Source organism: Poecilia reticulata, chromosome 3 (assembly GCF_904066995.2).
Source record: "Poecilia reticulata chromosome 3, P_reticulata-male-v2, whole genome shotgun sequence".
Lineage (NCBI taxonomy): Eukaryota > Metazoa > Chordata > Actinopteri > Cyprinodontiformes > Poeciliidae > Poecilia > Poecilia reticulata.
The window spans coordinates 3,593,888-3,659,514 of NC_088832.1; the positions used below are offsets into that span (position 1 = coordinate 3,593,888).

The following is a 65,627-nucleotide window of genomic DNA, read 5'->3' on the forward strand; positions in this document are numbered from 1 at the left end:
GCCTTGGGATTCCCCCGGAGGAGCTGGAAGAAGTGGCTGGGGAGAGGGAAGTCTGGGCCTCCCTTCTGAAGCTGCTGCCCCCGCGACCCGACCCCGGATAAGCGGCAGAAAATGGATGGATGAAACAACTTCTTGTAATTTTAAGACATTGTTATAAAATTGCATCTTTATTCTGCTGTAACAATGACTACATTCTTGCAATTAAAATTTCTTGTATCCTGACCGTAATGCACCCTTATACAACTAACAGAACAGATGATTGAAATAAAGGCACTTTGATAGCCTTTATGAAAAAAAAATCTTGTAAGTCATATCATCCAGCCTTATTCAGTATATTAAATTATATGACTAACTACATATTACTTAATATTCACATTTCTTTGCTGGTATTACTTAAAAGTGTTGCATTTTAACATCTCACTTGAATTCTTGATCTACATGCAAATACTTGATATAACAAACACTGAGAAATGGGGAAAAAAGGTTTGTGAAATGTAGAATATTACAAATGAGATTCAATTTTATTGTGAATATATAATATATTTCCTATCAGCTAATCAGACATCAGACTTGTTTTGCCTTTACTGGTGATGAAAACTCGTCACTCTGGAGGAGAGGAAGTCCGGCTCAGCCCCGTCCAGGATGACTGCAGTGTCAGGGTAGCCAACAAAGTCTGCAGGTAGATTTTTGCATATCTGGTGCTCCGGTTTCAAGATCATAGTTTAACCAAGTAAATAAAAAGTTAGTCCACGTTGTGATGATCCGGCAGACCGTGGACTGATGGACGCCGTCACCTGGTCCAGGTGTTTAGATCCAATGGAAAGGTAATCAGCACAACGATCATGGCTGAGAAACGCATCAGGAGGTGTTACGATGCAAACCTGAAAAATTAAAAACAAACAAAAAACTAATAAGCATCTATATTTAGCTGCACAACGTAATCAAAACTAATAAATCCTCAGCTCTTTTTGAGAGTTTTGCTTGAGAATAAATTGACAATATCTCAGGAAATCAAATGCTTAAGTGAAATAGTTCTGATATCACAAAGAAACTGCAAAAAATGTTTCAGAGGTGTAACAACATTGAAGTTACTGAGTAAAGAGTGAACTAAAATACTGCTTAGAAAATGCATGTTAACATCTGAATACTCTTGAAAGTATGAAGCTGAAATTAATTTAAACTACTAGCAGGCAAAGCACCCTGTTCGCCTAATATCTGCACCAACAGTAATACAAAAATTATGCATATGAGGCATTAGTTTATAAAAGTGGAGGCAAACCTAAATTTACCATTTTAAAAACAAAAAGCAGCAGGAGAATGTAACTTCATAACCTCATTTTCTAAGCAGAATCTCAGAGGAAAAAAAGAGAAATTACGTTGTGTAAAGCAAGAACAGATTATAGCAGCCAAGTGGAAAAATTCACTCCAACGTGGATTATAATTATGTAACAGCAACGGTAGATGTCATATTTTCGGGATTCGGGAAATACGTGATTTGTACCATTTGTTCTGTAGGTTTTTTAAGTGGATCAGTGCCACTTAAACGGCTGTAAAGCGAAGGTTTTGGACCTAAATCTGACTGACGAGTTGTGTGGTTTGGATCGGGCTGAAGTGTTGCTGCTCTCGGCTGTTCTTAAATTACCTGTTCGGTGTCAGAGGGGCTCGTCGCTCCGACTGCATGTTAAATGTATTTTATATAATTGTCACATTTAAAAAAAGCTAAGGAGTTGCCTAAAAATAATTTCATACTCCGTATAACACAAACGCATCAACACACGTATCGACTCACCTTGTGCCGAATCGCTGCTTCTGTTCTCAGCCTGTTCCCGTAGCAGTGGATTTCCTCCGGCATTATTTTCTTCCAACAAATTATTCCACTGAAGCTCGTACAGCTTCCTTTTAACCTCCGTCTTTCCATTTCTGACGCTGGATCTTTAATATCCTCAAGCTTTGAAATAGCAGGCAGCTACAAACCGGGTGTTAGCTGTAGTGGCTAAGTTTTGGCTTCAGTCCGCTGTCGCCTTGATATCAGCAGGAAAATGAAAAAACTAAGCACTGGATGTGTCATGAAACCTGGTATAAGCATGTGAGATCTGTCCAGGTACACGCAGAAAACGGAATAGAGGCTTGAGAAATAACAGTAAACCTTGTATAATGATTTAATGATGATTATGGTTTGTAATAAGTTTAAAATAATAATAATACATGCCAATGAAGGAATGTCTGTAATGTATAATCAAAAATATATGTTCTGTACTTTTAAGCAGCTGAATGTTATAATATAGTATGGAAAGTGAGGTTTGAAAAACTTGATTGTTGTATAATAAGCATTAATCATTAAAGATTAAAGATGAGTGAGGAAGAAACATACTGAAGTAAAATGTCGACAAAGTAAAACATTGATTATGTTTTGTAAGACAAAAATGACTTAGAAGGAGAAACAGTGGAAAATGAGTCATTTCTGAGCGAGGCGCGGCAGAATCAGAAACAGATGGTCAACGGAAAGTACCGGGGATGTGGTGGTGAGGTATGAATGAGTCATAGGAGAGTTGGGGAAGGTTGGGACTTTCCACAGACAGTGAGACGCAGTGGGAAGGTTCTACAGTAACGCAGCTCTGCCCCGTAGACCGCCCCGAGTTGAAAGGGCTTAAAAGCTGGAGCACAGGGGAGGAAAGGGGTTCTTTGTCCGCGGCGCAGAAGAGGAGCCAACAAGAGGAAGCAGGCTAAAGACCAGCAGAGGACCACACCCCGGGACCGAGGGAAGCTCCAAGACTTCACGCCGCCTAGAAGGGACGAGTTCCACCAGCCACCGACCCTGGTTCCAGATCCGACCAACTCCTCTGCCTCTACCCAACGCTCTCAATTCTGTCGCAGCTGACTTGGAGAAGAGACGGAGGTCGTTTAATGACAAAGATCCTGCACGTTAGAAGGACAACGTACGGTTCTACTCCGCCTCTCTTCAGAAAAGAGGACTTTGCTCCAGCTGGACAAAGACTCTGACCAAGGACATCTAAAGATTACAGCTGCCGAGACCAAGAACCATCGGGTATGTCCTTAAAACAAGTCAAAATGAGGCTCAGTATTGTGTGTGGCCTCCACGTGCCTGTATGACCTCCCTACAACTCCTGGACATGCTCCTGATGAGGTGGTGGATGGTCTCCTCAGGGATCTCCTCCCAGACCTGGACTAAAGCATCTGCCAACTCCTGGACAGTCTGTGGTGCAACGTGACGTTGGTGGATGGAGCGAGACATGATGTCCCAGATGTGCTCAATCGGATTCAGGTCTGGGGAACGGGTGGGCCAGTCCATAGCTTCAATGCCTTCATCTTGCAGGAACTGCTGACACACTCCAGCCACATGAGGTCTAGCATTGTCCTGCATTAGGAGGAACCCAGGGCCAACCGCACCAGCATATGGTCTCACAAGGGGTCTGAGGATCTCATCTCGCTACCTAATGGCAGTCAGGCTACCTCTGGTGAGCACATGGAGGGCTGTGCGGCCCTCCAAAGAAATGCCACCCCACACCATTACTGACCCACTGCCAAACCGGTCATGCTGAAGGATGTTGCAGGCAGCAGACCGCTCTCCACGGCGTCTCCAGACTCTGTCACGTCTGTCACATGTGCTAAATCTCAACCTGCTTTCATCTGTGAAGAGCACAAGGCGCCAGTGGCGAATTTGCTAATCCTGGTGTTCTCTGGCAAATGCCAAGCGTCCTGCACGGTGTTGGGCTGTGAGCACAACCCCCATCTGTGGGGGTTGTGCTCACAACCCCCACAGATGGAGTCGGTTTCTAACCGTTTGTGCAGACACATGCACATTTGTGGCCTGCTGGAGGTCATTTTGCAGGGCTCTGGCAGTGCTCCTCCTGTTCCTTCTTGCACAAAGGCGGAGGTAGCGGTCCTGCTGCTGGGTTGTTGCCCTCCTACGGCCTCCTCCTCGTCTCCTGGTGTATTGGCCTGTCTCCTGGTAGCGCCTCCAGCCTCTGGACACTACGCTGACAGACACAGCAAACCTTCTTGCCACAGCTCGCATTGATGTGCCATCCTGGATGAGCTGCACTACCTGAGCCACTTGTGTGGGTTGTAGAGTCCGTCTCATGCTACCACGAGTGTGAAAGCACCACCAACATTCAAAACTGACCAAAACATCAGCCAGACAGCATAGGTACTGAGAAGTGGTCTGTGGTCCCCACCTGCAGAACCACTCCTTTATTGAGTGTGTCTTGCTAATTGCCAATAATTTCCATCTGTTGTCTATTCCATTTGCACAACAGCAGGGGAAATTGATTGTCAATCAGTGTTGCTTCCTAAGTGGACAGTTTGATTTCACAGAAGTTTGATTTACTTGGAGTTATATTGTGTTGTTTAAGTGTTCCCTTTATTTTTTTGAGCAGTGTATATTGCACTTTGGTCACAGCGATGTCCCACATATGTGACACCTCAGTCAACACCTCCACACAATAATTCAGTGCATGAGTGACAACTTTTTTTGTCACTCATGCAAAAAAAGTTTGCATGAGTGACATGCAAACTTTGCAAACTGCAAAGTACAGTTAGCTTTGCTAGCATCACCTCCACAGATCTTACCTTTCTTCAGGTTTTCCTTCCAAGTGACGCTAAAAGGTAGACGAAGTCCCCACCGTCTGTGAAAGTGAAGCGCTGCTGATTTTACATGTCGGTATATCTATGATTTATGCATTACTTATTTTGTTTGTTTTTACCTTTTTTCTATGGACATTTTTTGTGTTTGGAATAAAGATATGATTGATTGGTCTTCTTAAAAGGTAGAGTCTTTGAGAACGGTTCTTAAAAATATAGTCAGTGTTTTCAGAAAAGTTGAGCTGACTGTCCAGGAACGACTCAAGGTATTTAAAATTTGCCACAGCTTCAACAGGTTGGCCATCAAGTGAAACTGGAATCCCTTTCAGTTCTTGTTTATCTCATTTAATTAGTTCTACTTCCTTAAGAAAATGAAAAGGTATATTCTTTTGTGAGGGAATTTATCTTTTACTGTTCCAGTAATGCCAGAATTAATAATAAATAATAAATACATTGTGGTATTCTGATTTAGTAATGAAATTAGATTAGTTGTGTCACCACCCCCAAGCCACTAGAGGCAGTAGCAAGCTGAAAAGATGTGACTCAGGAGCAGATTTAGTAGAACACAGAAAGCTACAGAATTTGTTAAAAACTGAGCTGCGCTGAAGTAAATAAAATAAATAAGTTCAAATACATTGTGAGAGTGAAACTCCTTCTTAAAGGGGAAAATATATCACAGATTTCAAAAGAAAATAAAAACGGAAGTATAGGAAATAGCGCCACCTTCATTTCCCGATTGCAATGGTCCCATTTCCAAATGAGGTAAGAGACTGAACATAGACATAAATTATGTCTATGAGAGTGACAATGATCCGTCCCCGCCCCTTTCTGATTGCTGCAGTGAGGTCCTTCTCATCCTATGTCCGTATAGTTCTGGCCTTCAACTATTACCAGGGCCGTGCAGAGGCCACTACAGGGGCAGGTGCTCAACAAAAAAAGGGCCCATCTAACCACCTTCTAGGACAGAATATTAACAGCCTCTCAGCTTTCAGAGTTTAATAAACAATGATAAATTGTGAGATATACAATCAAAGCTAAGGAAAATCTCCATATAGAGCATAACACTATGCCTATGTAAGATATGTTATTAGTAATTTCTTTCTGCAGGTCTACTTTGTTATAGGAAAGTGTTGCAATATTCAAACCCGCAATTTAACAAGATATGTAAATCAGAGCTGGACCACCAGACATATTTTGTCTTTACAGAATTACACTATTAAAATATAAACAAGGACACAATGCAACCTTTTAGTGTACAGTAATCTATAAAACAAAGATCTGCCTGTTTGCTACACTTGCAGTGGAGATGAAGACGGTCCATTCAGGAAAGCAGAGCTGCATCAAACTTTAACGTGGAACTGCAGAAAAAAAAAAACAAAAGCAAATACTGAATTGTTAATGAATGTCACCATGAGAAAAACCTACTGAGTTTTGCTTAAAAAAAGTTTATAAAAAATTTAAATCACACATTTTTGACTCATGAAGTTAACGTTCAAAACAAAGTTATTTGCGCTTGTCAGAAATCTTTTCTTAATATTCTAAGTTTGTTTGTGACTCAAAGTTTTGCTCGTGATTCTCACATGACGTCTTGAGCAGGGACTAAAATCACAACAAAAGATTTATGATGTGTGCAAATAAATGTTTATGTTTGGTAAAAATGAGTTAACCTAACGCTGGAATAAATGAAATGTACATTATGCAGCAAAGGAAATTAGAAGATCGGACATATATCCATTATGGAGATGATCGGTTTTGGATGGGTGATGTGCCCTTATTGCATAAACAATACTAAAGAATGACTGATATCATTAAAGATACAGGGGAGACGCTTTCTAGCTTTGCTAGCAAAGTTGTTAGCTAGCAGCTAGCTAATAGCACAACAACAACAGCCTAATGTATGATAGAAATACTGAATGGATAGATAAGAACAGTTTCTCCTCACCTGGCTGTCTCCTCCCCTCAGTAGTTCTTCAGAGAAAGGCAGACGCAGAGGCCTGTCAGTGTCTGTTGTATTTCATTACCTCTCTGCTTAAACCGCGACTCCGAGCTGAAGCAGAAACGATACTTCAACGTTTTCCGTCATCTGACAAGCAGCAAGTTACTCCACTTTATTCACCAAAAACGTTTTTTTTTTTAATTCACCAAAAACTGATCTGTAATCTGGAACGTTCGCTACGTTGAGCTCCAGTTAGCCGACTTATCTCACTGCGCGAGAGGCAACTGCGTCATGCGTCACGGGTAAAAGGTCAAAGGTAACAAGCTGACCGGCTTATTATGTTGTACAAAAAAGAAACAAAAAAGCAAAGAATTTTAGCACATGTTTTTATGTGTCAGAAGAGGGCTTAGAAAATAATAATACCAAAAAAATAAATAAAAAATTTGATCAAAAGGGCAGTTGGGGGCAAGGAGCAAAAAGGAGCCCCCCCAACCCCCCCTCTGCACGTACCTGTCTTTAATAGACCCTTTTTACAGTGACGTCAGACAATGGCCGCCATAACTCGAAACGGTGTATCTTTACTTCCGGTGTGATTTTGCCTCGGGAAACCTGACTGAAAAATTCACGGATACTCATTATCTTAAGGATATAATAAAAGGTAAGGTTAATAATAACAGCTTTTAAGTGTTAGATAGCTGTTATTACTCATTGTCAATCCATCATTCTCTGACTGTGTATATAATAAACAGCCTCCGATCGGAGAGTAAACCAGCTAGCAGCAGCTTTAGCCACATTTGGGAACATATATACACCGCTGATTGTCAGTGCTCTAACGTTTAGACCAGTGTTTTTCAACCTTTTTTGAGCCAAGGTACATTATTTTAATTGAAAAAAATCACGAGGCACACCACCAACCAAAAATGTAAACAAAGATACTCTGTAGCCGCCTATATTACATATAGAGTCATTATTATCAAATATCTTGAATAGGAATCAAATAAACACAAAAATTAATTTATCATATTTTACATTTCTTATTTCTTATTTTGCACAAATTGCACTTAACATGTCCACTTCAAAAATACACCTGAACAGCCACAACACTGTGGTGTTAAATTTAAAGAAGTTGTAGAAAACTTCAAAGTGTTTTACAAACTAATCCACAAGCATCTTATAGCCAGAATACAGAAAATAATTCTTATTATGAAAGAAGCAATAATATTTGGGAAAGATTTCACTTCATATTCACTATTGTACATATTCAATATGTTACAATATGAAGAGTTGCATGTACAAAATGTCCATATCTGTATATTTTACCCACCTAGTGTGAAACCTGAGCATGTTTGGATGAAAACAGCTGATTTCCTGGCAGAAACTGAAGAAAGACGAAGCTCTTCCTCAACATCTCTGTCTCTGGTTTTAGTTTTTATAGTAACCAGGCTTGAGAAGCTCATTTCACACAGATACGTTGTGGGAAATGGACTCATGTTCTTTCCAACTACTGCTGAGCTTCACTGTCTTTTCCTTCACTGTCGTCACAGTCTTTCTAGATACGATGCTCTCACCGCTACCTGTAACATTCATGCATCACTAATTCTCGATTTAAGGTAAAATGCTCTGTACCTGCTGCCATCTAGCGGTAAGAAAATGACATGATTACGCCGCTAGTCACTGCTACAGCAGACACTCAAAGATGGCATTATTTCCAGATAATTCATTTTCAAAAAATCTTTTAAAACCAATTACCGTATTTTTCGGACAATAGAGCTCACCATACTAGCACCTTCAATTTTTTTTGAAAGAAAAAAAACAAACAAAAAAAAAACTGGAAGCCGCTCTCGGTTTTCCATTAGGACCCAGCAGAGGGCAGCAGAGTGCTGCGTCCTAATAAATCTGCTGGACGCAGCACTCTATCTCCAAAGCCGAACCATGGTTTCGTTCACCCATCCATCCATCCATCCATCCATCCATCCATCCATCCATCCATCCATCCATCCATCCATCCATCCATCCATCCATCCATCCATCCATCCATCCATCCATCCATCCATCCATCCATTTTCTTCCGCTTATCCGGGGTCGGGTCGCGGGGGCAGCAGCTTCAGAAGGGAGGCCCAGACTTCCCTCTCCCCAGCCACTTCTTCCAGCTCCTCCAGGGGAATCCCAAGGCGTTCCCAGGCTAGCCGAGAGACATAGTCCCTCCAGCGTGTCCTGGGTCTTCCCCGAGGCATCCTGACCAGATGCCCGAGCCTCAACTGGCTCCTCTCGACGTGGAGGAGCAGCGGCTCTACTCTCAGTCCCTCTCGGATGACCGAGCTTCTCACCCTATCTCTAAGGGAGAGCCCAGCCACCCTACGGAGGAAGCCCATTTCGGCCGCTTGTACCCGTGATCTCGTTCTTTCGGTCATGACCCAAAGCTCATGACCATAGATGAGGGTGGGAATGTGCAGCGGCTCTATTTCCCTCCTGCAGTCCCAGATCGACAACCCTCAACTATGAGTTTGAAAACATTTCTCCGTCGTGCCTGATGCTAGCATGTGGTTGTTCTAAATGAAAATTAGCACGTTCTTCTTTTGATTTACAATTTTGACTTCTAATGATTCACTCCTGCTAGAGAGCCCCCTGATGGTTGAAGAAAAATACACAGAAAAGCCCCACTGGGCTACAATCCGCATGGTTCAAAGCTTAGGAAAAAAGTAGCAGCTTATAGTTCGGAAAATACGGTACCATAGGTGAAATTGAATAATTTCCACGGCACACCTGACTATCACTCATGGCACACTAGTGTGCCGTGGAACAGTGGTTGAAAAACATTGCTTTAGAGGTTCACTTTTTGTATCAACTTTAATAAAACAGCATTTAAGTGTTAGCCATTATTAGTCATTGTCAGTTTACCATTCTCCAATTGTATTTAAAGAAACCAGCCTCCGATCGGAGAGTAAACCAGCTAGCAGCAGCTTTAGCCACAGTTAAGAAAAATGTACACCACTCTGTCAGTGCTGTAACGTTTAGAGATTCACTTTATTTATCAACTTTAATAAAACAGCATTTAAGTGTTAGATAACCGTCATTACTCATTGTCAATCCATCATTCTCTGACTGTGTATATAACAGCCTCCAATCGGAGAGCAAACCAGCTAGCAGCAGCTTTAGCCACATTTGGGAACATATATAAACCGCTGATTGTCAGTGCTCTAACGTTTAGAGGTTCACTTTCTTTATCAACTTTAATAAAACAGCATTTAAGTGTTAGCCGTTATTAGTCATTGTCAGTTTACCATTCTCCAACTGTATTTAAAGGAACCAGCCTCCGATCGGAGAGTAAACCAGCTAGCAGCAGCTTTAGCCACAGTTAGGAAACATAAACACCGCTGCCTTTCAGTGCTGTTGTTAAAAGTTTCACTAAAATCACTTACATCTTCCAACACTGTTGTTAAAAAAAGCATTTTAAATATTGATTTAAGCGCTATCTGCCAAATAATTTACATATTCTGATGTGATTCATAATTTCTCCTTTTGTTTTGTTGTCCATCTTTCTCAACAGTAGCCGACCTAACAACCCACCATATCTGGGATGGTCTTGTTCCTCTGTCCATGGCAGGTTCAGTCAATCAGCTGTGGGACATCTGCTGCCTAGTGAACTGGTGCCAGTCTGCAGTGAACTGGGGCCAGTCTGCAGTGAACTGGGGCCAGTCTGCAGTGAACTGGGGCCAGTCTGCAGTGAACTGGGGCCAGTCTGCAGTGAACTGGGGCCAGTCTGCAGTGAACTGGGGCCAGTCTGCAGTGAACTGGGGCCAGTCTGCAGTGAACTGGGGCCAGTCTGCAGTGAACTGGGGCCAGTCTGCAGTGAACTGGTGGATGTCAAAGACAATGCTATACTGTAGTGAGCAGTTTGAAGCAGAAGTCCCACCATGTGATCCACTGGGTTTTCCCAGCTGAGCACAAACTTCATGCACTTTGTTTCCACAGCAGAATCAAGTGTAACCTGTTAAAAGGGATATAAAGTTGTTATTCCTATGTTATCAATTTTCTACTGCCAAGTCTACAACCGCAGGAAGACAAAGTATAAGAAACTTAACCTTCTAATCATAACATTTGATAAATATTCATTGGAGAAATGTGAAGTTAATGAGCTAATATAGATATATAGATAGCTCATCACATTTCTCCAATGAAACAATCTATCTAGATAGATAGATATCTATATTAAACATCGTTTTCCTCCTCATGTCTCGATCGTAGCAGGAGTTTAACTTCTCAGGACGTGATGGAGTAGCGGATGTTTGGCATAACTTAAGTTTTGGACTTGTGGCTTCAGGTAATGTCGCTACTGAGCGGATATAATACCATCGGGTTTAATACAATCATGCATTTTACATGACGGGTGGCCCCCCAGTCTATACTATAAACATCTGATTAAGATTAGAGCCTAAATACGTTTTATTTCCAAAACAGAAAGGCTACGCAATGTTAACCAGCTAACAAATTACTATTGCTATCCTAGCATAACAACTAACAGCTAGAAAAAACCAAAACACGTACCTTTGTAGTCAAACTGGTGTCAATCAGCGAGGAATTTGTCCAGTTTAGATGATGTTGATGAAGAAATATTGTTTGCAAATAGTGATATATCTTCAAATCATATTTGTGGCAGCAGCTTTAGAGTCCAGAAACAGCGTTAACTACACACACCGGAACTAAAGATACACCGTTTCGAGCCATAACGGAAGTTGTGTGACGTCATGTGAAAAGGGTCTATTTGGTAAAAACTGTGAGCTTTGCTGAAGTAACTAAAGACACAAGTTCAAATCCATGCTGAGAGTGGAACTCCTTCAATCAGGGCTCCTCCGCAGCTCTGATTGGTATTAAGAAAATATATTTAAAATAAGCTAGTTTTAAAATTTAACATGACTTGATTGAAAATAGCCTAATTATAGTTTTAAAATTTATAACTTATTCTGGCCTATTGACCTTTATTTTATCTGTAGTTAAGGCAGATTGTTTGCCAAGATCTTTGATCTGCCCTCAATAAGAAGTTCCAGCTTTTCACCCTGATCTGTTAAAGCCATGAAGCAGCAGGACTTCAGGAGTCCCTGTTTTCACTTATTTAGACAACTGGTGTTTGATCTTGTGAACAAATTGCAGGGAGTTTCTAACTTTAAAAAGGGTCAGAGACAGGTCCTGGTCTAAGCAAAGATACGCCTTATTTGAATAAATTAAATACAAGAAGATTAAACTTTCCACACAGAGTAACAGATCAGATCTTGCCCTTGCAATTTCTCCAAAGATAACTTTGCTGTCCATATCTCTTGTCTCAGGTAATGAATGTGTGTCTAATATTTTGTAGTTTTCTTTTGTATCTTCTCACTTTGTTCTGATTTGGATTAAATTCTGAAATTCTGTGACGTCATTATGCATCGTTGTGTTTTGTCCCAAACGCGCCACCGTCAAGAGAACCCGGGATCCAAACAGGAAGAAGGAGAGCCAGATTCTTTTCTAAATTTAATCACACAAATAATTTTTCCTTAACATTGGCTAAGCAATGTAACGTGATCCTCTGATTGGCTAAGCAATGTAAACGTGATCCTCTGATTGGCTAAGCAATGTAAACGTGATCCTCTGATTGGCTAAGCAATGTAACGTGATCCTCTGCAGCAAGTGATGGCAAAGCGGGGCGTCATCACGACTTTACACAAGTGTGTCTTTACCTCCGCGGCAGAGGCTCCAACGAACCCCTGGGGTTCGATCGAACCCAGGTTAAGAACCACTGAGCTAAAAAATGTGTCAAATCTCTGATTAAAAGTCCAGATTTAATTACATTAAAGCCCACAATGAAAGGATGTCGGCTTCTCACTGGAACTACTGAGTATTCAAACCTTAACCCTAAATAAAAGCTTCATTATAATCAGATTATAAAGAATTCTTCAACAGCTCTAATCATTTTGAATGAAACTTTGTTTTTATTTCCATTATTTTATTTCTTCTCATTTTGCTTCACATTCACATCAGCATTTAATGCTTTTGTAGTTGGCAGCTAAACGCACCAATCCACGCCTCCTTCCTTGGCATGTTCCCATGTCAACAGCTTTGTAGGTCAAAGGTCACAACTGAAGTTTCTGCAAAACAAATTCACTTTAGTGATGGAGCTTTGTTGAACCATTGATAATGAACGTAGGCCGGCTGGTCTCTGACCATCAGTAGATGCTCAGTTAGACACTAATGTTAACAGTACAGGAAGGAAACAGCAGCACGGTGGTAAAGCACTTCTACCACCTCTTTGTTGTGGTTCCTACTTTTCTAAGGGTCAGAATGACCTTCACACAAATCGAACAGGTGACTGTTACTGTTGTTGACAGTAGATGGCAGTCTTGGGATGTGTGTAGACTATTTGTTAGGCTTGGTCAAACCATGCAAGAGACCCTCATATTTGATTATATTTAGGTCATCCATCCTCACCCTTTCTCCCAAATTCCTCATCAAATAAACACAAATCTAATGTTTAGTTATTATCTGGTATGATGTCAGTTTAAAACCCCTAAAGAACAGCTTTATACAAGTTCTAAGCTGAGCTGAGAGCAGACAGGCTTCTTCAGCTCATGTGTCAAACTGAGGAAGAGCCACTTTTTTCTTCCCCTATGTTTAATCACACCACCTAGAGTACAGTGAGAATAATATACTGATAATAGTGTACAATTTATTACACTTACAGCATTTGTAGAGTCTGTTCAGCCTGTCAATATCATTCTGGCTCATCTGTGTGGCCTTGCCAAAGGACACGTTGCTGTTAGGAATGGGCTCCATGGTGGGAAGGTTGTTCTTGGAGAAGGCGTACCTGACGAGAGGCAGGTTCCACACATACAGGTGATCACGCCCAACACTCCCACTCAACTCTTTAGTGGGCAGAAATATCATTAAGGCTAAAATGCTACAACTTAGCCATGAGTCTTCTTTCCAATGTCTAAGTCAGAGTTAGATGTCAGCCCTCCACAGACTCTTTGATTAGGCCTTGAAACGGCTGCTACACTGACGTATTCTAGCCTACTTTGCTTTGGAGAATTAGCTTTCTCCAATATGCATTTTCATGTTTTCTAGTTTAAAGTAGCAGAAATTTAGTGTAGTGTTCTGTGTGTGCATGTGACAGAAATTTCTAATTTTTTTATATTTACTTTTATTAAAGGTCCAACCAAGGACATCAGCCTGTGGCTAGAAAACCTATGTACAAACAATGGTTGCTCTGTTTCTCACATGTAGCATGGTTTAATGTGCCGTCCTTGATTAAATACATTTAAATTGGAAAAAATAATCTGCTGATTTAAAATCTACAATTAAAGAATCAAAATTCACCAAAAATATTTTAAGTGTAGTTAATAAAAAAGCAAATCATTTCTTTACCTCTCATATTGCATGACAGAGTTGTAATCATAAGGAGTTCCCTGGTTCAGGGTGTTAATCTTATAGAAGTTGTACTCCATGCCTACAGAGAATAAAGGAGAGATGCATAGTTGGGTTTGATTGAGCCAGGTTTGTGTGCCTCGGTACACAACTGGTACCGTCCAAACTATGGATCGGATTGAAGTTCAGAGAGAAAAAAAAAGTATGAATACTGAACATGCTGCACATCTGCAGCAGCTCAGCCACTTCTTTACATCATCCTGCTTTAAGACTTCTGCTAAATGAAAACATCTGCATGCTGCAGCACTCTGCATTCATAGCAACAGTGTCTAAAAACAGTCATTACTTTTGTTTGCTCCATGTTTTTCCCATAAGAGTCATTAAAGTTGTGGAGGTCTACAAATTTAAACATTTAGATTTAATGAAAATATACATTACACACAGGCTATGATTAAGTGTAGCATAATGCAAGCAAACATAGTTAAAATATAGTTAAAGAACATCAGGTTGAATTACACCCCATGTTCTAATCTGCCACCTGCTGGTGAAAACTGGAGAACAACTTAGTTTTCTAGTTTGCCTTCATACATCCTGAAAACCTTTCCTTGGTAGCAAATCCATTTAGTTCCTCTGGAACTAAATGGATTTGCTCCCAGTTGGTGCACAGGGGGGAATTTGAGCTAAAAAACCTTTACAGAGGCCTCACTTGGTCACAGTCATGGTGAAGTGAAATAAAAAGATTTTAGAGCTCATCTCAACAATCTTTAAAGTAGAAGGTAGGACTGCCAAGCAACAACCAAGCTCCCATGAACCAATAATGGGCGGTGGATGATGGGAGTGTGTCACCTTCAATGATGTTGTCCCAGTGAACTCTGATGTGGTTGTCCCTGTCGGAGCGGGTCTGCTCGTGGTTGAAGCCCAGGGCGTGCAGCAGCTCATGCTGGACGGTGCTGTGGTACAGGCAGCCCTGGTGGCTTAGAGACACCGTCTGACCTCCACCCACACGGCCCACATAGGAGTAGCAGCTGCAACCACACACTCACCTGAGAAGTCCATTGTAACAGCAGCATCCAACATCCAACACTGCAGCAAACCTGATTTTGACTAACCAATCAGTTTTATACCAGCCCTGCAGACCCCAACCACTAGGCTGATTGGCCAGTCTTTAGGTCATCTGAAAGTGTGGATTTTAGCTCGGCATTTAGAATTACCGCTCTGAACTAGCATTTAATGTAGAAAAAACAAAAAATGAGACGCACCCATTCCTAGATTCAATGCTCAACCATTCATGGTCACCGTTCTGGTAGGGCCTGAAGCGGATGCAGGAGACCGTGGAAAACGACTGCAGCCCACGAACAATGATCTCTCTCTCTCTGTCAGCTGTCACCATCAGGAAACATTGAAATTCCAGACCCATCAGGTACAGGTTCAGTGGGAAAACCAATGAGCTGCTGCTTACAGTAATGGTTGGCAATGTAGTAGGGGATGTAGACGTTCCCATCAGTGTATTTCAACCAGAGGCAACCACTGGAGGTGCAAGGGTCAGCGTTTCTGTCCGCCTCAGACCTTACAGCAATGTCTCCTCCGATGAGGACCGGTTCATCAAAGTCAGGAGCTGCCAGACACAAACAGCTGCAGCTTACATCATCTGGTTGCATGACCAGGATTTTCCTTGGAGTGGATTTTTTATGCAACTGATAAATGGTGAGCATTGCTGACTGGAGTGTTGACCTACTGCGGTCTCTGTTGGCTCTCTCTAGCAGCTCACCCACAGACAGCTCCTGGGAGGTGTCCACCTCCAAGATAGCAACCTCTGTACGAAATAAAACATTTAGATTCTGCTCAAGACCCTTTCAGCTGTAAAAACGAGAAGAGTGCTGCTAATTTCTAACTTACCTTCCTGTCCTCAGTCACCACAGCACAAAAAAGAGAAAAAGGATTGTTATACATGCATATCAGAGACTTTCTGCAGTTGAAACTAGCTTTTGTACAATCAAGTTGTGTTTTAATAATTTTATTAACACATCTACTTCCAAAATATTTTAACAGGTGTTTTATGTATTTATTAAAATATATTTTGTCGTTTCAAAATGTTAAATATCAAGAATTCTTCCTGGCATTAGGAAGATTGCCACCTATATTAACCTTTCTAATCTACTACAGAGCAACAATTTCCAGTTCTGAGCAGCTGCGGCTGCATGCCAGCACTGGACACGTTTACCTGAGCCCAGGAGAAACACAGAAGCACCAGAAACACAAAACACCAAGAGAAAACCTGCATGGTTGCAACAGACCTGTGAGAAACAAAAACATAGCCATAGAATATACAACTGCTGCTTCTGTATGCAAGCTGTCAGCAGTACACAAAGGCATGTTGCTGTTGGATTTGTGGATCTTACCCAAGAGCCAATAACTCTCTGCCAGCAAGGGAGTCGTTTTATACTCACCATCCAGCCAAAGGCAAATAAACATACGAGTAAAAGTGCAAACACTGCAGCACACCTTTATCAGAGTAAGCTGAAGTTTCCTCCCTACTTTAGGTTATTTGCACAGGTGTTTCCAGAACAGGCCGTCAGTGTGGAACATCTTACCCTCCACTGATCACTGACTAATGGCTGATTTTGCTGTTCACACACAGCCTCTGCAGCTCCTTTTTTAAACTTCTCATCAGAAGTTACTGAAAGAGTTTTATTTGATGGACTCTTTCAGTTAGTCCCTTTTTCTGTTTTGCTTCTGTCAGACGTGGTGATTCTGTGATGATACCAACAGTTGCACAGAGGATGCTGCTTCCTCCACACGGCACATGAGCCTGAAACACCTGGAGGAGAAGAATACTCATGTTGCAGTTTCTGGACTTCAGCTCACTGTTCAACACAATCATCCCCCAGCTCCTGGTGAGCAAACCGGCTCCCTTTGGGCTCAACACCCCCTGTGTAACTGGCTGCTGGCTTTCCTCACAGACAGACCCCAGTCTGTGAGGGTTGGGAAAAATACTTCAAGGTCATCTCCCTCAGCACTGGCTCCTCCAGGGTGGTGTACTGATCCCACTGCTCTTCAGCCTGATGACCCATTTGTAAGGATTTGGTTTTCTGTGTTGATTTGAGTTTCTCTGTGTGTTTACCTTAGGTTCTGTCTTGTGAATCTCTGTGATGTCATGTCTCTTTCCCCCTTGATTGTTCCCAACTGTGTCTAGTTCCCTGGATTACCTCCTGTGTATTTAAGTCCACCTGTTGTCTTGGTCTCTTGTGTCCTTGTCTAATGTCTGTCCCTGGTCGTTGTCGCATGTCAGTCGTCTCAGTTGAACTGTGTAGTCCTGAGATGGCGTAGCTCTCGTTTATTCAGTTCTGTACTGTTTGCTACCGGTGCTGAGCCCTAGCCTTCCGCTTTGCTGTGCTGCCAGCTTCCTGAACTGTGTAAGAGCCTATCCTTCATTAAATCATCATTTATCTTCTACTACCTGGGTCTGTCTGCGTTCTACCTCACCACTGCCACGCCCACATCTCTGTGACAAAGTTCTAAGACTTAGTATTGTTCTATGACTTTATATTTTTGTGTTTTTATTATGTAAAGCACTTTGAACTGCCTTGTTGCAGTAGGACATTTACGTCCTACCTGTAAATGTGTGATACAAATAAACTTGACTTCCGTTTCTGTTTTTTCTGTTTTTAGTTTAATTTTTCAGAAAAAGGCTTTATCGTCATACCACTTGTGTCCACTTTCCAATGACTCAAACAGGCACATTCTAACAGCATGTGGTTTAGTCTGGCTGTTTCACAGAGGGTGGGTCCTTCCTTCAGAGCTGTGGTGAACTGAATGTTCCTGACTGATAAGCCCAGTTTTTTGCAACAGAAACAGATGCTTTGTTTGGTTGTGTATTTATTTCTTGTTTTTTCTGTGTCCTGTCCTCCCTGTTGATTGATCCCAGCTGTGTCTAGTTCCCTGATTACCCTCCCTGTGTAGTTAAGTCTACCTGTTTGTCGGGTCCTCGTCATACGTTCGTTGCTCCATGTCGTCCTACCTGTCTGTAGTCTGTTCCTCGTGCTACCCTGTTTGGACTGTTAACGTATTTATCATTAAATCATCATTTTCATTATGACGACCTGAGCCTTGTGCGTCTCCCTCACTGTTCACAAACACAAATCATGACATGTTCAAAATTATATATGTTATAGATGTTTCTAATTTAACAGATGAGCTAATAATAAAAAAAAGATTAATGTTAAATGTTAATTTTAAAAATTTTCTTTTAGGACATTTTGAAAAAGTATGCAAAAAATATGTAATGTGTTCCATGTAAGATCTGCTTCGGTGGTTCAGTAAACAGTATGGCAGCAAAATATTTCCATTGCATTGTCTTTGTTTTCTTTTTAAAGTGTTTTTTCTACATGGTCCAACCATGTTTGTTTGGTTCATGGTAATGTCTTGATTTAGATTTGTGGTTTTGAAGTCAGTTGATTAATTTGGTAAAATTATGAGTTTTACACAACAATGTGACTCCAGAAAACATTGCATGCACCAGACTTCTGCAACACACTCTTCCTCCTTTTTGTTACAACATACAAACATTATACTTGTTTCTGCTTGCTGTGTTATGAGAAGTTGTTGCAGTGGACATTTTCAGAACATCAGAACCTATTGCCCGTGAACTGGTTATTGCACTAAGCTCTACAAATGAACCACATTGCCAAACGTAATCATTAAGTCATTTGTTTTGGTGCTCATCAATATTGTTTTGAATAAATTAAAAAATGACTTGTATGTATTTTATTCTCTTGTTTTACAATAAGTATACCCAGGTGAAAAAAAAGTATACTTTAGTATATTTCAAATATACTTACATTTGTGAAAGTACACTATAAGTATACTTAGTATTAAGTGTACTACCTATAAATATATCTGAAGTATACTAAAAGTATACTTGTACCAATTTAGAAATTAGAACTTTAATCACACTTAAACATAATTGTACCAAAATACACTTTTAATATATTAAATAAAAGTATACTTTAAGTGAACAAAACATATATTTGCCCAAGTGTAAATATACACTTTCTCAAGTATATTTAAAATATATTTTAAATATATTTTGTGTATATTTAAAAATATATGCTCAAAATAGATTTTTTTTTAAATTCACTTACTACTTTAAATTATTAATTTCGCTATGTTTTACATTACATCTCTGTAAATTTTAGGCTAATAAAGTATGCTTTTTTAATTTTCTTTATTTAACCAGGTGAACCTTGTTGAGATCCAGATCTCATTTTCAAGAGGGACCTGGGCAGAAGTCTGCAACACGCAGCAACCTGATTACAAAATAAAACTAATTGATACATATGCAGAAGTATGTCTTTTAGGCACCTACACAGTAAAAAAAATGTGGTGTTAATATTTCAGTGTAAACCTAATTTAATCTAAATAGAGTATTCATATATGGAGTGTAAATCGGCTCTGGTGTTGGAGTTACAAGTCAGAGTAAAATACTACATTCGCACAGTGAAACTTTTGACTCTGTCAATTGTCAATAATGCGCCAGTAAAGATTTTTGTCAACCGCGAAGAGGAGGAGGAGGAAGAAGACGAAGCAACAGTTTTCTGAAATTCGTGAGACGGCTAGTTCCATTTTGGATTCTAAACGGAGTTGTGCTACAGAAAAGGTAAGTACAATAACGGTGTTGGTAACTTATTTTAATATTAATTTTGATAAAGAATGATATTATAGCTTCTGTTGTTATCTATTAAATATGTTCGCAACTATGGACCTTACCACAGGGCCCGCCTTTCATTGGCTAATGCCCATTTTATGTCACAGCGCAGCTATCACGTGCCTTATCATCTCACAAACTCATGCTAATATACGTTGTGGACTACCAGACAGAAAGTTTGGGCACCATGGCTTCATAGTTCTCATTCAGGGTAGCGGGAGAAAGTTGTGTTAGGACGAGAGCCAAGGGATAGCCCTATGCTAGACAAATTGTCCACCTCAAAATATTAACTCAGTTTGTTTCTGAAGGCTGTCAATGTAAGAATACGTAACTGTTATAAATTGTAATAGTATTAATCACCTTATACCATAGCCCCAGGTTCCGTGGGTACTTCGGGGTCTTGGCACCCACCTAGTCATGTTAGCATGGTTAGCACCATGGATGTAGCAGCTAACAGGCGCCATACTGCTTGTACAAATTATGTTTAAGTGTATCGGGAATATGAGCTCAGTTTTCAAATGGCCTTACCTTTGAAGTACATTTATTAACTATTAAAATGTGTCTGTCATGGTTGTTTATTTTTGCTAATCTTTTTTTCGAACAGACCATGCTACTGCGTGTTTTGTTTGGTGGGGAGCAGAAGTACGTGAAACTTTCTGACTAACATTTAATGCATTTGTGAGAGAAGGTTAGTACATTAGTGAAATAATCTCACTACTTTTTTCTTGCATAAGAAACCCATCTTGCATTAAGTATTTTTTTCTTTTCATTAACGTATTAAAATGTTGTACTGGATTGAACTCTCTGGCAATTAGCTACTTATTTCACCCTTTTTTTATCAGCAGTAAATGTTTTCATTTTCACTTCTTTAATATTTCTTTCTGCTTTAGTGTGCCTGAAATGTAACATTCCAGAAGGCCGACAGCAGGATCTGAAGGTGTATGACCAGTCTGATACAGAAGTTGATGTAGATGTTTTTGAAGAAATAATGAATCAGTCACCTGGAACCTTTCGAGTTATGTTGAGCAACAAAGAAGATCCTGGTAATCACTAACAATTCACCAATGTATATAATTCAGAAGCTGGTTTGGGAGCATTAGAGTTCTCCTAAACAGGCTGTTGCTTTATTTTTTGCAGGTGCTGTTCTATCATCATCATCATCATCATCATCATCATCATCATCATCATCATCATCTTCAGCCACATTTGATGATACTATCATTCTGAATTTCACAATGTGTGACCCATCAGAAGAAGAAGCCACTGCTGAAGGAAGTCAGCCTAAAAGGCCATGTCACATAAATTATGAGGCGCAAGCGGTAAGTTATTACATTTAATGTATCATTATTTATGTGCTTTCTAGGCTTTGTGGTTCAACAGTTGTTGTTTTTTTCTTTGAAATTGAAGTTGATTGGAAAAATCTTGACAACAAAGTCTGGTGGTGAGCGCATCATGCAAGAGAATGCAAGAACTAAATGCTTGACAGATGCAACCAGAAGACAGATGATAAACATCCTTACAGCTGTAATGAAAGAAGCACATGGGTAAGATTCATACACTTAGGCTATAAAGAAACATTTTGTTTTGAATTGTTTTTCATTATTTTTTCAAACGTCAGTTTAGTGTCTCATTGTTGGATCAGATCTTCAGATCATCCCCTCCTAAAAGCGTCAGTCATGTACGCTCAGGGGATCGTTGCCCTATTTCCCTATCTGGAGGACCCGTTTTCAAAACATGGCAAGTAAAAGGGTCTTAGCAACATTAAGCATATATATTTACCTTCAAAGATGTTTATGAAATGGTAAGTCTGCTTGTACTTATTGACATAGGAGCATTACTATGATCCACATAGCGGTTCAGGATACCTTGCATGGCGTTTAAAGACCATTCAAAGAAAAACTGCAGAGGACAGAGGAAAGGGGTGCCTCAGGTAGCAAATCTCCAAAAAGTTAGTTTTCTCAATAGTGAATATATGTAAAGTAATGTAAAATCTGTGGCTGAGAGAAACTTTTTTTTTTTTAGGTGGTGGACCAGGCCATGGTCAATCCGGGGTTTTCACTGCTGACAAAGTGCTGTGAGATGAGGAAGTGGAAGCAGCTATTGCTGTTTGGAAACACTCTGCTGATGATGACACGGTCCGTGAGAAGATGAAGGCAACCTTCCACTACCGTCATTCAATGGTCAGAGATGGAAAGAAAGCATCAAATGTCTTCTCTGTCTTTCCACGGTTTCTGGCCACACCAGGACTGGTAAGACAGCTTTATCTCTTGCCACTGAATATTTTAGTAGTGTAACAGTCACAGGAGTTTGTCCTGTAACCTGTGTATTACCAGTTTGAACCACAACTCTTTCTAAACTGTTACCTCCTTGGGTAAGCCTTGCCTGCTGGTGGTGTTCAGAAAGCCCGGTGGCACAAGCATGTGGCAGCATTGCTTATGTCAGTCTTCCCTTGTGCAACTGTGGCTACAATGTAGCTCACCAGCATCAGCATGTGAATGACTAAATGTGGTGTAAATCACTTTGGGGCCCTCTGGACTTCATAAAGCACTATACAAGTACAGGTCATTTACAGTCTTCTCACTGTGTGAAATGCTTTTATTTATGCATTTCAGGTAGAACAAGATTTCAGACTCCTGTTTGGCGAAGGCACTGCCAACAAATTTTTGGAGAAGTGGCCCACCTGTCTCAAATCCAAGGTTATAAAGGAAAGCCATGGCCTGGTATCCACCACTGAACTCTTGGATTTATTGCGGAATGCAGAGTTGGCTGCTGAAGCTGAGAATGGTATGTTGGTCCTCTAGGTAATTGTGACAAATTCATATGTTAGTGGGATGATGGTAACCTGAAGCTGTTGGTCTGTAGGTTGGGATAGTGACATGTCTGCTATTTTGCTTCTGCTGCATCTGCTACCACCATCTGGACAAGGACGAAGGATGCCGGGTAAGATGTCTGCATCTCAAGCAGTGGATCACCTCATCAGGTTTCTAAAGGTACTGCTAAACAGTTTAAACATAAAAATGCATAATTCAGTCTCTTCATTTTTACAATTCAAGATTTGATTCTGTCTGATCTTCATTCAGAAATTTGTCACTAAATACTTTTGTCATGTTTTTATTTATTTTTTTAATGTAGGTTGGAACCAGTGTACAGCAGCATCTTGACAAAATCATGCAACGTACCCAGCCCTACCTCCTGGCCCATGGATCCATCCAAAGCAGTATTCACGCATTCTTCATTGTGATTGACAACTACGCCATTCCATGTAAGGCAACATGTTCAGCTGGAGGTCTTGATGAGCTCTTTAAGGCCCATTATGTGTTTGGTACGTCATACCATTGACCAACTTCTTCACCTTTCTCAAAACAACTGATGTTGGAAGAACAAAGGAAACACCCAGAGTTGCTGAGTTGAGAGCAAGAATGCTCCATTAGTGTGACATATGTACAGTACCTTTTCATGAACATTGCTATGCTTATAAAGTTACTAAAACAATGCAAGGTTTTGTTGTTTGATGTTAACCATCTATGTTGCATGCAAATGACACTGCTCTCTTTGTTGTCCCATATTGCTATCTTTGGTGAACATTGTATTAAACTGACACTGTTACAGTGATTATGTGACTGGATCATAAAGTTGAATAAATATTGTCACTGTGAACGTATAACTTTGTGATTATTGTGATTGGTAGGTTTTATAAAAGCCATATAAGTTGTAGCATTATATGATATAAGTGTAAAAAAAAGGGAGAAAAGATAAAAAAAAACCACAATAAAGTGTAAATGTTTAAGTAAATTTAGTGTAAAATTAACTCCATAAAATAACAGTATTACACTGTAGAGTGTAAACAATAGTGTTAAATAATTTAACTCACTGACTTGGTTGTCTTTGACACTGGCTATAGAGTACATTTTACACTATTTTCGAGTGGGACCAAATGTTATCTGAAACGGAGTTAAATTCAACTCTATAGGTGTTAAATTGACTCAGTTTTTTACTGTGTATAAAGTACTTTTAATGTAATTTTTAGGCATACTTTTTAAGCACCTAAAAAGTATGTCTTTTTGGGTGCCTTAATAATCTTTTACTATTTTTGTTAACATTGCAAAGAATAAAAAAAATTATAATAGTGATGTAATGTTGCTTAAGAAAGTACCCAATCCACTTTCAGATATAATATCCATCCATCCATTCATTTTCTTACACCCTTGTCCCTTAGTGGGGTCAGGAGGGGTCAGATAGGATATAAGATCTATAAATCAACGGCATTAGCTCCAGTTCACATTCTAGACCAGATGGTGGAGGTATTGCACACTTTCATTTTTTTATTTATTTTTTTAAACGCCATAAAGAAGAAAAAACTTGAATGCAGGGAAGATAAGCGCTGTTCAAATTTGCCATTTTTACTGCATAATATTGTCTTAAAAGTAGAGAGGGCCTTGACAATAGTTACTAATTTTGGTCAATTCAAGCTGGTGACGTCCTAGTCCGAGTTAGACGACAACACAACGGGACAACAACCAATGGAAATGAAATGTGTGTCACAAAAGGAGCCCAGAGGGACGAAGGCTGCTAAGTGTTGCTAGCTGGTGGCAAGTTTGCTTATTAATTATCTTCATTTAATTATAAACAGTGCAGTAAAGATATATAACTTACTTTGGTTTCTTAAATAATTATTTTATCAATTTTATTGTGACTTGTATGATTATTACTATAGTAATCATTCAGCTTCATGTTATAACTGCATTGAGGCTGTTTGTTGCGACTTATACTTTAATTCATAAACTAACCTGGTTTAAATTAAGCTTCATAAGACAGAGAGACTTTGATATTGTGAGGTGGTTGTTGTTCTAACTCGTTCATCAATGGTTTTATCTTCAACATATGTTTGCAGTCTAAGCAAATGAAGATGAAATATGAAGCCAGAGAAAACAGGTGTTAGGAAACTAAAGACTTTTCTGTCTCAGAAGAGGCTCTAACTCCACCAGATCACCAACCAGCTCTGAGGATGAACCTTCACATCGTCTTCATGATGTAAGTTTGTTTTTGTTTTTTTAATGAGGAGCTAGCTACATTTTCAACAACAAAAACTGCTGTGTTACCAACACCAAGTGCTTAATAAACATGATTTGATTTAAAGATAACTGGACAGAATTTTCCCCCTTGTTAATTTAACATTTCTCTTTCATACATTTTATTTGTTGTTGGCTTTCAGGGCCCTGTGATGGACTGGTGACCTGTCCAGGGTGAACCCTGCCTCTCATCTGATGGCTGCTGGAGATGGGCACCACCAGCCCCCCTCACCACCCTGCAAGGATCAGTGTGTTCAGATCATGGATGGAAAGATTTTAAGGTAGTTTGTCTCCTTAAGTCCACACTTAAAACAGCTTCATAGTTTATGCCAACATCAACTGATTCTATGACATTGCTGACTATTTTTTTCTACTTCTAACATAAACAGGCAAAGAAGACACCCAGAAATGTTTTTCCACCCCAGGCATCCGGTCCCAATCATCAGTTCTGATGACATTTTCAAGAAAGAAATGTTTATACATGCACTGGGTCACTATGACTTGAAAAGTCAATAGGAAATTCAGGATTTGCCAAGATGTGGAAAAAGTTGTTGTGTTTTAAGTATTTAGACTGATAGGAAGCAGGTGTTAAAGATTCCTGGAAACTTTCATATCTGTCCGCCATGAAGTGAGCCAAGAAATCTGTTTCAGCCAAACAGCCTGGATTGGTTGAGAACACTAGACACACATAAAGCAGCCAGGCTCTAGTATAGATGCACCCTGCTCTATGTAAGAGTTGTGGGTTCTGAGAGATGTGTGTGACTATTGACCTTGTGTATGAAGCAGGTTCACTAGAAGAACCCTTCACATTGGCTCAAATAAAACAAACAAAAACCGAGTCTCGAATGATGATTTATCTTTATTTGCCTCTACAATACAATACGATAGCTACTCTCTACAATAGCTATCAAAACTAATGGTACATAGGTTTCAATATACTTCATTATGTGACAGTTTTATCCTGTGGGGATAAGAGAAAATTCACAATGATTTTAAACATGTTTAATCACTCCTTGTTTTTAAAAGTGATTGTAGACAAATGATTGCAGGTGATGTAGTCAAGGGTGTAGATCCCACCTCATTATTGGGGGGAACCATAAACAGGAAAAGACCAATTTTGGGGGGGTCGGCAAAGTTACAGTGAAATGTAGCGTAAAATGTGGTTTAAAGAGTTTTTAAACCACATTCAAGCTGCAGGACCAAAAATGACTAGTAATGCACATCAAACGTGTTTTTCTCAGTAAGTAACCTATTGAGAAATAAAACAAAAATTCAAATGTTGCTACTTTACAAGTTTTGTTCAATCTGATTGATCTAATCTCTTTACAAAATTTACAACATTTTAAGGTTCTAAATAAAAAAGCTTTAATGAGTAACTGCTCTTAATAAAATTCCTCATAAACATTGATTTATTGAGCTTGCTCCCAATACAAGTTATGGACTATTTAAATTATAACTTAAGTTGCTTTATTGTTGAGCCTTTTTTAATTTTACCATGTCCTGGGTGACGGAGAAGAAACAGGTAGATAGAAAAGAATATCTGGTGGGTATTATAACTTAAACGTAAAATTTTAAGCACCAGGGTTTATATAGAAAAATATTCAGATTTTATTTTGTGGTTTTAAAGGTTCTATGTTGAAGACAATGATAAATACAAGTCCTTCTAAAAAAATTTGCATATTGTGATTTATAAGTTCATTATTTTCCATAATGTAATGATAAAAATTAAACTGTCATATTTTAAATTCATTGCACACCAACTGAAATATTTCAGGTCTTTTATCGTTTTAATGCTGATGATTTTGGCAAACAGCTCATGAAAACACAAAATCCCTGTCTCAAAAAATTAGCATATTTCATCCGACCAATAAAAGAAAAGTGTTTTAATACCAAAAAAGTCAACCTTCAAATAATTATGTTCAGTTATGCACTCAATACTTGGTCAGGAATAATTTTGCAGCCTTCAATGCAGCATGGAGGCCATCAGCCTGTGGCTCTGCTGAGGTGTCATGGAGCCCAGGATGCTTCGATGGCCTTAAGCTCATCCAGAGTGTTGGGTCTTGGTCTCTCAACTTTCTCTTCACAATATCCCACAGATTCTCTATGGGGTTCAGGTCAGGAGAGTTGGCAGGCCAATTGAGCACAGTAATACCATGGTCAGTGATTTTGGCACTGTGAGCAGGTGCCAGGTCGTGCTGAAAAATGTAATCTTCATCTCCATAAAGCCTTTCAGCAGATGGAAGCATGACATGCTCCAAAACCTCCTGACAGCTGCTGCATTGACCCGGCCCTTGATAAAACACAGTGGACCAACACCAGCAGCTCCCCAGACCATCACTGACTGTGGGTACTTGATACTGGACTTCTGGCCTTTTGGCATTTCCTTCTCCCCAGTCTTCCTCCAGACCTTGATTTCCGAATGACATGCAAAATTTGCTTTCATCCGAAAAAAGTACTTTGGACCACTGAGCAACAGTCCAGTGCTGCTTCTCTGTAGCCCAGGTCAGGCGCTACTGCCGCTGTTTCTGGTTCAAAAGTGTCTTGACCTTTGACCTGGGGAATGCGGCACCTGTAGCCCATTTCCTGCTACAGGAAATGGACTACTTTCCTGCTCTGGAGCAGGAAATGGGCTTCCTGCTCCAGAGCCACCATGCGCCTGTGCACGGTGGCTCTGGATGTTTCTACTCCAGACTCAGTCCACTGCTTCCCCCAAGGTCTGGAATCGGTCCTTCTCCACCATCTTCCTCAGGGTCCGGTCACCTCTTCTCGTTGTTCAGCGTTTTCTGCCACACTTTTTCCTTCCCACTGAGGTGCCTTGATACATCACTCTGGGAACAGCCTATTCAATCAGAAATTTCTTTCTGTGTCTTACCCTCTTGCTTGAGGGCGTCAATGATGACCTTCTGGACAGCAGTCAGGTCAGCAGTCTGACCCATGATTACGGTTTTGAGTAATGAACCAGGCTGGGAGTTTTTAAAAGCCTCAGGAATCTTTTGCAGGTGTTTAGAGTTACTTTGTTGATTCAGATGATGAGGTTAACGGCTCGTTCAGAGAACCTTTTCATGATATGCTAATTTTTTGAGACAGGGATTTTGGGTTTTCATGAGCTGTATACCAATGTAACAGTGTTTAGGTTGTAGAATCCCACTTGCTTTATGTATCAGTGCAATGGGGAAATAGCGCCCCCTCTCTGTGTGGCTGGTTATATACTGCTGGCTCCTGTACTCAGTGCCAGTCTGTGAAAGCTGCGCGAGAGGTGAGTTGCATTATTCAGCACACCAAGTAGGAAAATGTTAGCAACAGATAAAACATAATTTTTATTGACTTAGATAAATAGTGTGTAATTGATATTTACTTGATACGTGCTTGACACACATTTTTGTACTTTTAATTCAATGATAAAACACTTAATGTGCTAAGTTAAAAAGCTAACATAACGCTCGCTCTGTTGTAGTGTGCTGATTGAAGCTGAGCCGTTGCACTGATTCGATCCCCGATATGTTCTCATTCAGGAAATAAACAGCAGATCACCCAGAAACTCCTTGTCTTCATTAAAAAAACTACACAACGCAGAGTCGAGGGGTTACTTGGCCGGCCTGGTACAGTGGAGTGAAGCAGAACCCGGTTACACCAAAATCATCAGTATTAAAACGATAAAAGACCTGAAATATTTCAGTTGGTGTCCAATGAATCTAAAATATATGAGTTTAATTTTTATCATTACATTATGAAAAAATAATTAACTTAATCACAATATGCTAATTTTTTGAGAAGGACCTGTATAGGCATAACTTTCTGTTTCTTCTATCTGTTCTGTCTTCTGTTCTCGGCTCCCACACTCTGAGCTGGTCCACTTGCTCAGCCTCTCCTCCTTTTTCAAACTCTTCTAATTAACTAAAATTTAAAGAATTAAATATAAATGAGATGTTTGCTACCTTTAACGAAAAAGCTTAAGTCTGAAAGCAGTGTAGCATAATAATGATAAGCTGCCTAATGAGGCAGCTTATCATTATTCAGTCAAAGTAAGAAAATAACGAACTGCAGTCGGCTCTTTATTGTTAATGTGTTTCTTCTTATTGAGCAGTGAAAGTAAATAAAAGGTGTTACATGTCTTTTAAGTATTTACTTACTGGAGGGTTTTATGTTTGTGATGCAGAGCCACAGCTAAGAGCTAGCTCCTCACTAAAGTGACTCTGACGAGCCTGAGCCGTTCAGCGCTGTGGTTGCTCTTCCTTCCAGTTGGACTGAACCATTGTTCTAACAATGGTAGGGGGGACCTAAAAATTTATTCTTTTTTTTCTGAGATAAATGGCAGATTTACTTCGTTCTTTGTTTGTTTTGCCTTTTCATATTGATATTATTTAAATGCAAATGTTTCTTCAATGATATTTTTTTGGGGGACAATTTTAGACTTTCCAAGATTGGGGGGTCCGGACGTTCAGCTCAAGGTTGATCCGATTTATGAACGCTAATTTCGGCCAGCTGTTCTTTACTAGTCCCTCCTCAAGCGCTCGGAGTTTCACATCGGAACCGTCAATTTCCGAACACTCCTATAAATAAATGCTTTGAATTGTGACCAAAAGTGGTAATTCATGCTATTACACGAGGCACACTATCCTATATAAAATTTTTAAGTCATATTCAATAATTTAAATAATTTTAATATTAAATGTTTTCTTCAGTTGCTTCCAAATCGTGTCCCATTAACTCAGTCTGTGTGAAATTGTCCTACTAGACTGTATAGATGAGGCTCACTCACCTTTATTACATTTTAACACTTTTTATATATTTTTTAGCTATTTCTGTAGTCAAAATTTTGTATTTTTCTTAAATAACTTCTAGGCCATGTGACCCATTAACTCAAAATCTGTTAAATTATTCTACTAAACTATATAGATTAGACATATTTTTATTCCATTTTGACCCTTCTTTTATTTAACCAAAATTATATTTAAAAAAAATATATTTTTGAAAATTCATAAAATGTATTACCTCAGATGATCATCACTTGTTACCCGTAATGTTCAATTGCATAAAATTCTAGGACAGGATCTATTTCATTACATGTTCACTTACCTGAAATATGTTAAATACAACAAATATTTATTAAAGTGTGATCTATGTCATTAATTTGTCACCTTTATTGTTTAATTACACATATGTTTAAAGATGTTCTCTTTCATCTGGTTTGTGTCATGATGTGGCGGTGGACACAAACGCAACAGGCAGTAGACTTACTTTATGTGGATGTTATTTTAATGAACAAAATAAACGAACTAAATCCAAAATCCAGGGAAAACAAGGAAATCCAAAACACAATGAAACAGGAGACATGAGGGATAACAAAGGTAACAACTGGCAACATGGTGAGCAGGATAACAAGCTGGACTGCTGAGTTGTGACTGAAAAAGAGGAGCTTAAGCAGCTTAATGGCCAAAATGAGAAGAGTGACAGCAGGTGTGAGTAATTTGGCACAGGAGCTGCTGAGGGCTGGGGAGAAGGTGGAACAGGGAAACTAAGGAGATCTGCTGGGACACAAACGGGAGGAAACGGGGAACTGAAAAATATTTCTAATACAAAAGACACTAAGAGTAAAGAAAACCTGATGAACTAGGAGAGAAAGATATGAGGGAAACCAGAACTAAATAGAAACAAGGCTGATCTAACAATAAGAACTAAGGAACACAGAGCTAAAGAAACTAGAAGATCTAAACAAAGAAATAACCCAACTAGAATTACTAAAGAAAGATACAGACTCAGACATGGAAGAATAACTGAACCTATGGTGATCAAATTAAGAAATAAACATTACTAGAAACCCTGCAGGGAGGCTGAAATAAGACATAACTAGAAGGATAAAATAGAATTAAACTATAGTCATTAAAGAAGGCTTGAGATGGACTAGGACAAACAAGGAAAAGCAATAATATAATTCTAATAACTACACTCTATACCTCTAATAATATCAAAATGACCATGGAGGGCTAAACTAAAGTGAATTAAAACATGAAGATAAATAAAATGAAAAGCAAAACAAACCCAGTGTCCTGACAGATGTCTGATTATATAATTGTTTACTTTAATCACATAAAATATTTATTTAAAAATATAATCTCTCATGTTTATTACCTGAAATATTTAAATATCTATTTTTTACTTAAAATATGATTCATTTCTTCACCTGTTTACATGCAACTTGAAGTGCTTGAATCAAACGATTCATGAATGTTTAATACATTAAATTATTGAATAAGAGAAAACAGCCACTTCCTACCATTTCAACCCAAATGGTTCCTGTTCAGTCTGCAGCCTGGCTGATCTTCTCTCCTGGGTTTCTTCCTCCTCAGCCTCTCCAACTTGCTCCTCTTCTGTTGCCTCTACTGTGTTTTCATTATTTACCTCTTCTGGGGTAAATAATAAAAACAGTCTCTGTAACTTGCTCCCCCACTTGTTGATGGTTTTGCTGTATCGCCTTTTCAATTGACGCCCATCTCGGTCCGACGTTGTGCCGTTGACCTCAGTGACCCATATTCAGCGCTGGACTGAATATGTATATTTCACCTCGAATCCATCCTCAGTTATATATGTATATTTGTTTTTCTTATTTTCAGAATTTCATTTTATTTTATTTTATTTTATTTTGGTGGTGACGCTTTTATTTTCTTGCTTCCTGTTTGGCGTCATATCCTGTGTGTTCCCGCTGCTCTCCTCAGTTCACGCTGAGCTGCGCTGGGGAGAGGTAATCGTATAAAGTTGTCTTCTGTTCATGTGTTAAAATATTAAAAATGTTCTAAAAAGTATGTTGTAAACTCACAAGCTGTTATATATGTATTGTTGTTTAACTGTTAATGTTTAGTGCAGCACTGTACTGGGCATTTATTTCCCGCGTTCGTAACATCTATGAAGTTTTCTGTGCCAACGTGATTATGTTTTTGTTCTTTTGGTTGGTTAAGGTGTTTGTGAGGAAGCCAGAACCCAAGAACTGCTGTGCTGAGAGTGTTGTTGTTTTGCACAGGTATTTGAGTTGCTTCAATTTTATTTGGATGTTAAATTAATGTGTTTAGTATATTTTTATATTATGATGGAAGATTGTAATTATTGGGCAGATTATTTCTGTTTCGGTTTTATTTTAATTGTTTTGAATGAACGTAGATTTTACTTTATTATTTTGGTTGGTTTTAGCACATTCCTGTCAGTTCGCGCTGAGCTGCGCTGGGGAGAGGTGTTTGTGAGGCAGCCAGAACCCAAGAACTGCTCTGCTTAGAGTGTTTTTGTTTTGAACAGAATAAACCTGCCTTCCTGCACAAAACACCCTGGGTCCTCGACTGCTGGTTCCTTTCTTAACACAACGCAGAGTACATGCAACAGATGAGCCGGATGGAAGCGGCTACTGTGGTGCCGTGACAACCTGGATTCTCACTGCTTCGGACAAGTTCACTGTGGTTCGTGAGAGTGGATCAACGTCAGCTGGTCACCTGAGGTTGCTTGTTGTATTAACATATCCATACAAACTGAGTAGTATCACAGAGTTGAACGTGGAATAGCGTTTTGTTCCAGCGACAAAAAATACAAAAAATTATATATTTGTTTCTATGTAAACAACTGTAAAAAAAAATTTAAAAAAAATCTGAAAATGACTTTTGTTCAAAATAAGGCAGATGAGGACAAATGTTCGTTGAGTGGTGTTAACTTCTCTGTGGGGAGAGGGAAAATGATGGAGACTTTGCCTTTTACCCCAGTTTGAAACACTAAGGTTGCAGACTCTCCAGCCTTTTGTTCTACAAGTGTAGTTGAGAATGTATCTTCTAGTAATGTGCATGATGATGCGGTCCTGGACAATTCAGTTAGTGCTGACCCACCATTAATGACCTTATTACAAGCATTGCACAGCAAGTTGGACAGTCCATAATGGACCGTCTTAAGGGTGAATGTGGGGAAGGAGGTGTTCAGGGTCTGCAATTTCAGGGCAGTGTGGGCCAATCACAGAGTGAACCTACTTACCTCAACTTGACTGGGGCAAACTTTAGTACTACAGCCAGATGTCAAAGAACCCCCCCACCTTCAAGGGAGATGGATCTGACAAAAACACTGTTGGCGAGTGGGAAGAGTTAATAAAAATCTACTTCAGAAAACGAGGCACACCCACTAATGAACAGTACTCTGAGATCCTCTCTAAGTTGATGGTAAAAGCTAAGGCCAGTGAAATTCAGGAGCACATTGATCGTTACCAAATTGAAGCCAGAGAGCAGGCATTTTCCAGGTCAAGATATCCTAAACTAGCTGCAGTTCATGCTCAAGCTCCTGTTCCTGAACAATTATCACCACCACCCTGTTACTTAAGAGACATTCCATCACACCAAGAAACTGGTGCAGCAGCCTTGCCACATTGTAATGACAGCTGCATGAAAACTTTAATCAGTCTCTTTGAACGTACACTCTCACAAAACAGTCAGATTGCAGGCAGACAGAACTCACCCAGCCAAGTGCATCACAAAACATGCAGGGTTTGTCAGTCTCGGGATCATTCTACCACCTCACACTGCAAACAGAAACGACTGTGTTTAGCATGCTTTGAACCAAATCATATTAAGCGAGACTGTCCCAACCGCTCATCCATCAGAAGTGAACATGGTCTTCAGTCACAAGACCCCCAACATTTAAACTAGCTGGCCTGCATGGGATGAGGGGTGGTGTGGGCTCAAAAGAAAAAACCCTCAATAATAATGACAATGAACAGCAATATGAAAAGGCATGTGCAGCAGCACCAGTTGGTTCTAGGGTGATAGCACAAAACACACAACGATTTGAGCCATTTGATGAACTGTTTTATACACCTGTGACTCTGAAAAACAAGTTTCAGCTACAGGGGATGCTTGTTTCAGGTTCCATAGCCTGCACACTGAGTGAGAAGGTGGAACAAATGATGCTGAATCAGAACTCACTTTCTGAACCTGTTCCCCTCAGCTGAAAATAACCAATGATTATTGGCGTCTAGTGTCCAGTCCCAGTCTTCTCCCAGAATGTGAGCAGTTTCTTGACATGATGGCAAGCACTTCTCGGTGAGAGGTGAAGAACTCCCAGAGAAGATTGGCACAGTCAAACTACAACAGTCTGTCATCCTGCTGGCAAGGACTGTACACCTGGTGTGGGGTAAGCTGCCACATAACATTCCCATGTCTCCAGGGAGTACTGTAATCACCGAACCAACCTCACCTAAGTCGATGCCGCGTAACATCATGGTTGCTCGCATCATCACTCCTTTATGGGGAGATAGATGGGTCCCTTTAAAAGTCGCTAACCTGTCAGACAAGTCCATCACACTGAAATGAAACAGCAAGTTGGCAGATGTGTCCCCTTGCCTGGCGGTTGAAGATTTTGAGGTTTTTCAAGGCATCAGCCAGGTTGAAACTGCTGTTTCAGGGAAGGAACATGTCAAAGAGGGGTTCATAGATCTGAAACTGCGATTGCAACAGGTTGGGCTCGGTGACCTTGATATTGATTCATGCCACACTGATGATGCAGGGAAAACAAAGCTGGTCGAGCTGCTTGAGAAATATAATGATGTTTTCTCTAAGCATGCTTTAGATTCTGGCAAGGCAGAAGGTTTTGTACATCGCATCCGGCTTGTTGATGATAGGTCATTCCGCCTTCCATACCGCCGAATCCCACCAGCTCATTATCACAAGCTGCGCCAGGTTTTATCTAACATGGAGGAACAGGAAATAATAAAGAAATCTGTGAGTGAATACACATCTCCTCTTGTACTGGTCTGGAAAAAGGATGGCAGTCTGAGGATATGCACAGACTTCAGGTGGTTAAATGCAAGGACATTCAAAGATGCACACCCACTTCCACACCAGTCCGACTGCTTAGCCGCTCTTGGAGGCAACACTTACTTCAGCACTATGGATTTGACGTCAGGATTTTACAACATTCCTATGGCTGAGGAGGACAAGAAATACACAACATTCACAACTCCAATGGGGTTGTACGAATATAATAGAATGCCCCAAGGCCTGTGTAACAGCCCTGCCTCTTTCATGAGGATGATGCTCAGCATATTTGGAGATCTGAACTTTAGCAGTTTGTTGTGCTACCTGGACGATCTCCTTGTATTTACTTCGAGTGAAAAAGAGTCTCTGGAGAGGTTAGAGTTTGTGTTCCAACGTCTTCGCCTGCACAATCTCAAGTTGAGTCCCAAGAAATGTCACTTTATGAGATCATCAGTGAAATTTCTGGGACACATCATAGATGGCCATGGAGTGTCTGTCGACCCTGGAAAAGTTGAAGTCATTACAAGGATGACAAAGGCTGATGGAGGATGATGGATGCACTCCTCCAGTCAAGAGGATAAAGTCCTTCCTTGGTATGGTGTTTTATTACCAACATTTCATTCTGCCTTGTTCATCTGTGGCCAAGCCCCTGTTTGCTCTAACTGCTGGACAGAAGAGGCAGGGCAAAACCAAAACAACAACTGCTGGTTCTTACAGAAAACTGAGATAATTTGACTGGACAGAGGAATGTGAAACAGCTTTTTTAAGTCTCAAAGAAAAGCTGTTGAATTGTGTTGTTCTTGCACACCCAGATTTCTCACAGCCTCTGATTTTGTCCATTGATGCTTCACTGGATGGACTCGGAGCTGTCTTGTCTCAAGTTCCAGCTGGAGAAGAGAAAGCTCGCCCCATTGCATTCGCCAGCAAGACGCTGAGCAACTCTCAAAAGAAATACCCCGCTCACAGGCTTGAATTTTTGGCTTTGAAATGGAGTATATGTGAGTATATGTCATTGGTTAAGAGGTCAAACATTCACGGTGTGGACTGATAACAATCCGCTCACCTACATCTTGACGAAGCCAAAACTTGATGCTTGTGAGCAGCGTTGGGTTGCGAAGTTGGCACTCTTTTCTTTTGATCAGAAGCACATACCTGGGTCCAAGATCACAGTGGCTGATGCACTCAGTAGGGATCCATTTGCAACAACTGTCAGCCATAGGATCATCACTGAGGGCTACTCTCGTCTCCTTATCAAAGCTGATAGCATTAGCCAAGATGGGATCCAAGACGCTTTTCACCTAAAGGTCCAGAGCCAAAAAGTGAAGAAACCATCTTGTGGCAATGCAGAACTCCATTGTAGTTCGCAACCTTACCCGTGTGATGCAGTGGCAGTCAAGGCTCTTCTGGAGATGCATGACCAGTGGGATTTGGTCACTGAGACTCGTGTGGTGGCACTATTTCAGTCTGTTCAAGATTTGGGTGTACCAGGGCAAGATTCACTCCCTGTGTTCACTTTGGATGAATTACAACATGCCCAAAAGCTTGGCCCTGATGTTTCCAAAATCTTGCCATTCATTATCCGAGAGAGACGTCCATCCAGAAGCGAAAGAGCAGGACTCAGTGTTGGAGCTATGGTGCTCATTAAGCAGTGGGAGAGGCTCAAGATTAAAAATGGGATCCTCTATAGAGTCACTCGAGATCCCCTCAGCAAACAGAAAAGACATCAGTTTGTTCTTTCTGATAGCCTCAAGGAAAGAGCCTTGCAAGGCTTTCATGACATGGCTCGACATCAGGGGCAGGCACGGACACTTCACCTGGCAAGACAGATTCTTCTGGCCGAAGATGGATACTGATGTGAAGGAGTATGTAAAGTGTTGCCAGAGGTGCATTCTTGCCAAAACACCAGAACCTTGTTCTCGAGCCCCTCTTAAAAGCATAAGAACCTTTGCTCCAATGGAGTTGGTGTGTTTAAACTTCTGGAGTGCGGAAGATAAAAAGCAAAATTCAGTGGATGTGCTCGTCCTGACCGATCATTTTACAAAACTAGCCCACGCATTTCCATGCACCAATCAAACAGCAAAGCAGGTTGCTAAAAAGTTGTGGGACCGCGTATTTTGTGTGTATGGATTTCCTGAACGGATCCATTCGGATCATGGAGCTAACTTTGAAAGTGAGCTCATTGCTGAGCTGCTTCTGCTGGCGGGAGTATCAAAGTCTCACACCACTGCGTACCATCCCATGGGAAACGGGGGCACCGAGAGGTTCAATCAGACACTTGGCAGCATGCTCAGATCATTGCCACTCAGAGAGAAGAACAAATGGCCTGAACAAATACAACATTGACTTTTGTATATAATGCAACAGTTCACGAGACTACAAGATTTGCTCTATTCCAACTCATGTTTGGTCAGGTCCCGAGGCTTCCTGTGGATGTGATCTTCAAACAGGTGTTGTGTGATCTGGTGACTACCGATTACAAGAACTATGCAAAAACTCTCATGTCACATCTGTCTGAGGCAGCTAAGATTGCTCAAGCACATGCTGTGAAGAACAAGATAAACAGGCAGAAGGGTACAACAGGAAAGTGAAAGGTACCCATTTGAACATTGGAGACAAAGTCTTGCTAGCCAACAAGGGTAAAAGAGGGAAGAAAAAGTTATCTGACAAGTGGAGTGCTACAGTTTACACAGTTGTTGACAGGAATCTTCAAACTCACACATACAAGTTGGAGGACAAGGCAAGGTAACAAAAAAATTGTGCACAGGAATCTGATATTGGACATCAGCTTTCTACCTGTGGAAACAGTCCAGGATGAGATTGCCGTTGTCGGAGCAGAGGAGGCACAAGGCCTGTCGTACTCCTTTGATGCTTCAGATGAGAGAAGTTTAGATGATGGAGATAATGCATGGAAGATGAGTAAATCGGCAAACTGTGACAGCAATGTTTCTCTGGATCAAGACGTGTCAGAACCAGGTTTATCCAGACAGTCTTGTGACGCCTCACAGTATGCAGGAACTCTCAGGTGAACATGCTGATAGTCGCAGAAGGACAGGTACAGACAGTGAGTCAGGCTCATTCTAAGGACACGGGGGTTCTCCCTGTAATCTCAGATGCTAACATGGACATGTGTCATCCCTCAGAGAATACTGACAACGTTGTTAGGACTCGGGTGGGCAGGGTCAGCAAAAGGGTGAACAGACTCATTGAATCCATGGTTCAAAGACTTTTTGATTTTAGGGATTTGGCAAACTCTGTGAGCTAAACTTGTAGGTATCTGGGGATGTTGGAGAAGGTGATATCAGTGTCTCACCGCTGATACCAGGACATTCATTTTCTTTTCGTTAGCTCCGATAGCTTAGCCTCCTTGCGTTGTTTCCAAGCAGGAAAATAGTGAAACGAAAGTCCGTTTTCCATCTTTTTACCATTTCAATCATGTGATCAGACATTACAGACAATAACGCAGCAAGTTCGTACCATAGCTAAATTTTAAGTAACTTGGATTAAAAACATCTGCAAGACTGTTGTTTTTGTCGGTTATGTTTATGGACACCAAAGATGGCGCTAATACCCCTCGGACTAGAGCAGTGACGTCACGCTCCGAAGCTCTATGGATGTAGTGCAGAACCATGACTTTGCTGTTGTAGAATGCTGTGTGTTGGGGGGTGGAATGTAGCTGGCATGGCTTGGCGAGGGTAGGGCCCAGTCCCAGTGACGCAGTTGCCTCTCACACAGTGAGATAAGGCAGCTAACTGGAGCTCAATGTAGCGAACGTTTCTGATTACAGAACAGTTTTCGGTGAATTAAAAAAAACGTTTTTGGTGAATAAAGTGGAGTAGACTAATTGTCAGATGACGGAAATCATTTCTGCTTCAGCACGGAGTAGCGCTTTAAGCAGAGAGGTAATGAAATACAACAGACACTGACAGGCCTCTGCGTCTGCCTTTCTCTGAAGAACTACTGAGGGGAGGAGACAACCAGGTGAGGAGAAACTGTTCTTATCTATCGATTCAGTATTTTTAATCATACAGACATTAGACTGTTGTTGTGCTATTAGCTAGCTGCTAGCTAACGACTTTGCCATCAAAGCAAGATAACTGAAAAGCTTCTTCCCTGTATCTTTAATGATAAGTCATTCTTCAGTATCGCTTATGCAATAAGGGCACATCGCCCGTCCAAAACCTATAATCTCCATAATGGATGTCTTCTAATTTCCTTTGCTGCATAATGTACATTGCATTTATTCTGGCGTTATGTAAATGTATCTTGAAGGAGAATAACACTTAAATAAAAGTCCAACAAGGATATTAATTTAGAATTAACTCACCCTGAATTACCAAGATAGATATAATGTATGTAATAATCAATCAAGCTGCTCCGGTCCAATAAAAGCGTGTCATTAATGAAGGGGAAAAAACTCAACCCAGACTTTAAGTTTAGGGTCTGGTTCACAGAGTATGAAGTTAAATTTGTTTTACAATTATTTAAGCAAGAAGGATCTGGGTTCAATTCCCGGCCTGGGGTCTTTCTGTATGGAGTTTGCATGTTCTCCCATCCCAGATAGCACACGACGTTAAATCAACGTTGAATTATAGTTAGAATCGTTGATTTTTGGTTGAAGTCGACAAATGACGGTGGATCAACCATCAAACAACCATCCACCTCTAACCAATTAACTAAAGTTGAAACTGTCATTGAATCAATGGTGTTTTGTCGTTGACATCAAATAAATGAAATGCCAACGTCGAATCCAGTGTGTTTCATCACTGGTCCTCCAAGCCCTACAAGTTTTAGGCATTTCCCTAATTCAGCACACATGATATTAATCGACGTCTGATTAACGGGGTTTTGCTGAACTGAAAACACGCAGGTCAGTTTGATTGAGGACAAGGTTTGGGGAAGAACTACCCAGATAGCACACGATGTTAATTCAATGTTAAATTATTATCACAAAGGTTGCATGTATGGTTGAAGTCGAAAACTGACGGTGGATCAACCATAAAACAACCATCCAATTCTAACCGTTGAAACTGTGTCATTGAATCAATGTTGTTTTGTGGTTGAAATCTAATGAATGAAATGCCGATGTCTGATCAACGTCTGATCAATGTTGAATCAATGTCAGCTGTTTTGCCACACCCCTTCTTCCCCTCCTCTCCTCATCAGAGCTCTGGGTGAGAGGATTTTATTACTGAGTGGGGGTTATCACTTTTTTAATAATACTGTGGAGGATAGTGAGTGGTGATTCCTTTCTGTACATTTTTTTACTTGTTAATAAAAATTCTTACTGACCGTTTGTGTGTGATATTGACACGAAAACATCTACAATGTACTACAAGGAGTGGAGCGGTACACCCCTGCTATTTACATGAGTGGGATGGTCCAAACTCGCAGCTGCTTCACTGTTGGCTTGTTTGCAAAATATGTTAATTCAATGTTGAATTATGATCACAAAGGTTGAATTTATATTTAAGGTCAATGACAGAAGTTGGATCAACCATCAAACAACCATTCAATTCTAGCCAATTAGCATCCATTGATTGAAATGCCAACATAAAATCCAGTGTGTTTCAGCACTGGTCCTCCAAGCCCTGCAAGTTTTAGGTATTTCCCTAATTCAGCACACATGATTTTAATCGATGTCTGATTAACGGGGTTTTGCTGAACTGAAAACACGCAGGTCAGTTTGCCTTGAGGACAAGGTTTGGGGAAGGACTCATGATCTAAATGTTCAATCAATGTAAGCTGTTTTTTTTTTCTGTTCCCCTGGGCAAACTCCTCCCACACTGAGTGACACTCAGTATAAGTGGGGGGAAAACATAAATACTCTCTGCAAGGGAGTCCTAAACGCATTACACACTGAAGGTACATGTGATATTGTCACTGTCAGAGATCAGGAAAAGAGCCGCAGGGAAATAAAAAGATGAAAACCCTGGAAGTGCTGGAACTTCTTGTTGATCATGCCAGGGCCGACTAGGATGACATTAACTCACATCACAGACATCAAGTCAGTCTTTGAGTTACTCAGGCCTAGTGCAATACAGAAAATTATTGTTGAAATGACAAGTCTAAAAGGAAGGCGAGTTTTTGGAGAGAACTGGAAGGAGCTGGACCAGATGCATTTACATGCATATTTGAAGGTCCTCATTCTGACCAGAGTTTTCAAGTCAAAGGATGAATCAACAGCCAGTCTAAGGGATGCAGAGACAGGCAGGGTAATATTTCAGGCCATAATGTTTCTGGAGACTTCTCTCCAGAGTAATCTGATTTGACAATCGATGGACAAGACAAACTAGCAGCCAATAGAACAGTGTGGGACATGTGGGTTGTAACTTCCCCTGTTCTATAATCAAGGCCCTAATGTCACAGTGGATGAAAGGCTTGTGGCATTCATAAAGTTCACCCCTGGCATTCAGAGGTCTCTGCTCATTTAGGCAATGTATGCCTCCCACACCAGCTAAATATGGCATAAAAATCTGGGCAGCATGTGATGAAAAACCCAGTTATGTTTTGAACATGCAGGTTTAAACTGGAAATCCAGCAGCAGGATCATCTTTAGGACTCATTTGTCTTGATTTTAATCAGCGGGTCAATTTGACCCAGAGCAGAATAGTGTCTCAAGTTCAATTATAAAGATCACCCCTTCAAAAAAAATCTAATATAAATTTTTTTTTTTTTTTTTTACAAAAAATCACTTTCAAGGATAGTTAGTGTAATTTTGTGTTTAGGTTTTTTCAGTGGGCATAAAAAAAATGTGATTTACATTTTTTTATGTCCAAATGAGTAAATTGTCGTCATTGATCCTTTATTTGTGAGAAATAAAAAAACATTATTGCACAAATATTGATTGAAATGGTTAGTATTGGAGTTAATAATCAGATACAAAAAGGTTTTGGAGGAATTTTTTTGGTTTCTGACACTATAGCATGACTAAACACTCTCCGGGTCAAATTCACCCACAAACATTATTGCTGAACCTCAGAAACGAACATAACATCAGGGTTAAACAGTATGTGTTGACAACACAGTTGTGATTCCGTTCTGTACCTAGATTGCACATGATGGCAATTCAACATTGAATTAACATCTTTTGCCAACGAGCCAACAGCAAAGTGCCTGTGTGTTTGAGCCATCCCACTCATGTAAATAGCAGGGGTGGACCACTCCACTCCTTGTATCAATCAATCAATCAATCAAATTTTATTTGTATAGCACATTTCAGCAGCAAGGCATTTCAAAGTGCTTTACACAACCAAAACAAAAACAGAAATAAACAGTGAGAAAGAGAGAAAATTAAAAAATAAATAAAAATAAAAAAAAAACAAACTCCCTTACCAGAGGACGCCGCCGTCCCACACAGAATTTAACTAACTTATAGTTAGAGGAGTCTGCCCTCCCGCGGACTTTAACTGGTTCCATTCCATTTCCATTCCACTTTAATTTTCATCGTTTTCCACCCTCATTTTTCACTTTCTTCCCCATACATAAAAGAAAGAAGAAAAAAAAAACAAAAAAAAACAAAAAAAAAATTAAAAATTAAAAACATTAAAGACATAAAAACATGGAAGACATCAAAACCCGCACTCTAACCCTAATTTAGCCATAAGCAACTCTAAACAGGTGGGTTTTAAGTTGAGATTTAAAGGCACCCAGTGTTTCAGCTGTTTTACAGTTTTCTGGAAGTTTGTTCCAAATCTGTGGTGCGTAGAAACTGAATGCTGCTTCTCCTCATCTGGTTCTGGTTCTGGGGATGCAGAGCAGACCAGAACCAGAAGATCTGAGGGGTCTAGATGGTTGGTACAGTAATAACAGATCTTTAAGGTATTGTGGTGCTAAACCGTTCAGAGATTTATAAACTAACATCAGTATTTTAAAGTCTATTCTCTGAGCTACAGGGAGCCAGTGTAGGGACTTTAAAACTGGTGTTATGTGCTCTATCTTCCTGGTTTTAGTGAGAACCCGAGCAGCAGCATTCTGGATCAGCTGCAGCTGTTTGATTGATTTATTAGTCAGACCTGTGAAGACGCTGTTGCAGTAATCAATGCGGCTAAAGATAAATGCATGGATGAGTTTCTCTAGATCGTGCTGAGACATAAGTCCTCTAATCCTAGAGATGTTCTTCAGGTGATAGAAGGCCGACTTTGTGACTGTCTTAATGTGGCTCTGAAGGTTCAGGTCAGAGTCCATCACTACTCCCAGGTTTCGGGCCTGATCGCTGGTTTTTAGTTGTAATAACTGAAGCTGTGCATTGATTCTAGTTCGTTCCTCTTTAGGTCCAAAGATAATAACTTCAGTTTTGTTTCTGTTTAGCTGGAGAAAGTTTTGGCACATCCACACATTGATCTGTTCTAAGCATCTATTCAGTGATTGGATGGGTTCAGAGTCACCTGGTGACATCGTGATGTAGAGCTGTGTATCATCCGCATAATTGTGGTAGCTAATCCTATGTCCTGTTATAATCTTTGCCAGTGGGAGCATATAAATATTGAAAAGAAGGGGTCCTAGGATTGAACCTTGGGGTACCCCACATGTGACCTTTGACCTCTCTGATGAGAAGTTTCCAATTGAAACAAAGAAATCCCTGTTCTTTATGTAAGATTCAAACCAGTTGAGCACTGGACCGGAGAGTCCGACCCAACTCTCCAGTCGATTCAGTAAAATGTCGTGGTCAACAGTGTCGAAAGCTGCACTGAGGTCCAACAGAACCAGCACTGTGGTTCTCCCACAGTCTGTATTTATATGGATGTCATTGAACACTTTTACAAGGGCCGTCTCCGTGCTGTGGTGAGCACGAAAACCAGACTGGAAGGAGTCAAAGCAGTTTGTTATTGTTAGGAAGTTATTTAATTGCTTAAAAACAGCTTTTTCAATAATTTTGCTGATGAATGGGAGGTTGGAGATCGTAGTAAATTGTAGATGTTTTTGTGTCAATATATCACACACAAACAGTCAGTAGGAATTTTTATGAACAAGTAAGAAAATGTACAGAAATTAATCATCACCCACTATCCTTTACAGTGGTTAATTTAAAACCTGATAACCCCCACTCACTAATAAAATGATCTGACCCAGAGCTCTGATGAAGAGAAGAGAGGAAGGTGTGTGGCAAAACAGCTGACATTGATTCAACATTGATCAGACGTTGATCAGACATCAGCATTTCATTCATTACATTTCACAAAGTATTGGAACCACAAAACATTGATTCAATGACACAGTTTCAACATTGGTTACTTGGATAGAGCTCGATGATTGTTTGATGGTTGATCCACCGTCAGTTGTCGACTTCAACCAAAAATTAACCATTCTGACTATAATTCAACATTGATTTACCATTGTGTGCAATCTGGGCAGTTTGTTGCACCCCTTATCACCCCCTACTCCATCCCAAACCTCCCCCCACCCACCTGCTCCTCCCAGGAGCTCTGGGTCAGAACATTTTATTACTAGGTGGGGGTTAATCATGTTTCAAATTAAGCACTACATGCTGAGAACAGTGGGTTGTGATTCCTTTCTGTACATTTTCTTACTTGTCTGTAAATACTGACTGTGCATAATGTGTTGACACAAAAACATCTACAAGTCTCTACAAGGAATTGTACAGTTCACCTACCCGTTTTTACACTAGTGGTTTGTCCCAACCAAACAGCCACTTTGCTGCTGGCTTGTTTGCAACCAGCTTCTGAATTGAATTATCTGAGCAGTTTTATGGTAAGTTTTTCAATATTACTTTGATCTTAAATGTGCGTATTGAAAATGGTATTGTTTTGTGCCCATGGTAACCCTGGTTATTTTGGGGCAAAACAGATATTTTTAATAATTGGTCTCCTTTTGTATTATTTTCATCCTATTAATCAATCAATCAAATTTTATTTGTATAGCACATTTCAGCAGCAAGGCATTTCAAAGTGCTTTACATAATTAAAATAAAAACAGCATGTGACATTAAATAAACAGTGAGAAAGAAATTTTAAAAAAAAAGATAAGAACATTAAAACCCTTTAGGACTTCAGTTAAACGCTGTTTAACTGGGAATCTAACCCTCAGGGACTTTAGTCAAAAACACAGTTTGACAAGGACTCCAACCTCTAGGTTTTTAGTTGAAACTCTGTCAACTGGGACTCTAAACCCCGTAGAACTTTAGTTAAACGTCGTTTAACTGGGACGTTTTCCGGGGGGCTTTACATTATTAAAACGTAGAAAAGAAATAAAAAGAAATTAAAAACATTAAAGACATAAAAACATGGAAGACATCAAAACCCACAAGACATCAAAACCTGCACTCCAACCCTAATTTAGCCACAAGCAACTCTAAACAGGTGGGTTTTAAGTTGAGATTTAAAGGCACCCAGTGTTTAAGCTGTTTTACAGTTTTCTGGAAGTTTGTTCCAAATCTGTGGTGCATAGAAGCTGAATGCTGCTTCTCCTCGTCTGGTTCTGGTTCTGGGGATGCAGAGCAGACCAGAACCAGAAGATCTGAGGGGTCTAGACGGTTGGTACAACAATAACAGATCTTTAAGGTATTGTGGTGCTAAACCGTTTAGTGATTTATAAACTAACATCAGTATTTTAAAGTCTATTCTCTGAGCTACAGGGAGCCAGTGTAGGGACTTTAAAACTGATGTTATGTGTTCTATCTTCCTGGTTTTAGTCAAAACGCGAGCAGCAGCGTTCTGGATCAGCTGCAGCTGTTTGATTGATTTATTAGTCAAACCTGTGAAGACACTGTTGCAGTAATCAATGCGGCTAAAGATAAACACATGGATGAGTTTCTCTAGATCGCGCTGAGACATAAGTCCTCTAATCCTGGAGATGTTCTTCAGGTGATAGAAGGCCGACTTTGTGACTGTCTTAATGTGGCTCTGAAGGTTCAGGTCAGAGGTCATCACTACTCCCAGGTTTCGGGCTGATCGCTGGTTTTTAGTTGTAATAATAGCTGTGCATTGATTGTGGTTTGCTCCTCTTTAGCTCCAAAGATAATAACTTCAGTTTTGTTTCTGTTCAGCTGGAGAAAGTTTTGGCACATCCACACATTGATCTGTTCTAAGCATCTGTTCAGTGATTGGATGGGTTCAGAGTCACCTGGTGACATTGTGATGTAGAGCTGTGTATCATCCGCATAATTGTGGTAGCTAATCCTGTGTCCTGTTATAACCTTAGCCATTGGGATGTTTGTTACTACCCAATAGTAAGTCCCGCCTACTCCTCACAACTCTTTGGACTCACCACTGCCCAGTTCTCTGTCTAACAGGTCCGGAAAATCCCCAGAACTCGGGTCTTACCCTAGAGATAGTTTGTGGAGAATTATCTGTTTAAACTGGGGTCGGAAAGGACTCGTCTAGCTCTGACTACCTTCGATCCAGAAGTTATGACCCTTTACAGTTGAGGAACAATCAGCTGAGTAGCCCTCGCAGCTGCATAACCCCTACAACCACTCCTGTTAACAGTAGCTCCTCTCCTAAAATAACGGCACTTGTTAACGGCTAGATTAAGTTTAGTGACTTAGATTTAAGTCCCAGGGTCATTATTTTAACACTCACCAGAGGAAAACACAAAGCCACTCCGTCTCTAGAATCATGTATGTTAACTTTACCACATTTAGGAGAACCAACAATAATTAAGACTGACACAATTAAACCCACTGTTCACAATTCTCATTGGAATTTTAGAATATAATTTTATTAAGCAAGCTTTAGCAGGGGTATATGACAAACAGGTTAAATTCCCAAAGGTTATAAAAGAGGTAAAAATATAATAAAATCAAATTAAAACCAATCACATCCTATCCTTATTCTTATCCCTAACCTGTATCACTAAGTTTACTGAGCGAGGCTTTGGGGGAAGCTGGTCAACTCATACCCGATGGTTCTTGGTCTCGGCAGCTGTAAGCTTTGGATGTCCTTGGTCAGAGTCTTTGTTCAGCCGGAGCAAAGTCCTCTTTTCTGAAGAGAAAAGAGGTCCCGGGGTGTAGTCCTCCGCTGGTCTTTAGCCTGCTTCCTCTTGTTGGCTCCTTTTTATGCGCCGCGGACGAAGAACCCCTTTCTCCCCCTGTGCTCCACATTTTAAGCCCTCTCAACCCGGGGCGGTCTTCGGGTTAGGGTTAGTAAAGTAAGTAAAGTAAGGCAGGGCTGCGTTACTTTAGAACCTTCCCACTTCGTCTCACTGTCTGTGGAAAGCCCCAACCTTCCCCAACTCCCTTGTGACACATTCCTAACTCATTACCACATCGCCTGTACTTCCCTTGTTTACCGTTGACCATCTGTTTCTGATTCCGCCGCACCCATCGCCCCCGCTCAGTCCACACAGTTCTCCTCCTTATAAAACATATTCATTGTTTTACTTTGTCGACATTTTACCTCAGTATGTTTTTCCTCACTCATTATCTTTAATCTTTAACAATCAATGATTATTATACAACAATCAAGTTGTTCAAACCTCAATTTCCATAATGCTTATAACATTCAACTGATTAAAACTACAGAACATATATTTTCGATCATACATCATAGACATTTCTTCATTGGCATGTGTATTATTATTATTATTTTAAACCTGTTACAAACCATAATCATCATTAAATCATTATACAAGGTTTACTGTTATTTCTCAGGCCTTTATTCCGTTTTCTGCGTGTACCTGGACAGATCTCACATGCTTATTCCAGATTTCATGACAGGGAGCATTGAAATATTGAAAAGAAGGGGTCCTAGGATTGAACCTACAGGTACCCCACATGTGACCTTTGACCTCTCTGATGAGAAGTTTCCAATTGAAACAAAGAAATCCCTGTTCTTTATGCAAGATTCAAACCAGTTGAGCACTGGACCGGAGAGTCCGACCCAACTCTCCAGTCGATTCAGTAAAATGTCCCGATCAACACTGAGGTCCAACAGAACCAGCACTGTGGTTCTCCCACAGTCTGTATTTATATGGATGTCATTGAACACTTTTACAAGGGCCGTCTCCGTGCTGTGGTGAGCACGAAAACCAGACTGGAAGGAGTCAAAGCAGTTTGTTATGTTAGGAAGTTATTTAATTGTTTAAAAACAGCTTTTTCAATAACTTTGCTGATGAATGGGAGGTTGGAGATCGGCCTGTAATTCTGCAGTAGCGATTTATCCAGATTGTTCTTTTTTATCAGTAGTTTGATAACTGCTGCTTTGAAAGCCTGGGGGAAAAAAACACCTGAAGAGAGCGATGAGTTACTATTTGGATCAGATCATTAGCAACAACAGGCAGGACTTTCTTAAAGAAATGTGTGGGTAGGACATCCAGACAGCAGGAACCGGAGCTTAATTGACTTATAATTTCTTCTAGGGTTTTATAATTTAGTAGTAGAAATTGGGTCATTTTTCCTGCATTTGTTTTGTTTGGGCACAGCATTAGTACTGTCTTTGGAGTGGATGTGCAGATTAATCCTCTGATCTTTTGAATTTTCTCTGAAAAGAAACTAGAAAACTTGTTGCAGGCGGCATTAGATTGAAGTTCAGGTGGTAATGTCATAGGAGGGTTTGTGAGCCTGTCAACAGTGGCAAATAAAGCTTCAGCGTCGTTAATGTTTTTGTTTATGACATCTACAAAGAAAGCCTCTCTTACATGTTTTAGTGTTGAGTGATAGTTACGTAGTCTTTTCTTGTAGATGTCATAATAAACGTGCAGTTGACCTTTACGCCATTTCCGTTCGGCCCTACGGCAGAGTTGTCATGCAGATTGAACTGTTTGTGCATTTCTCCATGGAGATTTCTTCCTACCAGTCACAACCTTCACTTTAATGGGGGCAATGTAATCAATGATATCTGAAAGTTTGCACTGAAAATCATCCACCAACTTATCTACGTCACTATAACTTAAGAGTGAGGAAGAAGAGTAGATTTGATTAAATGTTTCTGCTGTGTTTTCTGTGAAAGGTGGGTTAACGGATAAAAACTGTCAAAGAAAACAGCAAAATGATCCGACAGGCGACATCAGTTACAGAGACATTGTAAATATTCACACCCTTACTGATAACCAGGTCAGTGTGTGTCCCTGAGTGTGTGTTGCTTGTTTGACATGTTGTGTTAAACCAAAACTCTCTAATATATTACAGAGCTTTTTAGCCCCTCGGTCTTGGGGGTTGTCAACATGAATGTTGAAATCACCGACAATTATTAAACAATAATAATCAATACATATGAGAGATAGAAGCTCATTCAAGTCCACAAAGAAATTTTCCACATATGTTGGTGTTTTGTATAAAGTTAGTTTCAAAGTTCGTTTGTGGCCTTTTACCTCGATTCCAAGATATTCAAAAGACATAAAATTACCCAGAGAGGTTTGAATTAAGACCACTGTTTTTTGTATTTCTGTTTTTTGTAGCTTTTCTTGTAGTGATCCAGACAGGTATTGTCCTGCTATGCAATGTCGGGGGCCAGACACATTCTGGAGGAAGACAGGTGTAAGGATAATATCTGGACCCCGGTCTCAGACCTCAGAAACGGAGAGTTCTGGATCCTCAGGGAGGTCAGAGGCAGGTGGCTTAGATGACGTGAAAGTCGTGCAGAGGCGAACCTGTTGATCCATACTATCCAGCTGGGAGGAGAAAGAGTCCGTCCATCTTTCTCTCTGACCACTCCAGGCCTAAGGATGAAATCCTGCGAGATTTTGTGGGATTTGAGTTTTTAAAATAGGGCGGGCCTATTGTTTGGTCTGGGAAAGGGTCTTAGCCATGACACACGGGTTGCCGACCACGCTGAGAGACGGAGAGACAAGAGTCATCTGGTGATAAATGCAATTTAAATTGGAACATGACAACATTGGATTTAGAAAGAAGTGACTGTAATAGTATGGAGTGTAGTGAAGAGGAAGGAAGGAGTGGGTAGAATGAAGATAAAGAGTGGGACTTGGAGGGAAAGGGCGGAAAGAAGCAGCGAGCTGCTGAAAGAAAGAGGAAAAAAGGAAATAAGGAAAACACTGAAGACACTGATAATGACGGAATTGAGGAAGGAAAAGAAGCACCAAAAAGACAAAACCTGAACATTATAATAAGATTTGATGAAGGAGAAGGAGTCAAGAAGATTGATCCAATTAAACTAACAAAAGCACTAAAAACACATGTTGGGGAAATTAAACATGCTAAAATACTGAGAGACGGAAACCTTTTGATTGGATGTAATTCGGAAGGGCAAGTTGAAAAGGAAAAAAAGCTTGGATGGGTGTAAAGTCAAAGTCAGAGCAGTTGTTAAAGTGGGTGAAAAAAGAAATGATGAAAGCAAAGGAATTATCACAGGAGTGCCGTTGAGTGTTAACATGAAGGACTTAGTTGAGAATTTGAAAGAAAGAAACAAGGAAATAAAGGGAGCACGAAGAATGACAAGGAGTACAGAGAAGGTTGAAACAGAAACTGTGTTGTTGGAGTTTGAAACAAAAGAAATGCCAAAGGAAGTTTTCTTTGGTTTGATAAGATTTAGTGTCAGGGAATACGTGCCCAAACCAGTGAGGTGCTTCAACTGTCAGGATTTTGGCCATGTTGCAAAAATGTGTAAAGGAAAAAGGAGATGTGCCCGATGTTCTGGAGACCATGAATATGGTAAATGTGGAGTTGGAGTTAAACCAAAGTGCTGTAGTTGTGGAGGAGAGCATAGTGTTGCTTTTTGGGGATGCGAAGTAATGAAATGACAAACAACTATACAGAAAACGAAAGTTACGCAGAAAGTAACATGCAGAAGCGTGTAAAGTAGTTGAGAAAGAGAAACAAAATGGGAAATCTCTAACAGGTGAAAAGCAAATAATCTCAAAAATTATAGAAATGATTGAAAAGAAAATGGAAGAGGAAAAAAAAAAGTTGACTTTTATTGCAGGAGTTATAAATGCAACATCGGACGTAAAATCAAAAACGGAAAGGATTCAGATTATTGTGAAGGCAGCATGCCATAGCTTAGACTTAAAGAATATTCGGTGGGAAGACATAAGGGGAGAGCTGGGTAGTCAAGAAGGATAGTTTCAATCTTACAATGGAATGCGAGGAGTCTTTTGTCAAATGGGCAAGATTTTAAACAGTTTATTTATGAATTAAAAGAGAAACCTGATATAATTTGTATACAGGAAACTTGGTTGAGGCCTTGTTTGGATTTTAGAATAGATGGATATATTGCAGTTAGATATGATAGAGAAGAAGGAAATGGAGGAGGATGTCTTTCTTTGATTAAGGAAGGTATTCCATATAAAATTATTGGAAGGAAAAGAGACTTGGAGTATGTTGCAATTGAAATATGGGTGGAAGAGAAGGTAATGTTGATTTTAAATTTTTACAATCCTTGTAAAAAGCTTGAGTTAAGCAAACTTGAAGAGATGGATATGAAAGGAAATGTTATTTGGTGTGGAGACTTTAATGCACACCATTCATTATGGGGTAGTGGAAAAGTAGATTATAATGGGAAAATTTTAGAGGAATTTCTAGATAGTAATAATCTGGTTTGCTTGAATAATGGTAAGAAGACAAGAATTGCAACATAAATGGATGCAAGCTGCCGTTAAAACCTAAAAGAAGAAGAAGAAGGTTTGGTCTGGGAGAGCATGTGGTGGACAAGGAAGTGTAAGGCTGGCTGCTCCAGGTGGGCTTTAATTGTTGTGATAGTAATCACTTGTTTTTCATTTTTTATTATGATGTGCTTAGGGATGTGTTTAGATGTGTCTCTGTTCCAGAACAACTGAGTTAGATGATTGCATGACCATCTGCAGCCATCAAGAAGTGCAGATGGTTGTTAATCATCCACAGATTAAATCCAGGTGAGGCAGAAAGGAAACACTTAAAACATGTAAGGCAGGTGAAACACTGAACTAAACCTGCTAATGACTGATTCAGTCTGTTGATTCTTGTGTTGGTAACTGGTTAAACTGAACTGGTCTATTATTACTGGTGTGGTATCTTTATCAGCATATGGACATTTTGTAATGAATTTAATCAACTTATTTGGAAATATTTGTAGTTGATGGAAGATTAAACCAGCTATTTGATGGAAGTTTATTCTGTATAAATTACAAATAATTTTTCCAACTACAGTATAAATCACCTTTTGCTCTATTTATTTGTCTCTGGTGTGTTAAATAAACATATGTTAAATAAACATTACATATCTTGTTAAATTGCGGGTTTGAATATTGCAACACTTTCCTATAACAAAGTAGACCTGCAGAAAGAAATTACTAATAACATATCTTACATAGGCATAGTGTTATGCTCTATATGGAGATTCTCCTTAGCTTTGATTGTATATGTCACAATTTTGTAATTTATCATTGTTTATTAAACTCTGAAAGCTTAGAGGCTTCGTTAATATTCTGTCCTAGAATCCGGTTAGATGTGTCTTTTTTATTTTGAGCACCTGCCCCCTTAGTGGTCTCCTCCTCCTTTCTTTTCTGTCTCTGTGTCAGAAAAGATATATGGATCTTTATCAAGATATATGGCCATTTATCTTGATAAAGATATATGACTTTATCAAGTCATATATCTTGATAAAGTTCCATATATCGAGTAGCGCATCATGGTGAAAACGGTAATGCTCCGCTTGTGAAAGTAAATCTGTTGGGCCTCACTTTGACAACAATTCACACTGCCAGACAGGTCACATAAAAATGCTTCTATGAACAGCATCATGTTGGCAATGTAAAAAGCAACAACGACAAAAAAAAAATTATTTTATAGGTGAACACAATTTACAGTTAAATGCAAGGAAATGATGCAGTTTTTCAAGAATACTGTCAAGTATGATAATTGTCTTGACTGTAAGCATTTTGTCTGCAAACAACAAAAACAAGTTTCATCTTGTTTGTAAAACTTCAACTACAGAATCAATATTACTGTTAAAAAAAGTCTCCTTTACAGATTTTTTATTTGTGTTTTTCTTTTTTTGTTGATTTTTATACAGACGGGATTCTTTTTTTTCTTCTTTTTTATCAAGCTGGCCTGTCAACTGCCAGATGCAGTCTGGATTTAATAAAGTTAATTTATTGGATTGTAGGGTTTGTCTGAAATGCTAAGATAGGACATGGGAAATAAATGTGTAAAATAAATAAATATTTATGATAAAGTGCTACACATGTGACATGCACTGGATAGTAGCTACCGATGTGCTGGGTCATTCACAGAAGTGATGTTGCCATTCATCAGCCCCATTTTCCCTTCTTACCACCACCAGCAGGCGGTGAAGTGTCTTGCACAAGAACACAATGACAGAGGCAGACAGAGCAGGGATTGAACCGGCAACTCACCAATTGTCTGATGAACTCCTACTACTATCAACATCACTGCCCCTACATAAAAGTAAATGTGACTAAAAAGACAAAAGCTGAGCGGTATTTCATGCCCCTGCAAGTCAGGAAGACACTGTTATAAATGCACAAAACATTTTCTTTGAGACAATGGTTTTCTAGAGAAAGCTTTCAACATGTTCTTTTGTAATGTAGGTGCAAGCAATAGATAGTGCAACTGTTCCCACATTTTAAAGAAGTAATGCAATGGAAATACAAGGAACTGTTACAAATCTTCAACACCACTTTTAACCAAAAAGAGGTTGAGTAAATTTTCACACCAGGACATATATGCACAAAGAATACTATCTGGTCCATATGAAGCAATTTGTTTCAGTTGAATTGTGTTGAATTGTGTTATTTTAGAGTAAATTCAGATGTCTTAAAAAGTTCACAAGACTGAACGAGGCTTCTAGGTGAAGACTCCTCGGTTGTTCCCGATGCTGTGAGACATTTAGAATATTATAAGTAGGCCTTCACACAGCTAGGAGTAACGGTGAGCTAATCAAGACTCACCGTTACATGGGCCAAGACATGTAACCAAGACATGTAGAAGACATGGCCCATGTAACCCATGTTTTGGGCCAAGACATGACCAGTTATATGGAATATGGAATTCAGTTTAATTTTAATTTGGTTCACAGAGCTGAATGATGAAGATTAGATGGAAAAGAGGGGAAACGCTGACGTTATTCAGGATAACTTTCCAATAAGCAGGACAAGCCTGAAGCCGTCGCTGCATGAATGAAAAAACCCAGAATATTTGCAGGTGAAATGGGGAGAGGGTGTTCAGACTCCACCTGTAAAGCAGTAAGCTGATGCCAGAAGTTTTAATGGTTCAGGTTTTTTCCTAAAATATGAGTTACCTCATTACACTAGAACTCTGTGCATTGTTAAATCCAGCTGTAGTCAGGTTCACATCCTATTGCAAAACTACTGTTACATTTTGATATATTTCAGTAAAATTGACTGACTGCATCAAATATTTGACTTTGCAATAATCCCTAATGCAGCACACGTGGTAACAGTGGAGAGGAAAAACTCCACTGTTTCACAAAAATAAAAGACTTTAGACTTGATGCAGCCTGGTGCCCTCAGACTGGAGTCTTGACCTGGACTCCTGGTCTCTCACTCAAGTCTCAGTAACGACTTTTAACTCATGTAATAAATAGTGAAAGGAAGCTGATGAGTCAGCTAGAAACCAGTCAGTAAAGCAGGCAGGTAAAGTGTAATAACCAAACACCAGTCTTGATTAGCTCACCGTTACTCCTAGCTGTGTGAAGGCCTACTTATAATATTCTAAATGCCTCACAGCATCGGGAACAACCGAGGAGTCTTCACCTAGAAGCCTCGTTCAGTTTTCTTCAGAGAAAGTGCTGCTGCACCACTGAGCTCACATACTGGTGTCAAACGTTTATGCAGGTTTGTGCAGCACATAATTTTGTTTGTGCCACTCTAATTTAAAAGGTATTGATAAATATTTTCAGAGGTCAGAAAAGGTATATTTTTAGATAATTTCTTGAATATCTAAATTTACTCCAGAAATGATTTAGATAACTATAGTTACTACCCACCACTGCAGATGACGTGAGGTTCTGGGATGTTTGGATGCTGAAATGGGAAGAGAGGGCATTCACAAGGAGGTTAAAAAAAGTGGTGACGTTTTTTTATTTTGGTAGATGAGATACTATAAATGTACTATATATTTAAAATTTGTCTTCATTTTCGTTTAAGAAACAATAAAATCTTTTTCAGTGTTTTTATGGATATTTTGTCAGTTCTATTTAAGGGATTTTCACTTTAAATCACTTGTTACATCAAGAGGTCCACCCTGCCAAAACATCTTGCCACTTTTTTGACCCCCGTGTCAAATTTTCTGGGTCTGCCACTTATGATATTTTATCAATAGATTCATTGAGACACACTACGCTTGAATTGGAAAGCAGTCATGGATTGTATTTTGGGGGCTGTGTTTGGTGTTTTGAGAAGACAAGAGGAAATTTCATCAAAACTGCAAAGTGTGTCACAGTTTACTGATACCACAGAGCCTGTTGAGTAATAACTGCCTTTGTTGAGCAGTTTCCCATTTTAGGATCAGAATAAGTTGACTTTCCCACATATATAGGCCTAAGCTCCAGCTCTTCGCTTGAGTGTTGAGTGAGTTTCTGCTATCCAACAGCCATGATGCTCCTAACTGCTCTCCTCTGTGGGCTCCTGTCCACATCACAGGTGAGATTAGAGTCTAATTATTATAGAGCTCTTGCTGTAACAATTAGTTCACTCTGCTAAAAAAATGACTTCTACTAAAACTAGAAAACATTTGTGGGTTATTTTGTGTTTTATTTACACTGTCTCAGACTAATCGACTACTTTTTTGCAGCCTTTATTTGTAAAGACTGATGACAACGCTGGTAAGACTTGACTTGTATTTCAGAACATTTGTTCTGATATATGTCCTTTAAAACATTGTCTTTAGTGATATTTTAATTCTTGATTAGTTCATATGTTTTGTTGTAATCAGAGCTACTCATACCCTTACTTCCCTGAATTTGTGTTCTGTTTCACAGGCAACAACATTGAGGACGATGACTTCAGTGTCTCCACCCTGCTGGAAAAGGCCAATGCTAACCTGGGTATGCATGTCATCTAGAACTTATGCTGTAAAAGATTAGAATATAATCACCTCTGCATACTGACAATACAGGAAGTACACAATGATATTTCCTCTCCTTATATTTGACAGGGAAGAACTTGGATGACCCTCTGGTGATGTTTGGAGACATTGCCTTGCCAACGGGTCTACGGAATGCTGATCCCTGCACCGCTCGAGGCTGCCTGTGGAATAAAGACCAGGACGGCAACGTCTACATTCCTTACAGGATTTCCAACCAGTTCTGTGAGTGGTGTAACAAGCTCTTCAAAAGTGTGGGAGTGTGAGTGGACTGGGAGTGGATTGTCGCTGTCAATGCTCCAGCAAGAGGCGGGGGGGAGGGTAGGAGGTATTTGACTAAGTCTATCTCTAAAAGTCTACTGAAAAATTATAAAATATATTTCGCATGTCACACTTTAACTCAAAAAACTCAAACATATTAGTTAAGATGCAATGAATATGCTAAGGCCACAGAAGGGTTTATTTGATCATGTTTTATGGTGTTTTTCATACTGTTCTGTTTTATCATTCCTGCTGCTTGCTGCAGCATTTTTGATTTGCTGTTTGTGATTGTTTTCCATCTAAGCATATGCCGTACTTGCTAGAAATTCTCTAATTGGAAGAAAAAGATCTGTCTGTGATTGCCTGGTGGTTACGTTGGGAGAACAGAAAAGGCAGAGCAGGAGTTTGTTAGAGAAAGATTTATTTGTTCAGATGTGCATTCACATCACTGCACGCTCAGGTCAGTGACACAAATATAACAGCATACAGTTTGAAACAGCACACAAGCCCAACATGGCTTCAAGTTTAGTTATTGAGTAATGTTCTTTTGTCTCAAATAACCAAGAAAACAGTTAAAATCAACAATCCAATTTATTACAGAAAAATATCCAATACAATGTATAATAAGAACAGAGAAATAGTTCCTCATTTTCAGTGCTGGCCCACAGCTGTGCATCAATAAGGTAGCAAACATGGGGTGGCACCAAACAATAGGATCCGTCTCCTATTAGGCATCTAAACTAAGCTACGCCCTAAAAGAGCGTTTTCCTGTCAATCACTTTCTGTCTTCAGTGCTTCAGCAACTGAATTCTGCTTATTTTTCTACTTGTGTAATGTAACATGTATATGTGGGTGTGTAGATAAAAAACAGGAACTTTTCTGTTACAACTGCCAGACAACCTCTGATCTAAACAACATATTTTAACACATTATATCAATAAACAGCAATCTGATTAAAATAATAAAAAGTTAAGAAAGTAAAAGCCTTAAACATTTAAACATAATCATACAAACATAATCATACAACAGTAAGCATATGCTCTTTACTCTATACTACTTCATAACTTTATCTCAATATGAAATGTTTATGGTGTTGGACATATTAAATAAAATGTAGCTTAGCTCAACTTGGTACCTGCATGTCCAACAGCGACCTGAGTTTTCTTTGTCTTACAGTTTTATCTAAACTCTTGATAGCTGATCATAGCTCAACAGTAAGTGTGTTTGCTTCAGGGTTATAGGAAGCTTCACTTACACAGCTGCTTTGTTTGCTTCCAGGAGCGTACAGTAATGATAACAACACATATCCTTGCACACAGTTAATTGTTACAGTTACAGCAGTAATGTTTCCTGTCATATTTATTCCAAGCTCAAAGAGAAAGAAGCATCATCATCAGAGGTCTGGAGTCATTTCATAACTCAACTTGCCTTCGCTTCAGGCCCCAACAAAGGGAAAGTGACTTTGTGGACATCCAGTCCCGCTCTGGGTAACAACCACACACAAAAACCCCAATGCAGTGCTCTCCCACTTCATCAGGTCAGCTGGCAGATGGTTGTTTGTGCTGTGATGTAGCTATGTTGTTTCAATCCAGGTGCTGGTCTTTTGTTGGCCGTCGTGGCGGCGGTCAGGTGGTGTCGCTGATGCGCAACGGGTGTGTTTTTCATCAGATTGTCCAGCATGAGCTGCTACATGCTTTAGGCTTCAACCATGAACAGACCCGCTCCGACAGGGACAGTAACGTCCGCATCCTTCTGCAGAACGTCATCCCTGGTGAGCCGCCGTACACAAACCTTTATAACTGTGTTCAAATAAACATGGAATAAGAATTTTTTTACTTGTCTAAATATATAATTCAGAGGAATCATAGAGTTATGTTTCCCGCCTACAGGACAGGAGCATAACTTCAGGAAAATCCAGACCAATAACCTTGGCACTCCCTATGACTACAACTCTGTCATGCACTATGGAAGGTGACACCTACAGTCATTATCCTAACCTCTGAAAGGTTTTCATCTTATCTTAGGTTTCTGGTTGGGTTCTTTGTTCAGGGAAATGACAACTTTGTAAAATCAAATATAAGATCTAAATGTCACTTTGGCCCAACAAGAACCTTTGGAGGAGTGGGATTCTTCAGGAGAGGATGTTCCTAAGCTGTTTTTTTGTCGAAGTATCATCATTTTTTTTAATAATCTTCATAAATTATTTCAACACAGTTCTACATAGAACCCTGAATGGCCATACATGTCTGTATATCAGTATGCGGTGTTTATGATGAGCTAGTCTGCTCTGTACATTCAGCCTGAGAAACAAAACGCATTGAAACTGTTGTTTCTTGTTGTTCACTGACTTCATTTTCTTCAGTTTCCTCTGAATAAAATGTTAGGGAGTAGTAGTAGTGAGTGACTTGTGTGTTTAAAACTAACTAGGTCCTGGCCTGTCACTCAGCTGACACTACCTCTTAAAGTGTCAGCTGACGCTTGTAGCAAGACTTGAGCTACAAACATTGCCAGCAGCAGCAGAAAGCCAGACTGCCTGAACAAAGAGCTAGAGCGAGAGTAGGAATATTTTTATGGTTGTCTTCTCAAAGATGGAAAACAAGTTATCCAATATTAAGTTCTTTTATTTCAGTTTTTTTTGTCCTCCAACTGCCTAGAGAAGTCTAAACCTACTCAGTACCACACCATTCTTCATTTTAGTTTAGACCTCTAACGTTCATGCTGTACAATAGGAACCAAGAAGTGATTCAACAAAGTGCCTGAGAAGAGAAATAAAATTTCTGGTTATTTTCTGGCAGATTTGCCTTCTCTAGGAACAGAGAGCCAACCATTGTTCCCATCCCCGACCCAAACGTAGAGATTGGAAGAGCCACCCAGATGAGTCAGAATGACATCCTCCGGGTGAATCGCCTCTATCAATGCAGTGAGTATTTCTTCCAAATCTTGCCTTCACCTTTGCTGGACGAAGGGCACTAAATACCGGAGGTCTTTTTTAATCCCTAATGAGCCGCCCGGCCTGAATCTTACAAGTTAAAAATGTGGACTGATCAGTTTGTCCAGTGGGTTTTATGACAGGAAATCTATCAGCTTTTACTGATGTCTCTTTTATTTCATTGCAGATTCAACTGTTCTTAAGAATAAACAATCTGCGTTGGGAATGCAGTTCCTCTGAGAGTTCAAAGTAAGCTCAATGTTTCATTACACAGTGGTACCTATAACATTCTCAGTCACACGCAACATGTGATATTTTACAATAACTGTACATGAACAGTTCTAAGAAAATTATGGAATATTTTACTGATGATACATGAAGGAATATTTTTTGCACTTCCATAATATACAAGCTAAAAACTCATGTTGCCTCATCAGCATTGACCTACAGAGATGTCTTATTTTATCACTGCAGAGACTGTAGGAGAGGCTGTTAGTTTCACACACCATATGATTTAAAACTGTTGTGTGTGTCCTTGAACTTAGCTTTTAAAATATTCTGGTGATAACTATTCTTTTTGCTGCATCTTTTCCTTTAACCCTACAGGACCAGTAGCAGACATACAGAGGAGGCTGCTTGCTTTTATTGGCTTCTTTGCTGAAATTAAAACGACTGAACTGTCACTGCTTTTTCCACAAAAGAATGGATGTTTTCCAGCTTGATGCAATGCAAATATTAATAAAACTAGTCAAAGTGACCTAAATGTTCCTTGTGCTTATTTCTTTCACTCAAAATACAACATCAGATTCAGTAATGTTGTGTTCAGTATGTGGCCCACAGCAACTCTGACAAACAGGTGATCAAACATAGGAAATGGTGTCAGTGATAAGCCTCAAGGTGGAACTGATCTGAAAGCTCAACTCAGATCTGTGAGAATGTCACATTTGGTACGATTAGAAGTTTAAATAATCACTAACAATAATCATTTTAGTTTAGGTTTTGATAAGTTCTATTTTTTTTTCCTCATTTAACTGAAGACTCCTATGTTGAAGTTTATGCAAGCTGTCACAAAAACAGAAACTTTGTTCTCATGTTTTCTTATTTGCTCCTACAGCAGACTTGCCATATTATGCTGCAAGAAACAGTGTTAAATGCAAGAGAATGTGGTTTAGGTTGTAATATTTGGACTAAAGTAAGAAGAGAATGAAAGACTTGGTAAAGAAACTGCTCTGCAGAGTAAAGAGGGGAAACATGACATCTGGTCATAATGAATACAAGAATATTTGAATACATGAGTATTATAGAAACAGAGATGTATGACATTGTTTGACAGTCACTTATAAGATTCCCAAACACATGGAGGGGGGGGCAGTCGGGTCATTTGTCAAAGTATGGACAAGAATTTTTATTTTTTTAAATAAGCATTTTTGTGAAGAAAACATATGTCTAATATTTAAGTTACAGAAACAAAAATTCATTCATATTTTTTTTGTAAGTGTCCTTGCAGTTGTAGTAATGGTAAGTTAAGGTAATTAGGGGCATGCCATAGCAATGCATGGAGGCACCTATTGTTCTACACCCAATAGAACGCCTCTTTATTATAATTATAAATTATAAATATAATTTATTATTCTTCCGTTACCGTTAATGCGGCTCGTACCGCTGCGTGCTCACCCACAAAGTGGTATCAAAACGTGCGGCTCGATGCCGAGAAGGGAGCTATTATTTTTATTGGGGATCGGAGTTACGACCGCGACGTAAAAAGCGAAAAACGAGCGAAATTTCCAACTGCCGAAACGCAGAGTGTAACTGACACCAACTGCCGCTTTTTTAGAGTGAGAAGCAGAGTGGAATTTTGACCCAAAAATAATTTTGAAATCGCTCTCATGGCCGTAAAACTTGTGCTATTGGTATGAAAATTGGTCAGGAAATCGCACCGAAGGTCTGCTCCGGTAAAATGTTTTCGAAATTTCTCTATGGCTTACGGTTTTCTGTCCAGGTGCTTCAGAGCAAAGTGATGGGACATGACCAACTGACGCTCCTCCTCAGTGTTTAATATAGGTTTTAGAACAGTTACTGAGCTCAGCACACACCATATTTCTCTCATCAGAGCAATTACTGTGAATGACCTACAGATATGAATCACAGGACTATCAGAGACGACAAGTAGCCCTCTCGTACGCTTCAAACGGTTTTTGGATCGGCATAACGGTTCCTGAACTGGAAGGGGTCGTTCAGACTGCTTTTTTCATTAAAAGTGACTGGGTGTTCTCAAAGTTGCATGAAGTGTCTCTCACACACACACAGCTGTTGGCAGAGGCTTGATCGCTATGGCAACTGCTGGTTTGGACTACAAGGTCTCTGTAGTTCTAAACATGGCGAAACACCTTAATACAGAGGGAAGAAGGTCAGAACTACAACATGGCGGATCATTCAGTTATTACAGAGGAGGCTGAGCTGGAATGTAGAGCTACTTGCTGTTTTGGACATTATATTGGTGGATTAACCAAACCACTGTTACACATTGGATTAGTGTGTCTATTTAAAATGAAGCTTACTGAAAATTTCAAAATAAAAGCCCTGACATTTTTCACATCAGGTTATTGCTCTTTTGGGCTTTATGGGACTGGTTTAAACAAACCACAGTTGCACATTGAATTAGCTTGGTCATTAAAATGAAGCTTACTAATACTTTCAAAATAAAAGCCTGCATACTCCTCTCACGTCAGTGCACCGCCGTAGGCGGGGCAATAATGTTTTTTTCAACCTTTTTTTCTCAGTATATTAGCACAAAGAGTAGCACTTCACTGCCCCCTAGTGCATTGCCTTGCGTAGCACACACACAGCAGTTGGCTGAGGATTAATTACTATAGAAGAACTACAACATGGCGGAACTCTCAGATACCACACATTAGGGCTGAGCTGGCATTTAGAACTACTTGCTGTTTTGGGCATTATATAGCTGGACTGTTACACATTGGATTAATGTGGCCATTAATCTAATGTGTAACAATAATGAAGCCTACTGAAAATTTCAAAATAAAAGCCTTGACATTTTTCACATCAGGGTTAGGCCTTTATGTGACTGGTTTAAACAAACTACTGTTACACATTGAATTGGTAAGGTAGTTAAAATGAAGCTTACTGAAAGTTTCAAAATAAAAGTCTGCATATTCCCCTCAGGTTAGTGCAATAATATTAAACTTTTTTATGTTATTTATTCTCAGGATTGTGAACTGCACAGCAAGGCAGTTCATTAACATTAGCATTTCACAGCTTTTGACTAGTGCACTAGCACTTCTACCTAAAGTTAGCTATTAGCTAATTTTCTCATTAATTAGACATGTTTAGTATACTGAATGGAGCATGTAAAATGAAAACAACGTGGTCCTGTTGATTTCACATGCTACTGCCCGCATTAAGGCTAACATTAGCATATTTTACCTTATGCATTAATTTTAACATAATGAATGGTACAAGTACAGTTTAGTCAACATGCTTCTGCCCTCCACAGGTTAGTGACTACATTGCAGCTTTCTTTAGCATTAATGCTAATTTTTAGCATCATATCGCTGGGTCAAAGCCAACGGGCACACTTTGAAAATATTTGCAGGAATTTTCTAGTTTTCTTTATATAGCACATTTTCGGCAACAAGCAATTCAAAGTGCTTTACATGAATTAAAAGGAAATACAAACAAAATAACAAGCCAAATGAAAGCAGAAGAAGAAAAAGAGCAAAAGAAGGAAAAATAATCTAATGATGATCATATAAACTAGGTGCTCCTGTTCAGGGTTGCTAAGTATCCTCTGGTCTATTTCCATTTCTGGGTTGGGAGAACAGGAGTCTATCTATAGTCTATAAGGTTTAATATCACCCATTTGAAAATGGATTGGGTACTTTTTTAAACATTACATCATGATTATAATTTTTTATTGTATGCAATTTTGATAAATAGTAAAATATTATTAAGGCACTTAAAAATTCATACTTTTTAGATACTTGAAAAGTATGCCTACATATTACATTAACGCACTTTAAAGGTGCCTAAAAGACATACTTCTGCATATGTATCAATTAGTTTTATTTTGTAATCAGGTTGCTGCGTGTTGCAGACTTCTGCCCAGGTCCCTCTTGAAAATGAGATCTGGATCTCAACAAGGTTCACCTGGTTAAATAAAGAAAATTAAAAAAGCATACTTTATTAGCCTAAAATTTACAGAGATGTAATGTAAAACATAGCGAAATTAATATTCTAAAGTAGTGTTAAGTGAATTAAAAAATATATATATTTTGAGCATATATTTTTAAATATACACAAAACATATTTTAAATTTACTTGAAAAAGTGTATATTTACACTTGGGTAAATATATATTTTGTTCACTTAAAGTATACTTTTATTTAATATATTAAAAGTGTATTTTGGTACAATTATGTTTAAGTGTGATTAAAGTTCTAATTTTGAAATTGGTACAAGTATACTTGTACCAAGCAAGTAAGTCTACTACCTATATTTATATAGCCGTGGGAACATGTCCCCCCCAATAATTTCACTGCAGTTGCGAAGAATAGACCCTTTTCACATGACGTCACACAACTTCCGTTATGGCTCGAAACGGTGTATCTTTAGTTCCGGTGTGTGTAGTTAACGCTGTTTCTGGACTCTAAAGCTGCTGCCACAAATATGATTTGAAGATATATCACTATTTGCAAACAATATTTCTTCATCAACATCATCTAAACTGGACAAATTCCTCGCTGATTGACACCAGTTTGACTACAAAGGTACGTGTTTTGGTTTTTTCTAGCTGTTAGTTGTTATGCTAGGATAGCAATAGTAATTTGTTAGCTGGTTAACATTGCGTAGCCTTTCTGTTTTGGAAATAAAACGTATTTAGGCTCTAATCTTAATCAGATGTTTATAGTATAGACTGGGGGGCCACCCGTCATGTAAAATGCATGATTGTATTAAACCCGATGGTATTATATCCGCTCAGTAGCGACATTACCTGAAGCCACAAGTCCAAAACTTAAGTTATGCCAAACATCCGCTACTCCATCACGTCCTGAGAAGTTAAACTCCTGCTACGATCGAGACATGAGGAGGAAAACGATGTTTAATATAGATATCTATCTATCTAGATAGATTGTTTCATTGGAGAAATGTGATGAGCTATCTATATATCTATATTAGCTCATTAACTTCACATTTCTCCAATGAATATTTATCAAATGTTGTGTTGCCACAAGGTTAAGTTCTGATTCACTCGTGTGTTTGAAGAGGAAAAAATAAAAATGTCCGCAGCGCTCCGATGTAAAGTCCAAACAAAAGTTTATTCCACAGCTTTGAGTCTTTACAAGAGCAGTAACGTTCTATGCTAACCTCTACAAAAACTACGGTTGAAAAACCGTGTGGCTCTGTCGCTCCTTTCGCAGCTCCTTCTCTCCCTTTGCTATCTACCTTGTTTTCACACAGTCCCCCTCATTTGCATAATTGCCAGGTGGCCAATTAACTATAAACATACTAATAGTAACACTTTTTCACAGTAAAACATTATGAAATTAGTTATATGCAATATAACAATTCTTCCAAAAATCAACAAATACACTTATTAAATTTATACTTAAACAAATAAGTTTTAACAGTAACTGGATGCTTTCTACATCTGCCATAACGGCCACCTCTTCTTGTCTGAATCTAATAATCACTCCAAGAAGAGTACTTGTGAGATTTGGTCCTTGTAATAGCTGGTTGTTTAGAGCAGTGCCTTTGTACGACGCTCCACAGTCAAAGACCACCCTAAGTTTGTGTTTCTTAGGATGGTAAACTCCGTGATGTGGCAGGTACCAAACCTTCCCATCATCACGATCCAGGTCCTTTTCTGGTACTTTCACTGCATAACCTTTGTCTATGATGTTACTCATGAAACCTGAGTATTCAGTGTGGAACGAAGAGTTCTTCTCCAATTTCCTCTTTAGGTTTAAAGCACGTTGCTCGGCCACTTTACGGTTGTTGGGCATCTGAATATGTTTGTTCCGTAACGGCAAGGCAATACTGTAATGTCCATCAACAATGGTAGCTGACTGTGTTGTAATCTCCAAAAACTGCAAATCCTCCCTTGACATTTCTTGTTTCTCGTCTCTGTCACACTCAGGAAAGTCACCTTTAAACTGCTGACGCCAGAGTTCATCCAATGTGCTTACTGATATGCGGTTTGCTGAGACTTGAATCAACCCTTGTGTTGCACTTTGTGAAATGTGTCCTTGGAGGGGTTCACTGATGGTCCAACCAAGCCTCGTTCTCACAGCGTATGGACCGCCATTTTCACTTGGTATGACCTGCCAAGGTTCGATAGCTTTAGGAGCATTGTTACCGATCAGAAGTCCAATCTTTGCTTCAATCCTGGGTATAGACACCTGCTGAAGGTAGGGCCACCTCTTCACATAGTCTTGTGAAGGAACGTTGTCTGCAGAAGCAGGAATGTTGCTGTGACTGTACATTTCTGGCAACTCAAAAAAATCATTACTGTCTAAGCTGCTTATTTCCAACCCAGAAACCATTTGACTACTGATGACATTTTCTTTTCCCATTGTTTTCAGCAAAATCTTTGTTTTCCTGCCTGAAACGTTGAGCTCGTGCATCAGCTCTTCAGTGCAAAAACAAGCTGTACTGCCTGAGTCCAGAAAAGCATACGTGTATGCCACCTTTTGACCTCTTTTCAGTTTGACTTTAACTGGAACTATTGCCAGCGTGTGCTCTGGTTTCTCTGTACCATGGCTGGATGCATTCATTCCCACAAATCCATTTACAACTGACTCGGTCAGTTGTTCCTTTCCCTCACTTGTTCCGGCTTCTGATCCTGCCTCGTTAACACCACTGGACTTTATCTTCATGTGAAGTATTGTTGGATGTGATTGTGCACAAACCTGACAGCTTGCCTTTTCTTTGCACAAATTACTCATGTGTCCCTTTTTAAGGCAGCTAAAGCACAATCCTTTAATTC

The 65,627-nt window shown here is 39.6% G+C and overlaps 2 protein-coding genes and 2 long non-coding RNA genes across 4 annotated transcripts; 3 read left to right on the forward strand and 1 right to left on the reverse strand.

Annotated features, from left to right (window-relative positions):
* Positions 1-12,478: 12,478 nt before the first annotated feature.
* LOC103462346 (hatching enzyme 1.2-like) lies at positions 12,479-16,253 on the reverse strand. The gene is made up of 8 exons (XM_081604943.1): positions 16,149-16,253; positions 15,669-15,744; positions 15,393-15,548; positions 15,193-15,313; positions 14,780-14,958; positions 13,934-14,015; positions 13,249-13,373; positions 12,479-12,657 (listed from the first exon to the last, which is right to left on the reverse strand). Coding segments are annotated over exons 1-8 (807 nt in total). The 5' UTR covers positions 16,215-16,253; the 3' UTR covers positions 12,479-12,655.
* A 2,897-nt stretch (positions 16,254-19,150) lies between these two features.
* Positions 19,151-23,644, forward strand: LOC103462345 (uncharacterized). The gene is made up of 8 exons (XR_014086805.1): positions 19,151-20,325; positions 20,528-20,956; positions 21,045-21,181; positions 21,256-21,567; positions 21,660-21,886; positions 22,250-22,421; positions 22,500-22,627; positions 22,770-23,644. It is a non-coding gene; the product is annotated as an uncharacterized LOC103462345 (long non-coding RNA).
* Positions 23,645-23,769: 125 nt separating this feature from the next.
* LOC145551043 (uncharacterized) lies at positions 23,770-26,882 on the forward strand. Its single transcript, XR_014086806.1, has 3 exons — positions 23,770-24,668; positions 24,850-24,987; positions 25,096-26,882. It is a non-coding gene; the product is annotated as an uncharacterized LOC145551043 (long non-coding RNA).
* A 27,956-nt stretch (positions 26,883-54,838) lies between these two features.
* LOC103462344 (hatching enzyme 1.2-like) lies at positions 54,839-59,379 on the forward strand. Its single transcript, XM_008405043.3, has 10 exons — positions 54,839-54,990; positions 55,142-55,172; positions 55,329-55,394; positions 55,505-55,657; positions 57,063-57,180; positions 57,286-57,464; positions 57,583-57,664; positions 58,489-58,613; positions 58,810-58,871; positions 59,229-59,379. Exons 1-9 carry the CDS (start codon positions 54,943-54,945, stop codon positions 58,860-58,862), a joined length of 855 nt encoding a protein of 284 aa, XP_008403265.1. The 5' UTR covers positions 54,839-54,942; the 3' UTR covers positions 58,863-58,871; positions 59,229-59,379.
* The last annotated feature ends 6,248 nt before the right edge of the window (positions 59,380-65,627 follow it).

Excerpts from the sequence above, each read along its gene's own strand:
- LOC103462344 (XM_008405043.3), top strand. The coding sequence starts at position 54,943 with ATGATGCTCCTAACTGCTCTCCTCTGTGGGCTCCTGTCCACATCACAG. Across the intron at positions 55,395-55,504 it reads AAAGGCCAATGCTAACCTGG|GGAAGAACTTGGATGACCCT; the intron begins GTATGCATGTCA and ends TATATTTGACAG. Across the intron at positions 57,181-57,285 it reads GACATCCAGTCCCGCTCTGG|GTGCTGGTCTTTTGTTGGCC; the intron begins GTAACAACCACA and ends GTTTCAATCCAG.
- LOC103462346 (XM_081604943.1), bottom strand. The coding sequence starts at position 16,214 with ATGCAGGTTTTCTCTTGGTGTTTTGTGTTTCTGGTGCTTCTGTGTTTC. Across the intron at positions 14,959-15,192 it reads AGCATTGAATCTAGGAATGG|CTGCTACTCCTATGTGGGCC; the intron begins GTGCGTCTCATT and ends GTGTGGTTGCAG. Across the intron at positions 14,016-14,779 it reads CTGGGACAACATCATTGAAG|GCATGGAGTACAACTTCTAT; the intron begins GTGACACACTCC and ends TATTCTCTGTAG.